The sequence below is a fragment of the Sinohyriopsis cumingii genome, chromosome 18 (assembly GCF_028554795.1).
Source record: "Sinohyriopsis cumingii isolate HCF-2022 chromosome 18, ASM2855479v2, whole genome shotgun sequence".
NCBI lineage: Eukaryota > Metazoa > Mollusca > Bivalvia > Unionida > Unionidae > Sinohyriopsis > Sinohyriopsis cumingii.
Genome location: NC_142978.1, coordinates 94451039 through 94523127, shown reverse-complemented (window position 1 = coordinate 94523127; position 72089 = coordinate 94451039). Strand labels below are relative to the sequence as shown.

At 34.5% G+C, this 72089-nt stretch overlaps 1 protein-coding gene across 1 annotated transcript; it reads right to left on the bottom strand.

Annotated features, from left to right (window-relative positions):
- Nucleotides 1–18681: 18681 nt before the first annotated feature.
- Nucleotides 18682–61773, bottom strand: LOC149777527 (A disintegrin and metalloproteinase with thrombospondin motifs 19-like). The gene is made up of 14 exons (XM_089941400.1): nucleotides 61683–61773; nucleotides 57515–57759; nucleotides 54014–54103; nucleotides 37853–38012; nucleotides 37261–37416; nucleotides 36878–36927; nucleotides 31116–31193; nucleotides 29648–29802; nucleotides 28145–28188; nucleotides 24959–25067; nucleotides 23433–23603; nucleotides 22871–23006; nucleotides 21704–21814; nucleotides 18682–18898 (listed from the first exon to the last, which is right to left on the bottom strand). Exons 1-14 carry the CDS (start codon nucleotides 61735–61737, stop codon nucleotides 18821–18823), a joined length of 1638 nt encoding a protein of 545 aa, XP_089797526.1. The 5' UTR covers nucleotides 61738–61773; the 3' UTR covers nucleotides 18682–18820.
- Nucleotides 61774–72089: the final 10316 nt, after the last annotated feature.

The window sequence follows — 72089 nt, the reverse complement described above, 5'->3', positions numbered from 1 at the left end:
CTGCTGAAAACACAAAAGAGTCATTTGCGGGCAGAGCACCAAATATCGTGATCTAATATTTGGCCATCTGCAATAAACTCGCAACAACGCTAACGCAGTCTAGACTGAGCCTGGTTAACCAATAGTTGCAGGACGGGTGTAGAAATCGACACACGGAATTCTTGTTTCATCGATGAGAACTTGGTCATCGAGGTAACGATTTGGGTTGTATTTACAGCAATGATTTTTTTTATTGTAGACACGCAGCATGCTAATCATTTTAGAAATAATCATCTCTGTGGAAAGCTTGTAATAGACTCTACAGTTGCTATTGTGGTTTTCTTAACATTCTGATGAATTCATCTACTTTAAGAAGTTAGCTCAGTTGTCTTTCTATTCCTGTTAGTTATGATAAACTTTTGACTGTTACATTTTGCTTAGTTTCAAATATCGTCGGTACGTTCCACAAATTTTGTTGTTTGTTTAATCAGCGTTGAAAACGTTCATTAAATACCCACCGCGAGGTCTTCTCGTGCAGTCTGTGGCGACTGCAACATAATATTGACATTTTTGCATCTCTCTCCTATCCCATTTTGAATCCATTCCTGTCATTCACGGGAAGCTTTGGGGCGATATATTTCAAACTATTTTATGACATCAAAACGGACATTTTATATGATTTCATGATTGTGAAATAGACCTGTGCACGTTTATGTGAGATATATTTGTGTCTGAATCCACTCGATATATTCTCCCACGACTGAAGGTTCCGGTCAAGTCAATCGTGAGAAAACGATTGGGACACTAATGATTCGTGAAACTGATTCCACGAACAGCCAGCAGCATCAGCACACCAAGCATCAAAAGACATACGAGAATGTCAACGCGCTGAAGTGGATATCATTCATGACTTTAATTATATTAATCCATCACCAGGAGAACGAATATCTAAATGGGTCGTCAATAGAGGCATGAAACGGAAGATTATTTTAGTAAGTTCCACTTCTCGTGGGAAAAGGTCCACTCATTAAGAACAGATTATATAAATACCAACAAATATGGAAAAAAAACCGGATATTATCACAAATATACTTCAGACCGCCTGAGTATAGGAGAGGTGAGCTGTTAAGAAGCAATCAATCACTTCAAATGTAGTTAGCATAGTTAGTCAACTAGGCCTTGATGCAAGTGCCCCTGTACCAATAAAGATTTCATATACTTGGTCTGATGCCCAAATACGTAATGAGTTTAATCACGTTGATCTCTTATTTCTTTAACATCATCTGTTCGTGATCGATAAGTTCGATTACATACCAGTATGAGCTAACCATGGTCAATGTTGCTAACATATATAAAGAAGCTGAGCCGTTGACGATAAGAACATTCTGCAAGCGTCGCATTCAAACTCATTTATACACTACCACTAACAAGGCCACTGCTATTGTAAGCTGATTGTGGTATTGAATTTCTCTGATATATTGTTACATTGCTGAGAAGAGTTTTTGTTCGAATTGGAGATGTTAATATATATCGTGATCATGCTGTTGTCAAACGCTTTAATCGCTAACATGCAGAACGTTTATTGGGGCATTGATTCGCCTAAGCCAATAAAGGCTCCAAAAAAAAAAAGAAAAAAATATTTCACAGTCGACACTATTTCAAGGACTTGGAAACACGATTTTAGGTATTTGTAAGCACCCGGCGAGTTAGACAGTGGGTAACGCTATGCTACTGATCCACCGGTTGAACCAAAGCCCAATGGACTTCCTCCACCAATCAGGACATTTGTGCGAGAGTAATTACAACTTGTTTTGGTGAACTATATTATAATATCGATTTTAATACGTTACTAAATCACTTTGTGGTTCACAATGAACAGGTGCATCACATTAGCTGGATGACCAATAATGTAAGTTTTGACACCAGCGGGGAGTATCCATGGTTTGGTATCAAGCGGTAAGGAACTCACTTTAATGCATCGGTAAACACCCAAGTGATGTATCCGATATTGTATAATTTTTGCCGTTTGTGTATTGTTTTTTTTTCTTTTTCACGTCGCCCGCGCAGATATTCCAAGGTGATATCCTGTTTGAAATCTTTTTGCACAACGACGCGTAGGATGCCTTAAGCCATTCAAATGTTCCTGAAGCCATCATTTGAGTGCATTTTGTGGAGCTGCCCGATATTCTCTTCTATTGTTTTACTTGAATATTCTTCTTTGAACTTACTAACAAATTTTAATTGATGTTACCAAGCAACCGATGTTCTTTGAGATAATGGCTGGTATCAAATTTATTTGCAATGGTTCGGCCATTGTTGGTTGAGACGTGTGTCAGACGCGAGTGTCGTTGTACATCACCTTGACACGATTCTGGTAACATGGATTCATCTATTTATAGAAAACGCATATTCTAGCAGCTTCGACAGGTCTAATACGGACTATCCAACACATATAGGCCTTGTCAGAGACAAGCCTTCCAAATTTTTATGTTTACTATCACGGACAACATCGACTCAAATCCGTTTGTGTATTTTCTCCATGATGTTTACGAACGCAGCAATATTCTTAGTTTGAAATAATTCTTTGTCAAAATCGTATGTGGTATCTGTTCGTGGGTCTGTATCCATCGGTATATACTGCGCCATCCATGAGTGCTGGCAAAATCCACAAATTTGAGGGATCCATGACACATGCATATCAAATAGCAGATACAGCTGATGGTTTCGTATGTGCAGTATATTGTTGTGTATGGTTCTGAAAACTAAAACAAGTTTGGTGTTTTCTTTAAATTTCGTCCTAATTCATTCACGATAGCATATTTACACAGCGATAGCCACGTACCAGGCACCGACAAAGCTTCTGGAGCAAGCAGATAATCGTTGTGTCAATCATGCAAATATTCATATATATATGACCATCTCCACGAAGTATCCTCGGTCTCTTTTGTCGTTGAACTCATTTATATGTTGATACGCCATTACGTGTTGGAACAACCCACTGAAATCCAATAACTGGTAGAAAGGTAACATAATAAACTATTCATAAGGTTATTATGATACAGTTACATAATGTAACTGTTAGAGACAGCGGAATCATATCCAACTACGTCTGTGTCCTTTGCGCGAGCATATCTGTGACTTGTCATATAAATCCTACTACGAAGTAATCGCTCGATAAACAGATGTTTGAGAGCATCGATGAGTACTTCCAACACTATTTTGGTTTTTGACAACAGCGCATCCCGTTTCCGGTGTTGTGAAGTAATGTACAGGATCTAACTTGTACAAGAGAATGACAGTGTCACAAAATACTTGTACAAGAGAATGACAGTGTCACAAAATATTTCCAATACATCAGTTAGCAACAATATATCAGTGCGTTGATGAGATAGTGATAGTCAATCACGTTTTTGCATTCAAATACTGTCCAACAGTTTTGTGCGCACATATGGTCTTAGACGGAAACTCATTAGCAAGACAATGATGAATAAACTGCTTCAGTCGATGGTTGCTGAGTTTCAGTAAACTTGTCCCAGTCGATACTATACTTGTATGAATTACAAAACTGTTCTCGTTAACAAGACAGTGTTTAAAGAGCTAGCACAGTATCGATGGTAATTTTTAAGTTTTCCGCCGCTGGATTACTCATTTATTTAATGATGAGTTAAAAATCTGCAATGAATTGATACATTTCCGTTTGCCCAGACGAAATGTTAATCACGTTTCCAGGCTGTTTGGAATAGGACTTTGTGGTTAGCTTGATGCAGTAACTACTTCTTGCATAATTAAGTGACCATCATACGTATGCAGGGATGTTTGTTTTCATTGTGTAAATTCGTTATTGCTTATTACATGAGTTGTGTACGGTTCTTATGTAGCTGTCTGTGATATGACAATGGTCACGGACATTGCACATTCAGTCCCATTGAAAGCTTCTCAGATCAAGCAATGAGTGTATGTGCTATTATCCGTTATAATCACGACGCGGTAGAATAGAGCAGTTTTCGAATCCATTGTACGTAACTTCAATCGATTTAAGAAATACCTCAACTCAGTCCCAACCAAGATAAAACATTAGTGACTCAGTCTGACAGTCGCGTAACTACTGCATAACAAAACCCACATGACACATGTTCAGCGACTTCAGTTGTTTGGTCGTTGGTTCGCGTCTTTCACTGAAACATTGAAACATTCCAAGTTCGCGTAGATGATATACGGAACTTTTATCCATCGTTGCAGTGCAGTGCATGTGAATATGTTTAACCAGGTTATTGCACTGTTGTCCGCTGAAGTTATTATTTGATGCAACGACATTAAACGACATGATCATTGAGTCGCTGTTGGAAGTTAAATACATGCATGCAAAGTCTGCTTGGATATGTTCACCCTCGTACCTGGCGTATCGGTTAGGCAACCGGGCTAGATTATTTATCAATACCTAAAAAATACCGACTAAGATCCAATCATTTCACGCAGCAATTATCAATCGGGATACGTCCATGTTATTCATGTTGTCAGTCATGGGACAGTGCAAGCAAATCAAAGTTTTATTTCGAGTAAACACATTAACAATGATACATGGGTTAAGGGTTTCAAAATTATTTAATATGGGCTCGTAACGTCCACATGACATTCGATATACCCAAATGTGAGTTAACTTAGATGCTGCCTGTATTTGCTAGGCTGGGTTCGATTATGATTAGCCGGATATTATGCTGACAGTATTGTTTATTCAAAACATATGTTACAAAATATTCTTCACATTTATTATTCACGAAACGGTTGATATGGAGAGATCTATACCTCGAATTGAGCCCACGTTTCCATCCTGTGCTTGTAGTGGTGTATTGTTTCAACATCTCGAGAATCTTTCCAATGGCTTCGTCAATTTCATCATCGATATCATTGATATCTTTACTGTTCAGATCGTACAAGAAACTCTGTTTATCCACTTTGTTGTGATTTTAAATCCATATGTTTAAGCAAGATAAATAAATGTGCGTTGAGGACAATTTCTGTTTGAACACGTGAAGTACCGGAGGGTTGTAACACCGATGCAATCTCTTGAATCATATTTGATAACAGTTGTCGAGCATCTTTGCTTGATTTGAATATGTGTGGGATAATCACCATATGATTGTTGAATTCACAATTACGCGCATTAAATTTAAATTCCGATATTTGCGATTGTTGTGCTTTTTCACGAACATAGCAGATTTAGTAGCAATAGCAGATGCATTAAGATGGCAGCGGCTTCGTTCACACACAAATGCACCTAATATCGCAAGTATAATCCTTACTTGCACCTCTTGGTATCCGTGTATTTCGTTCACTTGCAAATTGTTTCAGCTGCTGTACCATAGCTGTTATAATTAGCAATCGATGGTGGTGTATTAGCCTTAGATGATGAAGTACGTTTACCTAGAGTAACTATTGATCTCAATGATTCAAGTATGTCAGCTTTTTGCATGCGGCTTGGTATTAGCATTCCATACTGCCGTGCGATTTGTTTTAGTTGATACACGGTCGGCATGCATATATAAGGAAAAGCCTTTTCTGGCTGAGAAGTACGTCAATAACTTGTCTTACGTTTTCTATTCTTCCAAGATGAGAAACTGTAATCACTTCAATGCTCGCTATTATCTCATTAATTCTGTTTCGGGTGTTTGTGTAAACCACAGGTGTTTTGTAGTCACATGCGTTAGTGTTGATCTATGTTTATGGAAGCGATACTATTCACGAACAAATCCGCGTGATCGACAAAGTTGATTTCGTTATTTTAGTCCGATGGATCATTTAAGACAGGGCTGAACGCCATAAATTGTGATATACAGTAATCAGTGTAGCATATTCTGCCACATAATTTAAAATTTGTAAGGCACACACCTTTGCATTCATGACGTCTCAATGCCATTGAACTTGTATATATGCAACATTTATCTAATTGGATCTAAAGAAAGTTGATTTTTGTTGTATTTTCCGTCGTTATAAACCTTCACCAGTTGTGATACTTAGTTCTAAATGGACCCTTGTCAAATAATTCTGTGTGTCTATTTCAGGGTCCTCAAAACGAAATGTATCTGTGACTATAGACAAAATATCTTTCAGAATGGAGATTCAGTAATAAACAGTAATAATGTATACGTGGAAACAAAATTTTCACCATAGCCCAGTTCAAAGATCTATAAGATCCAGCATTTGACATGGACTTGCCTGCGTTCGACACGTCTACGATGTTTCTTCAGTTTGAGGTTATCTTGAAAATTGAGGGAAAACTTAAGCGCGCCGACAATACTTATTATCCAGCCAGCACCACAGTTGGATTTCTTAACAACAGCATCATAGCATTGCTTAGCTGAAGGACGCTATGACTCTAGACCTGGTCTGTCTGTCTGTCGTGTAATTGTACAACGCAGCTGTATTATTAACATATGAACTACGATGGACCCCAAGTCTTACCAATGTCAACAAATAATTGAAGTGAAACAACAGCTGGGAGATAAAATCACTTAGAGAATAGCGCAACTCGTAAAATAACGGTGCAAGCAAATTAATCTCGATACGGCCGAATTCACTAGTACGTATCTATTCAGAAAATCTTGCAGTGTCACAAAGCAGTCTCAACACGATTAATAAACTGAATTCTGTGATAAAATTATTAGAGGGGCCGAATTTGATATAGTGTTGGCAGAAATTAAAGAGCATTGCCAACTCCGAGCACAGATACAGAGCCACGCGGTTGTGTATTTACTGAAAATAAGAGCCGAGGAAAATAAAGACAAAAGCAATGTGTCCTACCCACTTTATGGCTCAAGCAGCTTCCTTGGGCAACTTTATCTTCGCAGATTATTATTGCTAATAGTTCACGGGTTGCACAGTATTTCGTTTGCTGCCTAAAATAGGCAAACGTGATAGTGATAATGGGTGTGAAGCTGACAAAACCAAAACAGACGAAACAGCTATTTGCTACTACTACTTTTATCTCATCATCGACTACAGAAACATCAAAAACTCAAAACACAGCTTCTTGGATTATCCTTAGATTATGAATAACTGGTCATACCACCGGACACCGCTATGTAACATCCACTAGCTACCCGTTCGACCCAGAATCAAACACAAAATGTGTTCGCTATGCTTCATATAGTTGAATCGCTCCACTCCGATACATTTATCTGACTCATCCATGTTTGCAATAATATCATCAAAAACATCGTGCCTCACATTATAAAGAAAGATTGGACTAATTTTATTCAAGTTAGATATAATGGGAAAAACAGATCCATATATAAGTTCATATTTTACATTATAACACTCAACAAAACTCGAGCTTTATCAAATCTAATATACTTTCTGAAGGCTTTTAATTCAGTTCATTGGTCGTACATTACGAAAGTCTTATCCTTCGACACATTTTGTAGATTATATTACATATTGTATGTCAACCTTGTATAATAATATCAAGTCATATGTTACATTAAATAGATATTACACATCTCAGTTTATCGTTAAAAGAGGATGTATGCAATGAGACCCCCTTATAAATGGATAAATTTATCCTTGGTACAGAAGGATGGAGGATGTTGTTATTTTCAAGGTTTAACGCCATTTTTCAGCACAATATAGGCCATACATGGCGGCCAGTATAACTGGTGAAGGTTGAACACTGGAAAACCCCTGGAAGAACAACCGACACACGAGAAGCTACTGGCGGGCTTTCTTACGTACCCACGTTAGCTGATCATGAGACTCGAACCCACGCAGACAGAGGTAAGATGGCAGTGATCTGGAACGGTAAGCGCTTTAGACCACTCGGCCACTTGGGGCCCCAAGGAAGGAGGTAATCCAAATATTAAAGTGATACAAATAAATAATCCTTTATATTTGTTTTCTCAATATGCAGAGGAAAAGATATTTTTATTTTGGATGTGCATAGTAAATTCTAAAGTCTGCCTGTGATCTTAAATATCGCTAATCTACATTTCCAGGTCTTCAATAGTGAGAAAGGTATAGTTTGTCAATTAAGTTTGAACTGAGGATAGATTGTGTCAGACTTATGAGATAGCCAGGGTAGACTCAGGTAATATTAGTATGTGCAAAGTGTTCAACGTAATGATCAGTAGTTAATAATTCAAGGACATCGCGTAAAGTTTCTATAACCTTGTATCAGAAAATGTATTATATTTTATTTGTATTTTCTCCCTCATTAAATTCAAACAATTGATATAGGTTTTGGGAATAAACATAAATGTATTCTCACATAATATTTCTCTCAAATGCTTAAGTTTGATTAGTTCTATAATAATAGTTTTGTGCAAAGTTCGTAAAAAGATGCATCCAGAGCCCCTCACCGAGCATTTATTTCCACATCGGAAAGACAACAAAAAGGAATAAGCGTCATATTGTAGTGAAACTTAATAATATTTTGTTATGATCCCGCCAATTTCCCTTACAAAGGGAGTGATGAAAAAGCGGGCAAGCATTCAAAGAAAATATTCACAAAAATGAGAAGCGTGATGTTCATAAATAATCTAAAACTATCCATGACAGAGGTTTTGATCAAATCATTCATATGTTGATTATATCTGATTCAGATAAACTTATCAAACATATTGATAAGCAAAGGGTCTTACGTTTATCATGATAATCGAATTCGTGCATTCAGGCAATACGTGTTAATACTGTACAAAAATATCAGACACTTCATGCCCATGAGAGATCTAAAACTCAAATACATTCAAATGGATGAACCGATGTAATTACACTCTCCCAGCAGCAAAATAAAATATCACAATGTTAATTAAATATTAATGACATGTTCCTTTCGTTTTTTCTATATGCTACTATGAACGAATTATTTAACTTTTATATGTAGCACACTCTTCTTCTGCATACCTAACTACAGTTTCTTTCATCTATTGTATATGTCATTTCCATCTTGTGGTCAATGTCAACGCAAGCCTCGCATTTTCTCAATATCACATAAAGCAACATTTTTGACAAAAAGGAATAAATATTTATGTTTTAACTTACCGGTTACATTGCAATCATAAATGTGTATGTATCAGGGATTTCTCGACCTTCAAGTTATATGTCAGCCGGAGGTAGTTTGTGTAAGAGATTTTATGTCGAGCAGGTGTTAAATTCTAAAAGTTCAACTCTAGAGATTGCTTTGACAGGTGTGTTTTGAAGCAATTAAGTACCAAAAGGATTTCGTTCAAAACGCTAGTTTGTAGGAAATGTAGCACCTACAGAGGGCGTTTAGGATGTGGTGTTTCCTTAATAAATACAAGAGAACCAATACAAACTGCTTCGGAAACAATTAAATGGACAATAATAAGTGTTCTCAAGTCATCCTCAAAAATCGGATTCTTACATACTTTGATGCATGCGACTATGTGATAATTATTTAAAAAATGGATACAATAATTGTTCACAAAACATTAAATTGTGAGTATAAATACATCATTACAAATGGTCTTGATTTAATCTCTCTTAAAGATTGTAGTTATTTCTAAAATCATTTGTACCTACCCTTTTATCTGTTTCTTTATATGGACATGTCCGCTTTTGCCCTACGAACTCTGCACTTAACTCTTTCTAATGTGTATGTGTATCTAAGTGTATTATTTAAATATATATTTTAGATAATATTGACTAATGGCATATAGTTGTAAGTTCAATTGTCCAGTGAGATTGTCTCAGGCAAGATGGCTTTTGTAACATTTGTAAATCCCTGAATTTAATCTCTTAAAAGTAAGTTACAACGTCTTAAAAAATAGTTTAACGTGTTGGTTATGATTGATAACTTGTTAGTTTATAACACTAAGCAGTAAAATATCAAACAAAATCATTCTTTGATTCGGTTGCCAAGTGTGAATCGTGAACATGGCTTCAGGGTGTTGACTTTCCTTTTAAAGCAATGGTGCTTTGACTGAAAGCTTGTCTACGCTCAAGCTAAATGTCCATTATGCAATAAAACCAGTCCCATAATAGTCCATCCCGAACTGAACTCTTATGACAGGTTCACAAATTCAAAAGTATTTTCAAATCACTGTCACGTGATCTTATATATGAATTACAGCCACAATGAAATGTGCTGATGCCACCCTCATGCATAATGAACATAACACTTTCTCACTCAACTGTGAGATAAACCATTCAAAGAGTCATTCTTGAATGTTTTGATATTTACGTTAATTTAACTGGAAAATGCAAACATATATGTTCAATTTTGGCTTTGCTATCTTGCAAATATTAGCAATTATCAATAAATTTGCTTTATTTTGTCTGTGGCCCTCACGTACCGTGATGCTTCCGTTGAACCTTTTGATGCATTCTAATTTAGGAATTTAATAATGTTGCTAATCGAAAGAGTGACGCAATAGTCTGCAAATATGATGATATAGATTAAAAATTGGTTATATTAACTGATGGGTATTTTCGCACAAGATCTCATGTAATTGGGATAATATTTGTATCATTTGACCATTGAATTAATCAATACTTTGTTTGGTTGAAGCTCCGTACCAATAAACCAACTGTTCTGAAGCATTTTATTCAGTCATGAAAATTTGAAAACGCGAAATATACCATAATATATTATATTTAAATTCTCTCTAACAGAAAGACATTTAAACATCATTTTATAACCATTTTAGTTGAAGTTGTGCTAGAGAAAAATGTTAGGTGTGTTATGCAGTGTTGTGAATACATGCTTGAACTTTTCAGCTAGCGAACTAGTTGTACCGAATTCAGGAACAAACAGTTTGAAATTAGTTTATTAGATGAACAATATGTATATCAATGCACTGTTTCAAATGGAAAGTAAACACATCAAAGCGATGGTGCCGCCCAATGCTTTACCAAGTTCAATGATATAATTGTTGGATTATTCTTTGTTGCAAGGATTTTTCTTTTGTGTTTTCTTATGACATACAAGCATAAGTAGATCATTTAATTTCTAGTTAAAGTTATTGCACAAGGCCACACCACGGCAGCGACCTGAGATAGTGCAGTGGTAGGATTCGTGTGCGAGTGCGGCGGTACGTTAATGACTAAGCAATAACGGCTTCCGCCCCCATTAGTCGCTACTTCCGATATACTTGAAAGCTCAGGGTGGAATCATTTATTTAAGAACAACACTGACAATCAGAATGATTATTTAGTTAAAGAAGAACTAATCCTTTTTTCAAGTTCTTTTATATATATTTAAGGAAATATGCATCATCATGAGTACGTACACAAATATCCAATGCCTTTCGAATTTTTTGAGGTTTGTAAAATTCAACATTTCAAAATAATTTTATTAACTTTTATGAACTCCTATGTCCTAAAATGTTCTATTAATTCTAAAAGATCCAATGTAATTCGAATACGTTCCAGCGATATTCTGAATATAGATATAATGTATCTATTTGTCAACAGTACAGAAGATGACACTGTTTTAACTCATGGTAAAATTCAAATAATATTCTTCTTTGAATACAATCTTAATAAACTCAAATCAATTCCATTCACTTATTAATATCAGAATATATTTGAATAAACATTTTTCGCAGCACTACAATTCAAACAAATGATTATAACTTTCAATAAATCAATCAAGCTCCTCAATGTACTTCTCACAGTCCGATATAATGTCAAGAATTAGCAAATCACATAAATATTACGAAATAGCTCATTTACCAACAACAAGCTGTTCTAGTTCCAACCAATCAGAAACTAGGACAGTCTGACCATTACTAATTGGATAACGTTATGTTCACTATCTTGTTCCAAAACATCGACCTTGGAATTTCGTGAATAAAATAGTACGAATTTGTACATGTATTTATGCTAAGAGTACAACAAAACATTCATAGGATGTTATAATTAACAGTTCTATTAACTAATAACTTTTATAAAAGCTATTATTATAAAAAATAAGTATAGGTATTTGTACGGGGAAATATGAACGAGGTATTTTCTGAGTATTATTGCACGAACTTGGGATGGCAGTATTAGTCCAACAAAACGAATTCATATTTTCCCATACATATGCAGTACTCCTTTTATTATATACTCGTTTCGTTTTTTACCTAAGGCATGATAACAAAGGAATACACTACAAGAAACAAAATAATTCAATGTATGATATATTTTTAAAAAAAATTACAACCGTGGATTCGTTAGTTTACAGGAAATGTCTTAATGAGCACATAGCACCGCCCCGCGACCCTTGAACTTAGTAGCATTGTCGACATAAGTTATTATTGTTTAAACCTCTATGTTTGGTCTACTTAGAATTGAAATTAGGAGCCATATTTTGGATGAATGCGCAACGATATATATATATATATATATATATATATATATATATATATATATATATATATATATATATATATATATATATATATATATATATATATATATATATATATATATATATATATATATATATATATATATATATATAAATATATTCGAATACGTAATAACATTGAATTTCGTAGAGTTTGGGAAAAATGTAATCGATAAATATGAAAGAATTGTAGCATAATGCTCAGAAAGTAAACGTTAGTATTGAAATGTTAAATACGTTTCAAACAATATATCAAAGCATGTGCTAGAACAACACAAGAGCATGCTGTTTCACTGTATAGTCTTTCTAATGCACTCATCGTTGCATCCGATCATGATTACGTTTCATTTTATTTTTATATGAGCTTCTACGTACATTAATCAGTGACAGTTATTAGGTAAAGATGGAGATATTGTTAGATTTGCTTAAACACCTATCGATATGCAACGCCTAGGTATTCCACTTGAACCTTATTGTGATGAATGGGGTTTAAAGGTCAAATTAGACAGAACAAATGTTGTAGTTTCACCGAAAGATGGCTGCCAACGGATGCACGCACTTATTGAAATTCATTTTCCTTTATTTATTTTTTATTTTTGAAGGGGGCTGGGGTAGATTTAAAACTGAAATAGACTTGATATAATAAAAAGCTATGAATGATATTCTCCTCATGTGAGTTGTCCATAAATCCCCAAAGATTGTTATCTGAACAAGCTTGTAATGTATTAATCTCATCCAAAGGAAAGTAACTTACTTAGGAAAATAATCTGTAAACATAGTATTTAAATTATTGGTTTGTTTATTGCTAAGATATTGCCTGTCTTATCCTATGGAGCCGAAATCTTGGTCTTTTGCTATGTGTTTGACATTGAGAGCATATATGGACATTACTCTTACTGCTTACTCAAACTTACAAAAGCTACTCAAAGCAGTTTAGCTATAGGTCAAAAAAGAAAAAACTGTTTATAATTGAAATACAATATAAGCTAAGAAACTATGGGTTGAAATTGTTCAAAATGTCTCACGGTAGACTTCTAAGAATTTATTTTAACATGTAAATATCATCCGTATGTAAAGTATTGACTCGTGAAACCAAACATCTGCTTGTTTATTATGGTCTTTGGAAAGCTTGGCACAACCAAGAGATGTTGAAAGTGACATATAAAACTCTAGCTTAAAACTTCATAAATCAGGTGGTCCAGCTTTTAAATTTCAAATCAGTTAGGGTTTAGTCCAGAACATTATCTAGATAATATAATGGCTCCAATGTACCTTACAATTTCTTGACAACTGAACGAAAAGCTTGCTGGACATTAGGACTTATATTGATGCATCCGACCATATAGCATACCATGAAAGAATATGCGTCTTTTGTGAAAAGGAAATATAAAAGGAATATCATTTTGTAATAATCTGATTTTAAAATGCAGCATTACATTATTTTACCTCATTATGTTTGTGTAGACCCTTCAGACTATATAGTTATATGCATTGCACATTAAAAAATGTACATTGAGCATAATATGAAAATTTTTATTATAAGCACATATATATTCAAAGTAACACCAATAATCTTGTAATATAGAAAGCTGTGTTGAATAATAGTTATATAGGCAATTTGCTCTGACATGCAATATGATATCACTAATTTTTGTGTGGCATAATAAATCAGGACATGCGGTTATTAAGATGTTTTAGTTTTTATATAGTTAAATTATTGTAAACTGTGTGACGATTACGTCAGCAAAGATAATGCTAAAATAAATCAAGATAATGATTTCAACTGTGAACTTGTTATTTTATTACTTCTAGAAATGAACAGTTTAATCTATACGTTCGAATTTTAGTTTACACGCATGTCAATGTACGCATGACATAACATGAAATTATATTTATATTCAATATCATGGTTGGCACGGAGCACGAAATATCTTTCACTTCTATCGAAATCAATTGATTCCATATATTCAAGTTTCAGTTCTCAAACATTTATTTAGTAATCGAAAATTGTTTGTTTGCAAACCAAAGAGGCAAATACTTTGAAATTATAGACTTTGTGAAATGGCTGACTTTGAAACCATCTGAGCATCTTTCTATGCTCGACATGTTAGCTTGCTTATCTTGGCATTACTAGGTATGTAAACGTGGCGTTAAAGATCATACAAAATTTATAAATTAATTTTAAAATCAAACTAAGGCACTTTCTGCAACTACTATTATAAACAAAAGTTTATGAATTGGACTTGGTCTAAGATTGTATATTTCCTTGTGTCCTCTGAACGTCCACATATCCGTTTACATTATCTGGACCGATTGTATGATTGTCATTTTCGTAGTCCTTCCAGCCATGGTATTAAGTCTCAGCGCTGTTGAAACAGACTACTGTGTAACAGATGTTCAGTTCTGTGCTGGTACACGTTTTCCAGCTGACAGAGTCCTATGGGCATTTCTACTAGGTTGAATTTATTACTGGGTAATAGTTTAATTCATTTCTTCAGCTGGCAATGTTATTCGGCATTAAACAGTGTAATACTGACCGTTGCAAGGACATTTATTAGTTGTTACCAGCTCAAAAAGTGTAGGCTACATAAAACCTTCAGTGCACAGTGCGGTAATCTTGATGGCATATTATCAAAAAGGTATTTATTTTTCCATGAGGTATCTCCAATAACGCCGTACTCGATATTGAAATTGTTGCGTGTGACACGAACTTGGTTAATATCAATTGTGCTATTGATTTGATTCAGATAAAATATATAACATTTAGAAACATATTTATCACTTCTGAAAACAACGTCACATTTATATTTTGATTGGACTATAATAGGCGTTTGTATATTAGATACATGTGGCATCATGCCATAAGCAACAGAACGCAGGTTAGTCCATTCTGCAAGATTATTATCCAACACTGTACTCTTGTGTTTGCTCTGAAAACATATTTGTCAAATCTTACAGTATGGGTATCGAAAACAAAATGGTTTATATGAACTAAAAATTAATATCAGTATAGGAAATATTTATCCCGTTCAGTATGTTTCCGTACTATCAATGTGCTCTGGATCTTTTCCGCTTGACCTGCGACAGGCTAAGGCTCAGTCTATTATCCAGGGTCTTCCAGTGTAGCATTTAGACAAATATGTGGAAATTGGCGTTTTCTACTGAAATAAAACTAATCTCTATTCATTTCTTTTGGACATTCAAATAAAGTGTAAGTTTTATTGAATTTGCTTTTTAATCTTCTAATTTCTTTTACTGCAATACGTTTTAAACTTCAATAATTTCCCGGATTATTCATAATTATATTTAGATCTATATGGTTTCTGTTTACCATATTAGTTTTCAACGTTCCATTTGTAACATTGTTAAACTGATTGCAACGAAATCTTAATATTGACACACTATAGAATGTGAGGTGTACTTTGTACTGGGTTTTATTTCATCTGCGTTCTGTAGAATCTCATGTTTTACCAACATATGTTGGGTAATTTTGCTATACTTTTCTAAAATATAAAGTTTTGTTTGCATGAAACGTTGTACTTTGGAACGATTTGGTTAAAGATACGTGAACCATACGTAAAATACAAGCGAAAATAACGAAAGTACGTTATACATCTTTTGTAACCTTTTTAAGGGAATTATTTTAAAGACGTTAGAGTATTTGTTATCACTGCATCAACATCTTATTGCTATTCGTTACATTACGTTTTCAAAATGTGGTAGATATGCTATTCCTTTCCTACTAGGTGGTTTATTTAGCTCTTTAGAGATGTGGTTTGCTTCAACTTCACATGCTAAATATTGTATCTTTTGTTATTCCGCGCAATCAGTTGTTACCCTTCGGCAAATAACTACATTTTTGTTGCATTGTCCAGTTTGTCAAGTGTACTAATTTCTTATCTGCCATTTTTATAATTATTTTCTTCTTTGGTGTTTTGCATATAATGCATATTTGAACTCTGCTTATAGTCAACCTCTTTTCCACTTCTGTTACATCTTTGAAGCACTTTATCTCGTAGAACTCAACGTTCCTAACCCCCTGCATTCTGCTGTTGATGCATTATGTTTCCTCTGCCTCCGATGGTTCTATCTGTTATTTAATCGCATATTAAATTCAGCTGGTTAATAACTGTTTGAAGATTCATTATACCATATAATGAGTAGCAGCCTTTCATGGTTCACTCGTTCGTTCTGTACAATTTTGTTTTCGTAAAACATGTCCACTATATGCTCCTACAAGTCTTCCTGTTCATGCAAAACTGAATAACGTAACATTACTTGCTGAAATTGCATTTTCACTTATTTCTTGCCCATGCTAATTTAAACACATCTCATTTAGTCCCGGCAACAGGTCAAAATACGTTCTATCTTCATCTTGCTGAAAAAATTAAAGATATATTGCAAGTATATCTGAAACCTTTTTCGGCCCTGGCTAGTTCAAATTTCGAAGAAAAATCGTTGTACGTTTATAATATCTTAGACAAATTTGCCTTCAACAGTGGAATATGAATATGCATGCTGCAGAATCTTTAATACAAGTTTACGTATTTACTAATATTAAACAACAACACCCTTGAAAAAATAAACACAAGCAACTACTGCACTTAGGACTTTATTTTCCTTCCCATTGTACATTATTATTTGATTATGCATTAAAAGGTGGGGAGTAACAATATATACAGAAAGTGTGGAGATGTATTTATTAATAGGATGGATCCTGATTTGATATATAAATTTTCCAAGGTAATGATAACTGGCGTCATTGCAGTTGTTAGTATCACTTGCTTGAAGCAAATATGACCAACACGTTAACATGTATGTTTCTTCCAGCAGACAGCTCGTTCCAACTTAGGTGCAAAAGTGAATTCCTAGTTTTTGGTTCTGTCGATAAAAATTGCGACAGAAGAAGTGTAAACGAAACATTAGCTGACGACTTCCTCTGTTTCAACTAATATAACCAGTTAAATGTAGTTCATCATAATACCGCTCTCTAGTCTTTACATTATTGTACAAATTTATGGAGATTCAATTTGAATGGAGGACATAACAGGTTTTAGGATGTGACTCTTTTAAATTCAATAGGACTAAAATTACAATGAATACAATAACTTGTTTTTTACTCGTTATGTTTATTTCTATGCTCATCTTTTAAAGATTAACGTTCTTGTTATGACCTCACTTTGAACTTTAGTTTAAGCAGGTGTTCTGTTGAAGAGGGATTGTTTTAGGTGTAGCACAAGATCATGATGATTCAATTAAAAAAAAACTGTTTTCGTAACCACAGTGAACCCTAAGCTGACATGCACAAAACAGTGCGAGATACAGATTATTTTTATTTCTGAAACATCATGACACTTCAATACTTCTACCATAATAATTTTTATGAGGAAGTGGATTGTATTGATTTATCTGCACCTCCCACTCAACTCTCGCTTAGCAGGTGAAGAGGTCTAGAATTGATTTAGAAATGAAATGTTTTGACGCTGTTAGGGCTCTTTTGAATACTGTTGTATGTGGGGTTATTAACTGAAGTGAAATAAATATAGCTGAATTTTTTTCCTTGATAGCATAATCAAGCAATGTAATATGCACTTTACGTCTGTGTAAAATGTAAATGATAAAATAGACAGGTTTTCAAATTTAGGTCATCCAATTCAACAGATACAAACCATGATTTCTATACAGATGTCAGAAAATTTCATGATATATGCATACTAAATTCAATGTTGACTTATTTTGACGCACACATTATGAATGATAATTTATATTATGTTCTTGACTTGACACAATCCATTTAGGTCATGCGATAAGTGTATTCCCGATTCCCGAACGCAGTTTCCACAGCACGCAAATCACAAGGTGCGATTCAGTCTACTTTTTATATAGAACGTAAAGAAAAGTGATAAGAACTTTACCACGAAAATAAAGATAGTATATGTTGCTCAGTTGTTACAATTATTTCACTGACGTTTTTAAATACACGTGCCGTTGCGCCATTAGTGACACTGCATATTCTTATATAGTTAAGGTTTCTGAGTTGCTGCTCGGTCTAGGAAGTCGAGACTACTTTTGTTGCTTCGAAAATGCATCTGGTCTAACTCGGAAATGTTACTATGGTATAAGAAATCACTCCGACTAGATTTGAACTCGATACCCCTTGCTACCTTATTATTCACCATATGCACTGGGCCATTCTGAACATACACCAAAGTGTGGAAAATTGTAAAACAAATCATTGTAAAGCATCATATAATCAAGCGGGTTTTCTTTTTTGGTTTATTATATTGTTCACAAAAGTATATGTACGTGTACAATACGCAATGCATGTGCATACTTTATCTTTAAAAAATGTTTTTATGTTAGATTCTTGGAAGTAAACGTATTCGAGATAGTTGCTTGCTCATTATGTTAATATGAATTTTAAGTCGAGAATATCCTACGAAACCTTAAATGAAGTGAAATATGTTATGTGGATTTAAATTTCAATCCGCATTTTTACTTGCTAAATGTAAACATTCCTGGAAGTTTGTCAGTTAAGCCACTTCTTGAAACACACTGTCCTCCCATGCACCACTGCAAATAAATAAATAAATAAGTATAAATAAATAAATAAATAAATAAATAAATAAATAAATAAAATAACAAATGTGAAACCAGAAAAGGAAACATTGTGATTTTAAACCCATAACCGTCGGCAGATTCTTTTCCCTGATTGGTTACATTGTGTGCATTATTGCTCTAAATACTTCATGGTTTTCCTATCTAATCACATTGATTAAATAGCAGTGTGTATTTTTCCACAACATACTGAAAGTTTCTTTCTGTGAAACCTTATTAATTACATAACAATGTGTATTATTACACAAACTACTGAATTCCTTTACTGTCAGAACCAATTGATTATATTGCAGTGTGTAGTTTTGAACAACACACTAAAATGTTTACGTATCAAACCTCCTTGATTACATTCCAGTGGGTATTATTGCACAGCTTTCTGAATTAATTCCCTACGAAACCTAACTGATTACATTGCAGTACGTATTTTTGCACAACTAACTTAATTAGTTCCATAACAAGTCCAACCTCTGTCATAGCAGCATGTATTATTGCAATACATACTGAACTTTGTTCAATAAAACCTTGTTGATTACAATGCATGTGTGTTAATGCAAAAACCACTGAATAAGTTTCGTATCAAACCTATTTGACTCCATTTTAGTGTGTTTTATAGAATAATATTTTGAACTGTTAATGTGAAACATGGTTGATTACTTTGCAACGTGTAATTTGCACAACACACAGAATTGTTTTTATATCAAACCTAATTGATGGCAAGGCAGTACGTATTATTGCGTCACAAAGTGAAAGGTTTTCTATCAAACCTATTTGATCATGTTGCAGTGCATAATATTGCACAAGATACTGACATATGTATTTCAAACCTATCTGATTTAAGTGCAGTGCCTATTTTGAACAACGTACGGAATTGTTTTTATATCAAATCTACTTTTTCGAATGCAGTGCGTATTATTGGACAACAAGGTGAATTTTTTTAATAAATTAACATAACAAATTGCATTACACTGCGTATTATCTCACACCATACTGAATTATTTATCAATCAAACCTAACTGATTGCATTTCAGAGTGTATTATTGCACAACATACTAAATTGTTTAATATCAAGCCTAATTGAATACATTGAGATGCGTAGTGTTGTCCTATAAACTTACTAAATGGTGTTCTTAAAAAACACTACTTATTTTCCAGCCAACACCACAGCTGGATTTCTTAACAACAGCATCATAACGTTGTTTAGATGAAGGACGTGATGACTCCAGACATGGTCTGTCTGCCTGTCGTGTCATTTGTACAACGCATTAGTAGTATGAACAGATGAACTACGATGTACCCTCAGTCTTACCGATGTGAAAAATAATCGAAGCGAAACAACAGCTGGGAGATGAAATCACTTAGAGAACCGCACAAACGCGTGTTTTAAAGTAGATATTCCTTTGTCTTACAACGGCAACATATGATGGTGAGGACTCTAGACAAAAAGAACTATCGTAGATACGAGAATCGGATTTATTGTTCGGCTATGTTGATAGTAACCTGGGCCTCTGGCGGTGCTAACAAATTAATCTCGATACGGCCGCATTCATGAGTACATATTCTATTCAGAACGTCTTGCAGCGTTATAAATGCAGTCTGAACACGATTAATAAACTGAATTCGGTGATAAAACAATTAGAGGGGCCGAATTTAATACAGTGTTGGCAGAATAAGAAGAGCTTCAACAACTCCGAGCACAGATATAGTGCCACGCATTTGTGTAGTTAGATAAAAAATAGTCCATGAAGAATAAAAACACTTAATGGGCTCTAGCTACTTCTATAGGAAACTTTGACTTCGCTGATTATTAATGCTACTAGTCTACGGATTGCACATAGCTTGTTGCTTCCTGCCTAAAATAATCAAACGTGTTAGGTGATAGAGGGTGTGAAGCTTACAAAACCAAAACAGACGAAACAGCTATTTGCTACTACTACTTGTATCTGATTCATCTCAGCACACACACCACAGAAACATCGAAAGCTCAAAAATGCAGCTGCTTGGATCATCCTTAGAATGACTATCTGATTATACCACCTCTCACCGCTATGTAACGTCCACAAGCTGCCCGTTCGACCCAGAATCAAATACATAATCTGTTCACAATGCTTCATATAGTTGACTAGCTCCAGTCCAATACACTTATCTGACTCACCCATGTTTACAATCCATCTAGACTCTTACGCTCCTCTTCTAACATTTATATTCTCATTGTGTCTGCAGTTAAAACGAGGTCATACGGACAACGTTATTTTGTGTACCAGGGCCCAGATACGTGGAACTAACTTCTTATGCAACAGTGACACAATGACACAGTGCTATCATTCAAGAGTTCTCTTAAAACTCAACTATTTCGTCTATGAGAACAGAATTAAAGTTTTGGTTATCGTGACTTATTTAATTATTGTCAGCATGTTTTTTGCAATTCACGGTTTGTGTTTTTAGAAATCTTTGCGCCATATATTTTTAATCTGTTATCTATCATCGCAAAGCGCTTAAAGCTTATAAAGATAAAAAGTTGTACTAAGTCGAAATTATTATTATTATTATTATTATTATTATTATTATTATTATTATATTACTGCACAACGTTATGATTTGTTTTCCTATTAAACATAATAACAACTTATTAAAAGCAATAACAAACCTTACTGCTCGTAATGTATCCTTAACGTTAGAAAATAAAATCTGAATAGTGAACTTGCTTCATCCTCGAAAGACTGCCATAGTTTTGCACAAAGAGAGAGAGAAGAGAGAGATTACCTTATTGTGTCCACATTTGGTTCCACTAGCCGCTATGAAACGTTGTCGCAAACATTTACCAGTTCTGGGATTCTTACACTCCATGAAGAGACAAATATCTTCAGACACAACCTAAAAAAGATTTCTAGATATTGATCCAAGGCAGTGCTGATGACAGACTCTAAAAAACATGGTTTGCTTCACGACGGATAAAAGTTTTAGGCTGTGTCCTTTTCATGTCACGTTTTTCTTTCTCCAAAAGCATCATAACTGAGGGGTGTGTGTGTTTGGGATATGTGAAATCTTTTCAGATATGCATATGTAGCATGTGCAAACTAAAGCATCCCAAGTTAATTTGGTAACTTATATTTAAATTTCCATGTATCTTAAATACAATCTAGTGCATTAATTGAAAATCTAATTTGAGCAAAACATGTAATTAAACCTGCATACATTAGACAAATTTATTTTATAGTACATGTATCGAATAAAACTACTCGAGATGGCTTGTCCAGATCCGACTGTTTTCGGTGGATTAGACTTTCTAATTTGTTAAACTCCTTTGCTAATGGGATGCAAACATTCACCAGTTTATGTCCTTCAGACACAAATATCAGCAAAAACAACTGGGTAGCTTATAAGTTTAAAATAAAAATATAAAATTAAAAGAAATATGATATTTTAATGAACAACTAACAGCTTCCTACATCTGAATTGGCATATGGTCTGTGGCATAAACGTACAAATGAGAATTAATTACTAGGTCTACGTGTGGGTGTGTCTGCTACGAACTGATGCCTATACCATCGACATTGTAATGTCATTTTGGTGATGTATGTACGGTCGAGAAGCAATAGTGGTCGGAGCTTAAGGGGAAGGCGATTGGTGCAGTTTACCCTCAGACCTATGTTCGAAGCTGAATAGAATACGAATTAAAATTTCTAACCTATACGACAACGTTCAAGTTTCGTAAAATAGCAATATAATAATAGAATACATCAAACAGGGACTCTTGAGAGAATAAGGAATGTAAACAAATAAAACCTACGATAAAGGTAGTTGAAAAGTTGCCGTGGCTTATACAACAGTTTACCCTTTCGTGAAGTTGAGAACCGGCCCACGCACAGATACAGGCACACACACACACACATACGCATACATTCAAGCACACAAGCACAATGTACATACCCCACAGAAATCAGATTTGGGTCCCTTAAATAGCTTACACTGATGACTGGGAGTATACACCTCTCCTGGCAGTCTCATCACATTCTTCGTCCATTCCTCATCGTCATAGATACCACCAATATTGGACAAACACGTTCTGAAATACAAACATCACCTGTTTACAGTGACAGATGGATATAAATATGTCCTCTCACTCATTTTCTCACTTATCTACGTTTATATCTACCTAACTGTCTATATATCTAAATATCAAGCTGCCTACCTAAACACATACGCATGAACACAGAGAGAACGACAGAAGTAGATGAATATGTTAGATAAAATGATAACAGACGGACATCACTGGCAATACATACTTTCTATGAACGCCATTGCATTTTTGTTCAGTATTTCGACATTACATACTAAGTACTGAGGTTCAAGTACAAGTCTTATTCTGAAATCGGCTGCATACTATTGTGCTCCTTATAAACGACTACTGGTCATGTTAGTAATTCGTATTAAAATATCTGAAACAAATGCAAGTTTAAATTTGTATGTCTCAATTATACATTGAACATACTTGTGCCGTAGTGTCCTCTTGAACGCTTCCACAGAGCAATTAGAGAAAAACCAGGGGTTTCTTGAGATTGGCATGTATTTCTCAAATCGTGGCATTTTTGGAGACATAATATACAGATCCTCAGCCGGACAAGCAGTGCAGTTCATCTCTCCATCGTGGTCTGCACCAAGACTAGAAATAGCAAGCAGGGAAGGCGCATAAATATACATGGGACACAGCGTATATTTCATAATCAGATGTTTTATTGGTCTCTTAGTCTAGGGCGATGTGTTTCAGGCAACTTACGAAACTCAATTTAGTTTTCGTTCACATTTTAAAAATACATTGGATTTTATTCATGAAACTGTGTGAGATCGTACCTAAATAACAATGTACAATCAAATCGATTGCAGAATTTGACATTTTCTACAATATGTAAAAAAAAACCAAGAAAAAAAACAACTAAATGATAAGCGTTCCAATGATACTAGTATCACAAATTGATTATTGCTTTTCTTCTAAAGAATTATCATGTATTCGACAAAGTCCATAAGGTAATTTCTGATTAAAACACCTGGAAGTTAATGTTTTAAGATCATTTACCGGTAATATTAGTAAGATTCCATGGAATCATCATGGTTTGTTATCCCGTACCTCATATATTTAGTAAGACGTGTCGGATTCTGCATTCCATTATTGAAAATATTTGTATTTTAAGAATGCTTTCAATTATATTTTTTTATCAGTACTTGTTCCACAAAACTACACTGTTACCATATATCACTTCAAGTCCTCTTTCAGAAAACGAAACTGGAATCCAGTCTAAAGAGTCTGCTAGGTGGGAATGTTTACTTAGATCCTACCGGCCGGTTCAGTGTCTATCAAAGTGTCCGTCTGGAGTCTTGGTTGATAATTTTATTGCGTGTACTATAAAGCAGATACAGTTTATAAAGTTATTTAACTGCAGTATATCTCAACCAACTTTCCGTCAACATTTCACAGCTATTCTGTCAATTAACGTCAAATTTTCTCAAGCAGTGAAAACAAAGATGACAAGATGAATATAACTACCCTAAGAAGTATGCTGATGATTTCCTTCAAGTCTGGAAGGACAGTTGGTTCGGTATCTTATGCTAATCATATAGTAAGTAGTGTCCACAACCGTGATCTGGTTCCCGAGATATAGGAAGCAAGAAAACCCACAAGAAATCACCTACCATGTATATGCAGCCACAAATAGTTGCACGTGAGTGAATCAGGATTCCAACACTGCGTACATGAAATGAAAAGAATATTAACTCCAAGGGTCGACTAGGGCGGGGCCACCAGTGGCCAAGTGGTCTAACGCTCTCGCCTTGGAGTTTCGGGATCGGCCTATGCTGGTAAGTGAGAAAGCTTTCCAGTGGCTTCCCATGGGTTGGTGGTTCTAACCGGGGTTTTCTCATGTTCTTCTTTCTTCTTACTTGCCGCCACGTATAGCCTATCGTTTTCTAAAAATGACGTTAACCCCTAAACAACAACAGCTAGGGAGCAAGGAGTTAACTTACTTGTGCCCCAGTTCGTGTGTTGCTGTGCTTACAGTCTCAAAATAATCGCCTATCTGAATAACCGATATTCTTTCTCCAAGGTCACACACCTTTCCTACGAAGGAACGACCTAAACGGAGAAAGAAAAATAGTCTAGATGAAACAAATACATTGTTATAGGATGATGTTGCTTTCAGATGTATGGGCAACTTATACTGACTCAAATAATGCACTAATGCATGCTTGACTTATATAAAAAAGAGTGAATATAACTATAGCGACTAAACCCAATGCCAAGAAATATATTTACTGACCCGAGCCTGTGTGACTAAAGAGTTAAATTTAATGATTGTGCCCGACTCGATTGATAAAAGCACAAATCAACAAATGCAGTTTAGAAGCCAGGAAGTCACAAACCAATTGGCTACTTCATGTCGAGTAAATGGAGCATTGTAACAACGACCCCTCTGGATTACGAATCCCTTGCTGCAGCAAATGAGCTACCTTGGCACAGTAATTTTAAAGAGACTTATTCATTTGATGGCCATTGAATATATCTATATAGATTTATATATATATATATATATATATATATATATATATATATATATATATATATATAAGATGTAACTTCCAGCTCGGGTGTTAATCAATGTAAATACCAAGGAGTTTTCGATATTTCGCACTACCCACGTACTCGTCTTTAAGAGCTGGAGGCAATTCCAGGTTGGTTAATAGACGTTGACTTGTTCCGTGTGTAATATATACATCATATTAATAAGCATTCTGTTTTGTTGACACCAAACGTCTGCCTTATTGAGATCGACTTGAAGTTTATGTTTATGGTGTAATAAACAGCCAGCAAAACTATCAGTATTAGAGTGCACTGGATATATACCCTAACCACTGGCAAACGGTGGAAACCAAGAGTCCGTAATAAGAGTTTTGAGGAAAACCACTTTAAACATGACTTGAACTGAAAGTATATTTCCTTTTCAAACATCCTGGGATTGTTAACGAGACATGATCTAAGAACGAAAATGGGTTTGAAGAAAACTTATAGGCTGACAAAACGACGAAAACTGTGCCAGAAAGTTCGCCCGATTCGATCTCAAGTAGCCACTGGTAAATAAGTTTCATCACGGTAATTTGACATAAAACAAAACGTTTTTGTCATTAACCTTACTGGAATAAATATGCCAGTAAGCGAATGAAAATAAATACCAAAAATAGATTAAAATCCATTCAATCGTTTTGAAAATATTGCGGATTAATTTCAAATATTCTCTTAGATCGTTAAGGCTAGGAAATACGCCATAATGGACAAAGTTATCTATCACGCACTCGCTCTATAGAGGTCTATAAATTCACGGCTACCATAAAGATCTTTTTGAAATTTTTAGAAAGGTTGCACAGAACAACTGTGTTAAAATACATAGTAAATAATGATATAAAAACACAATGCAACACTAGTAAAGAAAGCTATCCTGATTAGTGCAACTATCTGACAGTATGACAGAATCGTGCAGTCCACTCCGATACATATGTTACATCTGTACAGTGTACTCCATACGATGTCAGAGGTCAGATCTATGTAGTCTACTGCGAGACTGATGTTAGATTTGTGCTGTCTAATCCAATATGTGTGTCACATTTGGTCACACTACTGCGTTACGGATGTCCTACCCGTGCGGTCCACTACGATACCGATGTCATATGTGTACAGTCCAATACGATACATATGCAAGATTTATATACTGTACTCCGATACGAATGTCAAATTTGTACAGTCCATTCCGAGAACCTAATGTTTTTACAACAGTAACATAATTATAAATGATTCTTTACGCCAAACGTATGCTAAGATATATTGAAATGGTGCTTGGTGTTAAAACAATATATATATATATATATATATATATATATATATATATATATATATATATATATATATATATATATATATATATATATATATATATATATATATATATATATATATATATATATATGTAGATACAATCCTAAACTTTCTAACAATTATCAAAACTTCTAGTCACTTTTTAACAACTGTCACCTTCTTGTGCAACCAAAATAAGCTAAACAGATACGGACAAATAATGCTGTCACAGACATGGACAACTGTAACAGGTACGTACAACTATTACCGTCATAGGTGCGAACAAGTACTAGTTTGACAGATACGAACAATTACTATTGTTACAGGTACGGACAAATACTACAGTCACAGACCTGGACAATTATCATCGTCTCAGCTAGGGACAATTAGTACTGTCACAGGTATGGACAATCAATGCTGTCAGTGACACATACGAACAATTGCTACTTATTACGAAACGCGTTTCTTATCTGTATGATACGGTCTCTAAAATTGATGATCATTTATGGATGTGTTAAGTATCATGGGCAAAATTTCTTAATCAATTAAAGTGGCAGATTGGTTAGAGCGTCCGTCTCGGTTGATGGAAGTCGCGGGTTCAAACCCCGGCCGAGTCCTACTAAAGACTTATTAAAATGGCACTAACAGCTGCCTCATTAGGGGCTCAGCATTAAAACGTTAGTGTTAGGACTTGTCGGTTTGGTTTCAGGATAATATGACTGGATGGGACATCATGCTACACGTATGTGGCATGATGTCCCAATACTAGACATCACTATAAAACTGTCACACTACAGATATTATAGCGATATGACTGAAAAATGACTGAAAAATTGCTAAAGCAATATTGTAAATCAAAATCACACACACACTGAATCAATTAAGGTATTACTGTGTAAACTTCTACAAACATTTTCAAATGAAAACGCTCAAAAATACGTATAACTTTTTACTTACTAGTCTTTCGCTGAGAAGGACAGATGTAAACGAACATATATTTCAAAGCATGACCGATACAACCAGTAGAGGTTTGTATGTTAGGACACAGTCCTATTCTTCTTTAAGATCAAGAAAACAGAACACATCATAACCCTTGTCCAGGTTTGCGACTAATTAATACGATAAAGACTTAAAGGTGCCTTTGACTTTAATGACTCCAAATAAGAAATTCTGCCTCTGGTACGCATTATAATTCTTACAAATATGTGCGGCAAATGTTTATTATTCTTATTTCCGTAATTTCTTATCAGACAGTCAGATAGACAAACCAAGACAGACAGACAGATAGACAGACAGATTGCACTTACCTATTATAGAGTTATGATAAAGCGCATCCTTAAACAAGTCATGTCTAAAAGTGAAAATAATAATATTCGTTATGTACTTATACAACATGCAGTATTTTACAAACTGGCAGCAATATTTAATCTTGCTTTACGGCCAAGACTATAACATTAATATCGGGGTACCAAAGCAATTTGTCAGAGAAGCATGATGAAATATTAAAAATGTTCATTGTTATGAAGTCTGAAATAATATTCATGTAAAAAAAATATTGAAGAAGAAAATATAATTTAAATGGTGGCAGTAGAATAAACTTGTCCTAATTCCAATATCTGTGACATGACCTGTCACACGAGTGACCCAAGTGGAATAAATCATCATACATAACATTAAATCGACATTCATGTCCAGTAAATTTAAACACAATAAAGTTGCTCCGTTGTTATGAGTTGTAACACCTTTTCTGATAGAAACATTAAAGACATTTCCAACAAGGCAGATTATATATCTATCTATCTATCTATCTATCTATCTATCTATCTATCTATCTATCTATCTATCTATATATATATATATATATATATATATATATATATATATATATATATATATATATATATATATATATATATATATATATATATATATATATATATATATATGAATGATCTGCTTTGTTTGCATATATAGATATTTGCGAAAACAAATGATGCATAGCATCCTATCAACATTTGACAATATTTAAGTTTTGAGAAATTCGAAACTAGATTTATTTCTACTTTCGGTTAAATAGCATGTGTGTGTGTCTGTGTGTGTGTGTGTGTGTTAGCTTTTAAATAACAGACCATGTTGTGCGACTGAAACAAGACAACCTTCTAAATCCATGAAAGATATCTTTCAGTTGAGGTAAGAACCTAAGGGGCAGTTTAGTCCGCTTGAAACACAATTAGCTGTCTTACACCAGAGAAAGGGAACTCGAATTAACGAGTCGTCAAATATGTTTCTTGTTTACAGTTCAATGGCATCTCTTGTATGCCTGCGTTTGTTCTCGTTTCAGGCTAGGCCAACACAGGTATGTGAGAATGCAATCCATTAGCAATGATGCATTCGGTCGGAACTTGTTGGCATATATACAGGCCGCCCTGTATAGCCTATCAACTGCTGAAAAATGACGTTTAATCCACAACACAACATCAAAACACCAATGAAGAAAATAAATGTGGCAATGATTTCGAATTATCATCAGCCTCTTACGTGAAACGAACCATGACCACAAAGACTCTTTATACGACAGAACACAGCATTTTAAAAATTAGAACTGGAAAAGATGAATATCTTATTGCAAAGCATTTGAATACAAGTGACCACTCTTTGTATGATTTCCTACTGATGGGCGTTGAGAAAGTACATGGTGAAAAGTCACATACTTTGACCAGAAAAAGTAATTTGATCACGTGTCTGAAATTTATTCACGCGTAATTGGGTCGTATTCAGCGTAATGATATATCCAGTTTACATATACTTACCTCGTAAAGAGCATTGCGTGATCGTATGGTGCAAAGAATTCAGAGTATTCCACATCCCATAGACGTAGATCATCGAGATATTCAGTGACTTCAATATATGTTTTTCCCGCATCTCTCAATACCACAGACACATTGTGTGGAAAGTCTTGTTCCCGCTGTAAGCAAGATATGAAACAGATGAAATACGAACTATTAACTACGGGAAGTCAATTTCCCTTTATAAGCGAAATGGAAACAATTGCAATACGATGAAGTAATTATTTCAGTGCAGTTCCTAACTTGGAATCTAAATGAACACGACAATAGCGAACGAGAAAGATAGTACATCTTTTGTAATGTGTTTTCCATGAGCAGGGGGAGCTGTAGAACGGTTCGTATGCTCCCAGCATCATTGTTAAAGGGTAGACCCACACACATAAATAAAACAAGAATGAACAAAGGTAGAAGTTTGAGAAATGCAAGGAGAGAGAGAGAGAGAGAGAGAGAGACTGACAACTGATCTCATAAACTTTTAAAAATATTTTTATTGCTTTGGAAAAAGCATCAATGTATTTATATTAAATATGTTAAAACCTATCATCGTGTTGCGTTACGAGGAAAACAAATTCAGAATTGTACACGTCGTCTCTGTCTCCCTCTTTTTTACATATAATATATGTAGAAGGGATGTTTTAATGCAACAATGAAAATGTTATAAATTGCTGTGATATGAAATTTTCACTTTTAAATCCAACAGATATGAAGCTGTTTTGATCTTAAAAATGTTGCCTAGTTCGTGCTATCAGAAATCAGAGGTATTCCTGACGGAAGATATATCTTCGCCATTTAGAATTTCTTATATTCTGAATAATGAAAATGTTTATTATCTAGGGTGGCCACGTTTTATGCAATTAACGCTGTATTCAGAACTTCATATGGATATTAAAATATAGGTGGGTGCGCATAAGTTTTATCACCATCCTTTTGATATTTAAAGATCTAAGCAATACTGATTAATGTTAACAACATGCAAATGTTTTGTCCAATATTCTTTAATTAAAGCAAAACTAGTTGGCAACCTTTTCATTCATGTATCCTACAGACTTCCAGCTGGTTTATCTAAAGGATTGTGTATATCAAGAGAACAATTTTTACAGACCCTTTTCCTAACTAAAGACGCCATCATTAGCATCAAAGTCCACTCCCCAGATACAATATAAATAGAACCTTACAGCAATCCCGAATTTGCTCTATGTCACAAGTACTCAAAATCATACCAGAATCCTGCTTTCATACCCTACCTCAAGTACTCTAAAGCATACAGGAATTCCATTTTCACATTCTATCGCTGGTACTCAATGGCATACAGGAGTTCGTTTTCACACTCTACCATAATCACACAAAAGCATACAGGAATCCCGTTTTCTCATTCAATCACATGTACCCAGAGGCATACAGAAAAAACGAATGAATACATATAACTACTTACCTTGTACAAGAAAAATTCAAGAAGGGTGACAGTGATTGACATACTATCATCTTTGATTCCTTTGTAGAGGAGGCTTACCTATGACAAAATTAAGTTATATTCATCTAGGATGGTTTTAATGCATGGTTATTATATGTATATGCTTTTCTTTACGATGAAAAAGAATAATAAACCAAACTTACTTATCAACCTTTCCAAACAAAGGGTTATTAAATATAAATAATGATGCTACCTTTCTAAACGGGACATTAGTAATATCATTACTTTTCGCTGCTTTTGTATATAAAACTACTCTTAGTTTTATAACTGCCCATTGGGGATATTTATTTCCGTCTTACAGATTTACCTGTTTACAGAGGAGGCCGGTTACAGAGGGTACCTATTTGCAGACAATGCCTGGTTACTGAAGAGAAATTCATACATGAGACTGGGTTGCGGAGGGGCTTTTTATTTACAAATGATACCGGGTTACATAAGAGACAAGGTGATAGCAGAGCCTTTAACATAGATTTAGAGAGGAGAATTCATGGAAGTTTGCTTTCTAATTGCATCAACAAACTTATAGAAACGCTTATTCTTGAAGAATTAAATAGGTGAGATGCATCCATGTAAATTAGTAATAATCCTGAATTACTGTATGAGAAGAGATTTTAGGTCCTACTAAATTTTGTATAGCCCTAGTTATGATCCATCTATTTGATTTAAAATGTGGCATACAAATTAACAAAATTTTAATGTGTTCTATGGCTAAGTATTCATTACTTACACAATTAATAATGTATGAAAAATATTCTATTATATTTTTATTTCACTGGAACCTCTTTTTCATTTTCATCAGTGATTGGTACCAGCCATGTATCAACAAACTTACAGAAATGCTTTCTTTTTCTTCAGAATTTAATCAAGTGAGAAGCATCATAGTAACTTAATAATAATCCTTAAATAGGCTATGAAGAGAGTTTTGTTGGTCCTACTGCATCAAGAATTATTGCATTCATAAATCATCTGTCTGATTCATAACTGCAGTATGCAAATTAAAGGATATTAAAGGAATGTTAAAGTGTTCAACATTTATGCATTCATTACTTACACCGTTAATAATGTGTGAAAAATATTCTCTTATATTTTTTTTCACTTGAACCTCTTTTTCATCTTCATCCGAGATTTGTACCAGCGATGAATGCCTGCAAGTAGAGATGAAATTAATATTTTTTCTCTATCTGTATTTGAATGAGTGAGCCCACGTGTATGTTCTTGTGTGTTACCACAAGATACGTAAATTGTTCCGATATGAATTTGATAAATTTTATCATTTTCAGGAAAGAACTAAAATAAGGACCTTACTTGACCAAATTGGATGCATTTTGGCTGCGTTTTGTTTCTGAATGTCGTGACATTTGCTTAGTGATTTAAATCCGCAGAAATATTCGATTTTAATTATCTACATGGATTCAAACTTTATCATATCTTCCGACAGCATGCGAATTAATATCAAAAGACACTTGAAGTTTCCAAAGTCTGAAATGAGCCAAGGTTTGATACACTAGAAATATGTTATCGCGCGGAATATAAAGAGATTCGAACACGGGACTCTCATTACTAATCGGAATTCATATTCGGGCCAACCACTCTATAAAGACATTTACGTCCCATGTTACCAAATGGTGGACGGAAGCTGCTTTCTTGAAGATACTGTGGTCTGTGAATCAGAAAAACAATGTAATACTCTGATAACGGAGCAGACGTCAGTCAGCTGTATCTCATATTTCAGGTCATAATAATGATACAAACACTTCTACATTCTTTATTCTGCAGTATGAGCAGCAATCTCTCTCTCTCTCTCTCTCTCTCTCTCGTGCATAAAAGAGAAAATACGAGTAAATTGTTGCATAGAGACAACAATGTGGGCTTGATGAAACCCTTGAAACTGATCTGTAACCAAGTGACCAACAAGAACTTTGGTCGTAATAGTGGTATGTTTACAGATTATTTTCTTTCATGAAAACCTACAACAAGCTTCTACAACCCGACTTTTTATCAAAATTATAATGTTGGAAGACCACACGTAGTCTCTCTTTCTCTCTCACGATGTTGATGGTCAGGCATCAGACTAATTTTCCAACTTAAACATATAGGAATTGACAATAACTCAAATGCTTTTATGGTAGTTCTACCCAAACAACATCTCTCTCTCTCTCTCTCTCTCTCTCTCTCTCTCTCTCTCTCTCTCTCGTTGGTTTGTCTATCATCATACCAGTATTACCAGTGTCTCTCTAGCTCAGTTGGATGGTATGTCATCATATCAGTTTTACCACATCATCTCTCTTTCTTTCTCAACCATCGTAACAAGATACGGTTAAAATACGGGTACAAATGACTATCAAACGACGATGTTTCTGGATCTATGAATGATAGTAATATTAATGCAAAATAGACCAACCGAAAGGAGAGAGAGCGAGATGTCGGATAAAAACAAGCTTTTGAGTAATAGCAATTATATTTAAAGCATAATAATGACTTCTTTCATCTAAAGTAAATTTAAATGTTTGAATTACTCTTGCTGGTTTTTCATTCTGCTTAGTCTATAATTTCCACACGTTTCATGGTCTGTTCGTTGTGCTCTACGTTCTTCATTTAAACCATCTTTTATGTTTGAACCATAAATATGTCTCATATTTTCTAATCAATAGGAGTGTAAAATGGGAAATCAAAAAAGAGAACAAGCAACCTATCTATTTGCAAAGACGACTGTGTTAAGTATATCTTTATCAAGTATATTATTGGTGTAATATACTTTTATAAACTTCATTTAGTCAATGCGATTGTTAAAACCGGAAAAGCCGTTAATGACTTGATGACAGAAAATGTACTTCGCTATCTTAAGTGATTTGTTGGAAGAAACTGCGTTGTTAGCTACTGCGTTTATAGTTTAAAGTAAGCTTTATATAAGCAATATAACACGGAAAAACTCTCATTCTTAAGAGTTTATATGAGTCTTGTAAGAGATAGATTGATAATCGTTTTTTATTCTTTTAAATTTACAACCGTTCCTTGTGATTGCAGTACTCGGAATATTTATTTTAAAAGACAATACCACATAATGGTATATTGCGAACTTATCAAAAGACTACCATATACTGATAGGTTTTAGATTACCAGGAAACATTAAAAGACGTTTTGGGACTTAACATTTTGAATTTACCTTGAACTCGAGCAAAGACTTTCGGATTTTAAAACAGTGAGTCATCTGTGGTGTTTGCACATAAGCAATTTAGAGTTTTTATGAGGAGTATTTCGGAGCGTATCCTGATTCACTTGAAACTGATAAAACATGTTTAGGAATTGAAGGAATTCATCCAATACTGTAAGTAATTGTTCACATTATTTTAGGGATATACATTTTATAACTTAAAACATCGGGACATGTTGCATTTGGTCTTTGTCGTTAAGTAGTTTAATCCCAAGAAGGTAATAACCAATTCAGGTCTTTGCGGGATTGAAATTTCGTTTACGTAATTCAGGGATATAAATTTCTTTAATATTTCAGAGATTCTTATTACTTTTAGAAATTTGAATTTCACGTTGAGTTTGAAATTTTTGAATCTTTGGTATTTTTTTTTCACATTTGGGAGATTTGTAAGGATATTAAAAAGCTTGTATAATAACATCCAAAGTGGATTATTGAAGATCCTACACATGAGGGGTAAGAAACCTTAACCAGGACGAGTTACGTGAGTTTGCCGTGCATTATGAACTTGCTGAAGCAAGAGCTTCTTTCATTAAACAGAGGGTCCAAAATCTTTATTTGGTAGAAAAGGGTGTCCTTGATAAAAGTTGTTCGGATTTGAAATAAAAGTCGAAGGTTTAGAAATTGTAGAAAGAAACTCCAAAGATTGATTTTGAGTTTGCCTCGGAGAAAGAATGATTGTTTGATAGATGGTATCATGCGAAAATGTTTGACAAACACTATGATAAACTCAAAGAACTCAAATTGATTAATGGGTTCAGTAATTTTGTTAGCAGTGACGTCAAATCTTACCCCGATAATAAAGGACTTGAACCGTTAGAAAAGACAACTAACACAGCTGACGAATATTCTTTGATTTACAAAGTATAATTTGTGAATAAATCTTCCTCCCCACCGGTTTTTTTAAAACACCATTTCAGACTTGTGCGGCTATTTACAAGTTTCAAACTGGTATAAGAGTTAAGAATCACATTTATCAAAAGACAGATCTGAAATCCTTATCTCTTTCTACTTGCAATTTTTGCTAGACGAAAGGCACTTATATCTGATTGCTGGATTTAGGCCACAATGTAACGACAGAAGTGTTCCAGATATTCTTGGTTCTAAGAAGTCAAGCTCACGGTCATATATTGGAAAAGATACAGTTGCTGGAGCCTAGTAAACACCTGTCTGATTGTATTATGGAGAATTATAAACCATCCATGCTGAATGGTTCAGAATCACTTGTTGGTGATTTTGCCAAATCTACATGTATTAAAATACTGAGAAACACTGGAGTTTCTGAGTCTTTTATTGTTAAATATTTTGCCTTTTTCTAAATAGACTTCTAGTGAAATTCTTCGAAGCCACGGAGTACAGTGCATATCTGTTAATGTTCCTCTCCAGTGTGCTAATTTTACACTATACTTATTTTTCGGGACCAGCAATTAAAAGAGATATAACTTCACTTTCTACTCCGGAAGTTCATTTATTAGAAGGTAATGAACTGGCTGGAGATGAAAGTAGTTATAGGAGATGTTTGAGTGTCATCGTGAAATCCTGTGTTGAAATCGTAAAACGTTTAGAATGTTATAACAGAAACCTAACATTGTTAAATTCAGGGTACTGGACACTGGGAAAAAATGGGAAAACATTTGCAAGTGGCTGTCTCAATCGAGCTGGACTGAGTAACAGTGTTCGAGTTTACCTAAATATACACTACTCCTTAAGGGTCATTTTTGTTGACACCTATATCTCTGAGTTATACTTTTAGCAAAGCTCTGAGCAGCCTGTCGAAAAGTCTTGACTCCTCCATCTTGACTGCTTGAGAACAAAATAAATACTCTGACTATAGAGCACTATTCCTATACACAGAGACCCATGCGTGTAAAGTGTAGTCGAAAGAAATTTTGTAATCATGATTAAAAGATCGATACCATTTCAAGAAGAGAAAAGTGTTGGCTCAAATACATGCCAGCGATTTCGAAGAAGACCTGAGTAACGCTGAAACATTGCCTTCCGTGTCTGATTTCAGACCAAGATATGTTTGCACCAGCGAAAATAGGCCAAAGAGAGACATATAGACAGAGAGAGACAGAGTGAGAGCATCATTAAGGCAGATAGATGTATATATCAAGTGAGAGAGCGTATGTAGTATGTGTGTGTTAATGGTCACTGTAAGCATTTTACGCCGATTTTTTTATATTTTTAAGTCGTACAGCCGAAAGCGTACATTTCTTACGATTTCCTCAACATGCTACTCTTTACAGTTTAATCAATGCACTACCTATATTAGTTTTGTATAATTCATGAAATGTTTTGTCTATTTATAACATGTGGGTCCCTTTTCGAGAGGTTTAGTATGTCTGAAATAATAATACGTTCACTCAGAGGGAAATGCAGTGTGCATTTAGTCATGCACAAGGGTGACATTTAGAGAGATATACAGACATACAGGCATACAGATAGATAGATAGATAGATAGATAGATAGATAGATAGATAGATACTCACAAGTCCCAAATCCCAGAATCTACCAGTATGCCCATTTCCACATAGTAGATCTTCTTTAGGTTGCGAACCTCATCTGTGGATAGGATTTCAAATGAGAAAGCATATTCATTGGCGTTGTTATAGCCATTAGTAACAATAAATAATTGAAATATGTATTTTGTTTGCATTTTTAATATAGAACACATTGATGTAACTTCAAAATAGTTTCCGTGTAAAATGTTCTTTGTTTTCAATGCTAAAGTTTAGTTTTGTAATAATGTAATAATAATCCAGTAATAAAGGGATATAACAGAAAATAACAGAATTCAATGCTGACATATTTACCAATATTATTTGGGTTTATCTAGACATCCTCTGATAATTTTGCCAGCCTTACGTGCAGTTGTTGCTGTATAACTGCTCTCACCTTTTGTGGTTCCATCATGTAAACCTGCTACATTTCGGGAGGACAACTTAGCGTCTTGGCGAAGAAAATGACTTTGTTTGTCTTGTCCATGCCTTAACCTTTGAACTGGTTCTATAAATTCTTTTTCTACCCTTCTTCTATTAACGTTTGCTTCGTCTGCAAGAGGAGACAATCGTTATCAGATACAAATATCTAATGCTACATGAGTCTGGTTTTCCTGTATTTCGGAGTTGTGTTCTATCCTAAGCTAAAACAAAATTCAAATATGGACATAAATGGAAGTTCCTCGTGAGAAGACTAATTTTTTCTTAGTTTATTTTTAGCTTGTTGTTCTCTTAATCCAGGAGATGACAATGCCATTAAAATAAAGCACGTACAACAAATACAATAAGCTTCATATAATTTTAATTATATCACGTAAACGTTATCGTACAATCGTTATCCAAGAGTCATCTGTATACGTCTTTCTTCATCCGCTTTATTGCCGTAATTGTGTTCAGCAAGGAATTTTACCAGCAAGGTTTTGCAATAAAGATACACAAGGCTGCTGCTGAACATTGTATGTTTAAGATAAAACAGGTTAATTTCAAACCTCCTTTCCCAGCTGGAAGTTTTCTTTGCACTTGTCCTTGATCCTGCAGAACATACTTTGTTCCAAGAAGATTAGGACTTTCCATGAAGTTTCTCAACGCAACGTCAGTCTCCGCTGGTCGAAGATCGTAATTCCTTCCTTCTATTCGTACGTTTCCGTTCTGGGTCAAAGATTATATATATATATATATATATATATATATATATATATATATATATATATATATATATATATATATATATATATATATATATATATATATATATATATATATATATATATATTTATTTATATATTTATTTATATATATATAATATAATATAATATAATATGATAGATAGATAGATACATACATAGATAGATAGATATTCCACAAATCAACTGATTTCGATCAGATTTGGTTTCCCCTGTTTCTATTTATCCCTTTTATTCTTTATCTTGTCATTTCAAACATCAATGTTACTGGTACCCAAGGAATATGAACATGTTTATTTCGTTGAGTCTGAAAAAATCGGCATACTACTAACAAGTTTAATAATCTTTATATAAAAGATAGTCAAGGACATAAATCAGGAATGACGATTCCTGATTCACGCCAGAACATAGCGAAGAAATCGTACCAATTGACTTCTTGTGACCTTTAATAAATAGTGTCCCTAGCAGCAATCGCAATCTCTAGAAGGGTGAATTCATTAGACATATATTACGGCGTCCTCTAAAGTCTGGGATCTTTCCCTTATCAAAATAGTAACGCAGTTTACGGAGACTCTAGCTTTACCTTCCTATATAGCGCTATTTCGGAAATTTTCTCACAATTATAGGCTATTCGCTTATGGCACGGCGTTATAAATAATTGAACCAATATTTTCCATTGCTTGAGTACTTTACATCGTTTGCGTGATTCTTGTCAACCTAATATATCTAGTGGAGAAAGAACCCTGGAAAACCCCGGTAAGAAAAACTGAACTACGAGACGTTACTAGCAAGCTTTCTCACCTACCTACGTTAGCCGTGCCTAAGACTCGAACACACGCAGAGAAAAGTGAGATGGCAGTGTTCCGGAACGGTGAGCGCTTTAGACTACTTGACCAAGCGGGGCCCCAACTCTAATTGATGAGCTTTTAGTTGCTAATCTAATTTCTTGGTTGTGCATTGAGTAGTGGAATGATTAGATGCCAGTATATAATGTTTGCCTTACAAACAGAAAATTCAATAAATAACGCCACGTCGTGTGACCAGCATATGAAACAATTATTACACAATACATTTTAAAACTATATAGGTCATTAAAATGTTAAAATGTTTGAGCAAGTAACAACAATTAATTTGTAGGACTGCATTTATTATTTGAGGACATAATTGGGCATTATACAAACAATGACAGCAAAATCGCACTGATAAATAAATTTCATTGATATCTTTCTGCACTAGCATATTCCCGATCTTGCTGTAATGACGCTAAACTAATTTTATTATAGGATTATATGGAGTTTTTATAGTACTTTTGTATTTATTACATCTTCATAACTAAATAATGCTACACTGTGGAAGCTTGATACGATCCTGGTGAGTTTTCAAAACATAACGACCATGTCAGATTTCCTGTTCCAATAAATAGTGACAGGATGCCTAATTTGTTAAATATATTCATCTCTCTTTCATGACTAAATAATTAACATACTTATTTCTTGAAACTTGAATCGTGTTCTTACGCGTGATGTCCCTTCAGAACCGCAATCTCGTGTGTGTGTGTGTGGGGGGGGGGGTATTAAAATTCAATTAATCCTCATCCATAGAAGCATCCTTACTTCTAAACATGTTAAGTCCAATCCTGGATATCAGTCTTAAAGAACATATAGGAAAACAAAGTAAGGAAAATCGCTAACTCTACAATCCACCATAAATGTGTTTTGTGATGTATACGTTATGGTGCAAAGTTCAGTCATTGTAAGCCGCACATACCCTTCTCCGGTATCGAGTACATTCAAGGAACCGTAGATGTGAAAACAATATGCATGTAAGGTATGATTTGATGTATTGTGGATGTATGTGCTTTTTAATGCTTGTGCGAATAAATGTATTACATTTTATTTGCCCTGACTTAGCTATATTTTGGTTAAGTGCTAGGCTTAAACAAGCCATCTTTTATAATAACATTGACCATATTTCAATAAAGAAAACATCAAAGCGGAAAACTACCGCAAACAGATGGTATATAGTCGTTATAATGACAAAGTCGCCTAACAATAGAATGCACAAGAAAGTCGACACTGTAACGGAATTGTGTTCATTTAACAACAATGCATTATGATATGACATTGATGAAATACATTATGTAGACAAACATCACTGAGCGTGTCTAGTGTCGTAGCTAGATATAATCCCAACACGGTTTCATCAAGTTACATGCACATTCTGAACACCAAATAAGTGTTACTATGCAAGTTCGGTAGCGCATTAAGATTTAAAGATATACTTCACTACGGGAGAGTTTGAAGCTGGAAAGTTGCTATCATAATTCTATTAATTTATCATTAAGAACCATCTCAATGTCTCAGGTCGACAAATCAGTAATTACATTCCGTAAAACGTGACCTCCAAGGGTTCACAATAATTCATACCTATAATAATTACACTGAACAATAATCACATTTCTAACGTTCCAGAGACTTGAGAAGACTCTATTAAGCGTTAAAATGAAATGTTGGGAAAGCATAGGCTAAATTCATTATAGAATAAAAGTCACAGGCTCGTGGTTTTGTGTTACAAAGAAACAATAAGAAACAATTGAGAAACAACCAAACAATAGAAGAAAACAATGATAGTGTTTACATTTGGAACATCAGAATGAGTTAACCGATAACATTACTAGATCCGTTCTACTCTACCACCACGAGTATTCACTATAGTCAATGAATTAAAGAAATTGTTGATATTTTTATTAAATTTTTTAATGAGCTTTCAACAATGCTTATCGAGGAAACATGAATGCTTAATGTGTTTTGTCATCTTTGTCATTTTAGTCCCGCTTTCACAATGCATAAGTATTAATATGCCTATATTGCAAGTTAATATGAATCTTAATATACTGAGCAGGACTGTTAGAGGAATTATATCCTCTGCTCTTAACTGTAGTGCAATGCTGGATAAATATAGTGTTGACGTAGCTTGCTTGCATGAATGAACATAAACTATTGCAGCATATACTTTCATTTTACGATTCTATTCGTTCTGATTATAAATGCACTGCTAAGTCCGATGATATTTCCTCTGATAGCACGTTAATAAAATGTGGTAAAGGAGGAGTTGCAATCTTCAGCAAAACTTCTCTCATGAGATATGCTAACTTCAGATGACGTTAGACGTTAATAGTGACAGAGTTGTTGGCATATTATTCAAATTTCCAGATATGCAAATGTATGTATTTTTTGTGTATATATGCCGACCCTATTGTATGGCACAGATTGTTACAAAGTGAAAATTGAGTTGATTCGAAATCTGTATGATCAGTACTCAAAACTGGGTGACGTGTATTTTACTGATGATTCCAATGCAGTAGATAAACCAGACACTTTCAGATGTTACAAAGATAGCGTATTTCCTGAGTTCATGCGATATAACAATGCAGTAAGTGCTGGACATTAAAAAATATGCACTGGTTCCCGTTATACATTCACCCCAGCAAGAACGATGATTGGTCATTTTGTACTGTCGGATCAATGCATAGGTAGATTACAAAGTGTGCACATTGTTTCAGATCACGAAGAGCACGTGATATCAGACCACATCGCTATCCTTACTTCAGACAGTCTATGAAGATAAATAACAGCTTGGAATACATTAGACGCTGATATCTTGAAACATTATCAAACTGAGCTGGACCATCGCCTGAAAACCTTTGAAATAGATACTATTTCGGACAATGTTGATAGATTGTACGGGCACAAATGAACTCAAAGAAGCACATAAACTTCAAAGACAAGCTAGATATATTTGGATAAATGATAGAAGGCCGAGGGGTAGTCAATATAATTCTTACAGAGAATATAAAGATAAGAAAAGAGACTTTAGAAACGTTCAAAAACTGGCTGTGGAAAAATTATTTGGGGGAGGTATATGAAGAAATTGAAAAAGCACATGAATGCGATGTAAGACACTTTTGGAAAATGATCAATGTTAAGAGAGAGAACAATATAAATTTTGTCAGGAACTATCAACTTTTGGAGTTTATGTCCGTGATGATGATTCCATCACAAATGGCTTTGCCAGATACTATGAGGACATTCACGCGCCACATTTTAGCCATAGTTTTGACGGAAACGTTTATGAATTTATAGAGTGAGAATTAAATCGGGGTCATTGGGGTCTACAGAGTAGGCCATATCCAGGCCTTACAGATCAGTATCAGTGTAAACGAAATAAGTAAAATCATTAAAAGTCTAAAGAAATCAAAAGTATCGGGCCATGATCAAATTTGCAATGAACACTTGATCTATGGCAGCGACTACCTCATTGAGTGTATGACTATTTATTTACTCAGATGATTGATCAATTTTACATACCTGTAGATTACAAAAAAGGGTTAGTAATACCATTGTATAAAGGTAACAGAAAATCAAAGAACTCCCTCGAAAGTTACAGGCCTGTTACTTTACTGCCTGTTATCTACAAAACGTTTGAGAAAAATATTCATGAACGGTTGGTAACTTGGCTCAAAGATATTAATTATAATATACCCAGTTCACAACAACATGGTTACCAAAAAGGTTTATTCTGCATAACGTCGTGTTTTTGCTGTTGCAGTCAGTACAATATAATGTAAACATGGGTTCAAGAGATTTTGCTGACACAAAAAGTCATTTGATACCGTGTGGCACAAAGGACTACTTTTAAAATTATTCATGTTGGGAATTACGGGTAAATCCCTTTTGATAATTTTTTTTACATGTATACAAATTTACAGAGTAAAGTTCTTGTCAATGGGAAATATTCTCAATTGGTTCTCAATTGGCCAAGGAGTGAGACAACGAGGTGTTTTGTCAACCTTAATGTACACAATATTTATAAATGACTTGCTGCTACAGTTAGAGAATAGTGGATTTGGAGCAAAGATTGGATCCTTAGCTATGGGAAATCCAACCCTAGCTAATGAAATTTCACTTTGGCTATATATCCTAGCAATCTACAAAAGCTGTTAGATATAGCATACGCCTACAGTAATAAGTGGCGATTCGAGCTTAGTGTTACAAAGTCATACATTTACATTTTGGTCCCCAATACAAGACTTATGTCAGTATGAAATGGTATCTTGGCCGTCATGTTTGCTGGTTACTGATTCGGCAACACACCTGCGTCAACGGATTAACTCAAAGCTGACGTCGCTTGACGCAATACTCGATGCATACAAGAAAGGTAAAAATCTTTTCACGGTCTCTCTGGTATTGCAATTAAACCGAATGGCTTAAATACTTTGGTTGCAGCAAATGTAATCAAAAAGGTAATTTTTCTCTCAGTGTTTTATGGAAGTGAATTATGGTGTAAAATTTCAAAAAAGTGACCTCTCTTCATTGGGTAAAACTCTGAGGTATTTCGCCAAACATTTACAAAGCTTCCCAACAAATACAAGATCAGATATCGCCCGGCGAATGGTAGGATGAACATCATCGCAGTCCGAAATTGATAGAAGAAGATTGATGTTTTTACACATATTATGTTTCATGCCTAATAACGTACATACTAAACGTGTGTTTAACGTTGGGTTATATCACTTCGTTTTGAGGGGATGCATGTCAAGCTACGGGTTAATTTCAAATTTATATTATACGTTAAAGACGTTTGACATGCTCGGGTATCTAATTGTTTGCATCATTCCGAAATTCCAGGTTAACAAAATTGGAAAGAAATTGTAAGGTAAAAAATTGCTGGTCTTGGAAATAGCCTCTGGAGAGTTCGGATGTCTAATCAAGCAGATTTTAATAGATTCTATTCGATACACGAATACTTACGACCTGCCGAAATGTGTCGGTTGGCTAAAACCAGACAGCGCACTAAGGTATTTACATTTGTAGCTAAACTATGGGCTGCTGTTCTTCAAACACAGCTTGATATGTGCATTAGATGTGGGAATGTTTATACAGATTGATGCTTCATTGTTGTGTTATTTGTCCTTATATGTCGAATTTCAGAAACTCTTTCTGGGGTTTCCTTACTGATAAATGTCCACTGAGCCTGCACATTACGTTATTTAATGCAGAAGATGAGCAGCATCTGCAATATCTTTTAGGTAAAAGGTTACCAGCAGGTGTAATCGACAACTAAATCTCCACGCTATATGTATGCAGCATACTTTATCATGCAGTGTGCAGCTATCTTCCGCAAATTTGGTACTGAAACTTGTAAATTATGCAGTTGACCAAAACTTTGTTGATTGCTATACTGTGAGAATTTGTATTCTAATATTATTATTTTTTGGTACTTATTTATTTATCTTTAAAATGTTTATTTTTTATTTTTTTATTTTAATTATTTATTGATTGTATTCATATGATTTATTCTTATATCATGTAATCTTTTATGGAAGGAAATAAAGACGATGATGAAGTTTCCATAAACAATAATCCCAAGAAAAAAGGCCAACTTCAGACTAAACATCACTATTTAAAATCTTTGTCAAGAAAACATTTCTCTACACTTAGCGTCTCTTGATAGAATGACAATAAGTTTTGGACGATATGTAGTCCTGGTTTAATCATTACCATTCTTGTACAACCGCCCTCCCGAAATAACTGACACTGGGTTAGACGAAACAAAGAAACAAAATAGAAAGATTTTTAGGTTATGTTGATGTCAACATAAAGAAGTGATCATCTCCTAAAGTTAAAAAGCATGTAATAAATGCTTGATCACCAAGGTGTTTGAATAAGTTCTTACATTTTGCAAGCAACGCAGTATGTAGGCATAGGTAGCAATACATCTTCTTAAGCCTTGTGTTCTACAAGGGTCTGTATTGGGACCATTGAGTTTATTAAAATCTATTAAAATTATATCACGCTGACTACTAAGAAACCAGTACAGACCATTTAAGAATGTCATAATTGAAAATGTTTCTAATCATACTGACAACCGTTTCTTGCCATGTGGAATATACAGTTTAAAACTTTACGTAAATTACTTTATTTTAATAATGCAATTCCTGAATAAAAAGGAAACTCCCCTCCTGATGTCAGAATCGTAATTAATAAAAAGATAGTTTATTGTCTTATTGAGCGGAGAAATTGTTCCAAACAAGAATTTGACAAAAACATCAAGTTACAAATGAGACCAAAATATAAATCTCTCCATAAAACTTTTCGTTCACATCCTAAAACTCTATAAATAATTAAGTTAAATCGAAAATGACAAAACAAAACTATTTTAGCAAAACATCTCCATATGTATCTGTAGTGTTGGAGGGTTATCTCCAAAACATGTTTAACAATATATAAACTATTTAGGCAGTACTCTTTCTATCAGCTTTAACGTTGTGCTACGAAGATGTAAACTACCAATGTCTATGTAAAGCGTTAAATTTGCAGGGGCTCTTGCTTGGAAAAACTTATGTTTTAATGTCAGAAAATAAAGTCCTCTCAAGGTTCCTAAAACTACAAATTGCTATTCTTTTAGCAAGGGTTAAACAATCTATATATTGGACAGACATACATTCAGGAGGGGGGGGGTTCTAGATGTAAAATCGCTGCTTACTAGTTACGTTACCTGCATAAATGAATCATTAGTAGAAGAGATAGTAGTAGTAGTATAATTGTAAGTATTATGCATATAACTGTAAGTATTATAAATATAATTAAAAGCATAGTTAATATTAGTAGAAGTTAGATGCTGTAGACAATAAACAATCGCGGAGTGCCCAAAATAAATGATGAAAGCACATTCAAAGATTTTTAGAGACTTAGGTGGCAATTTTACAAACATTTTTAACAACCAATTAGGCTATGTGAAAGTAAGTCTGGAAGATGTGACAGGCTTTCTAACTCATTTTCTATAATCAGTGTTAAATACACTAAGTGATCATGCATATAAATCATCGAATCAACGTGTAATTGAGCTACATAAAACAATAGTTATACTGGAATTTGTAAATGTATGCAAAGTTCAAAATGATCTTAAATATCTGCAAATATGCATACAATATTGGAATGGTAAATGGAGGCATGGATAAAACTTCATCATTCTGATTGTTCTTACTACGATAGAGAACAAATACATTTGCTTATTGATTAAAATAACTTCAAGCGAAGCTGCTGAAGTTTATTGCTGCGCTACCTAATATTGCACAGAATGCTTTAATTTCCTTCAAGAACAGTTACAGATATGGAAGGTATCATTGCGTTGGAAAAAAAGATTTGTCAACATTACATATCATATAACTGACAGAACATATTTGCATATTTAAAATGCTTGACTAATCTCAGTACATAGGAAAATTATTGGACCGTAAAATACTATATTCGACAAGAGACAATCCGACTGAGGAAAAAAATGCATTTTAAAATGTTGTTGTAAAATTTTACATCATTTGAAGCTATTACAATTTCTTGATCTCTGCGAAACTATATATATATATATATATATATATATATATATATATATATATATATATATATATATATATATATATATATATATATATAATATGTTTTGCCTGCACAGAATCCGCGTCTTAAATCATAATCTGCGCTCAATAAATGCCTTAGAAGAAAAGGTCATAAATATTTGGCGAAACATTGAATGAATGCATCTTTACCCTTCATTATTTTGGTCTTCAAAATCTTTTCATGGGTGTAGCATTAAAACGTTTAAATATGTGTATTGTGTTTGGGTTCACTATTCTTTTCTCCCCAGATCTAAGCAAGATTCGCTGTATTTCAAAAAATCTAAAGTTCTTCTGATCCGTATTTCTGCTATTTAATCACACCTCTACAGTGGTTTCCAAGAATGAATTGAGTTTAATAAGTTATTTTCAATAAAAGAAACTTTACAGCAGTGGTGTCCAAGGTAGAATTGTGTTTGATACGTTATTTTTTTTTAATAGAAAAAATTAATACCATTGTGTCCAAAGTTGAGTTTTGTTCGACACGTTACTTATTTGAATAGAATAAATTGTATGCAAAGGTGCCTAAAGTTGATTTTTTTATACGTCAATTATTTGTATAGAAGAAACTGCATGCAGTTGCGATCAACGTTGATTGGTCATTTTATACATTATTTATTTGATCAGTTGTTTAAAAATACGTTTCTGTCCAAAGCTAAGTTGTGTTTGACACGTTACTTATTTGAATAGAAGAATGTGAATGCAGTGCTGCCCGAAAGTTGGTTTGTTTGATACGTTACTTATTTGTATAGAATAAATTGCAAGCAGTTGCGACCAACGTTGATTGGTGTTTTATACGTCATTTATTCGAATAGAAAAGATTGTATGAAGTTGTGTCCTAAGCTGAGTTATGTTTAATGCATTATTTATTTGAATAGAAGAAATTTTATACAATGACGTCAAAGGTTAAGTTATGTTTAATACGTTATTTATTTTAAATAGAAGAAATTATATGCAGTGGGGGCTATGATGGGTTATGTATCTGAATAGACTTAATTGTTCTGCAGACGATCCAATGCAACACATTTCAGAATGTACATTATACCATTATTATTTCTTTTCTTCAAAAGCTTTTGAAATTTATAGGTACCTTCTGGTGTTTTGGATATAAGTAACATTTCTGCGCAAAGCAATTTTCATGCCTAAATTCAATTCAGTTATATAAAATAATGTTTTGCATTCATCGTTGCATTGCGTTTGTATTTTTGCAGGTTAACAATGATTACAAGCATCTGGTCATCCACCTACCCTACATAAAGTCCTTTGTGGAGAAATATTTTTCCAACATGTTTTTTGTTAGAGCACTGAGATTTTTATGTGAATCAGCTTTAATTAAGAATGTGTTTTTTTTCATTTAATTCCCTTTATTTGTTTTCACCTTTTATTCATATTAGTGTACGAAACTGATATTTGAGAAATGTTTAAAAGCTATTAAATACTTTCTTATTCGGGAATTTTTTAAAAAATAGGAAATATCAAGAGAATACATCAAGCTGTGCAAATGTATTTTGGTATCATGTAGAAACCACCTAGGAATCCACAGCAAGAATTTTATTTACATTCGTTTGCAATGATTCTTCAATGCCGACAAGATACAAATTATTTTAAATTTATGTTCAATTTTGCCATTCATGGACTTGAACCTAAAACAGCTTGACAATTTTTTAGTCCCCATATGCTAGCTTGAATTTATCGTAGTACACCATACGTTCTTGTCCTTCGTTTAGCAATGCACTACAAATTTTAGCAGCATCCAAGCATTTATATGTATCCACTTAAAATACGTAAGCTATATCTTAATTGTACCTTGTTGTTTGAACAATCCTGCTTTCAGAGTTACTAAAACATGTCGAAAATGTCTTACCAATTATCATGTTTAAGATTAACCTCTTAAAATATATTTGAATTACCTCTCTTATACAACACCAATTGATCAGAATATAGAATTTCGCCACCGCGTACGTTGTCACAACATTATATATTTAAGCTGCGCTCTAGTCATTTAACAATCAAGAAATTGGCATGTGACTAAATAGTATTTTACTTTAGAAATATAACTGGTTCCGAAAGTAAACGGTATTTGCGTTTTTATAAACATACAAACACCTTTTACACTAGGCAAGGGAGGAAGTAAAATACATTTTCAAACCCTCCAAGAGACAGGAGATGGCCATCAAGCCGTCATAGCAAACTGACAAATTACCGCTCACAAAAGAAGAACCACGAATTTAATATCTATATATTATCGCAGGAAAAAAGTGGACAATCAACTGATGATTTCCACACCATATTCTAAGCCAGCTTTCAGCAATGTGCGAATTATTCATTGATGCAGATAAAGAAATAAAATCATAGGTAACTCAAGGATGTCTGTCATGCACAAAACGTTGTGAACTTCGTAAAAAAATGGATATAACGCATCTTCGTACAGTTGCCCGTGACAGAAAAGCAATTTAAGAATGTCAATGCCATATCAACGAGAAGGACATCGAGTCGTAGCAAATGCATGACACGTTTCATGGAGAGAGCAAATATCAGCAACAAACAACAATAGAGAAACCAAACATACAGAATTTGTGTTGGCAAATATCCACACAAAGCTATGCAGTATCCTGCCAAAGGACACTATGTAATATCTGCAATAAGAAAAACCATTTTGTAAACGTCTGTAGATCAAGTCTCAAAGCAGAAACCAGTCAAGTAAAAAGCCAGTAAGATACAGGTAATAGGTCGGAAAGCTCAAATAAATATTACTCTGGCCTGCGAACTCGAGATAAAGTCAATACTCGTAAACCAGACTAGCCTCATACAACGGTAAAAAGGATAGAACGAGAATAAATGTGCAGATTGACACATGATCAGGCTTTAATGTCATGAATGAACATACATTTGCAAAGTGTAATCATAAGCGTAAACTGCAGAAAACAGGTACCAATTTATTGGCCTATGGATAAGAGACCAAACTACATATAGTTAGCAAGTATCAAGCCAAGATCGAGACTAAAAATAAGATAACTACATATCCATTCTATGTAACCAAAGGAACCTTTGGAAATTTCCTGAGCTATGATACAAGCATGTAGTTACAAATAATTCCTAAAATATGTACAACAGTGAGGAGCCCTTCTGAAAGACTATGCAAAACGTTCATGAAATCACGATATGTCTTGATATGTGTTTGCCTGATGTAGCGGTGATGTACGAGAGATACAGCACAACAGCAATAGACGATTTTATAATAGATCTCAATGGTGCAACCGTGTTCTCCATGCGTCAGCTAAATTCGGGCCACCATCAACTGGACTTGGAAGAAATATCAAAGAATATTTCAACATTCTCGACTCATTTAGGAGTACTGAGATCAAAACGCCTCATTTTCGGAATATCATCTGCAATGCAGATATTTCAAAACACATTGTAAAACACTGGATAGACTGGATACCAGGCCAAAATATTAGTAGCGATAACATTCTAGTATTTGGTCACACTCAGGAAGAATATGTAAAAAATCTAAAATCTACATGCATTCGCATAAAGGCAAAGGGTTTAACACTTACGGAATAAAAATGTTAGTTCAAGAAATATACAACTGAGCTGTTTGGATAAATTTTCAGCAAAGATTGAATTTTTCAATTATTTAGGATCCGAAGAAAGTGAAAGCAATTAAAAGTGTCAGCTTTACAGCAAACCTATTGAAAGTATGTAGGTTTCTTGGCATGACAAACTACATTGGACGATTTATCCCAAATTATTCACCAACCATTAAGCCTCTTGAGCCTTAACCAAGCAAAGTAAACTATGGAAATGTACAGAAAAACACAAGAAAGCATTTGATAAACTCAAACAAAATTTAGAAAGTGACGCACCATTAGAGTATTTCGATTCTAATAAGGAAACAATTAATTATGGATGCAAGTGATGTCGTTCTAAGAGCGATATTAATTCAGAATGAAAAGGTTCATGCTCAGGCCAGTAGATCACTTTCAGATGGGGAACAGGGGTACTCACAGATGGAATATTAAAAACTAGCAATAGTCTTGAGTTGTGAGCATCTCCAACTGTACCTATTTGGTCATATGTTTACGCTAAGTCATTTATACTATTTTTGCCATGGAATAAACATTATCTGAAGAAATAGGTGTTTACGTCTCTCCTTAAATGACTCAAACATCACACTGGAATCGAACTCACGGATAGCAATACATTAAACATCACAAATAAGACTGCTCTGCTTGATCGAAAGTAAAACTAAACAAACTGAAGCAAACTAAAAGCTACTCTATTCTGAGAAGAATCATGCATTAAATTTCTCCCTTTCAACGAGGCGGTCAATTGTTAAACTTCATGCCACCTGTTGAGAACATAACGAAGTAATTTATGTTTAATGATATTGTTGATCTTTTTGTTGCTATCATTTTTCCATATATCATCGTCGCATAATGTTAACTTTCTAGTACTGACATTATCAGCCATTGCCTCCCTATACCAATAACGACAAATCCAGAACAGAGCAACTTCGAAGCTCAGAGCTTTCATAGTAAACAGTGCCTAATACACCTCAGATCATGTCAGCATTGATTATATGCTCATTGCTTCTCCATTAGCCTCACACTTGCACAGCTTTTCTATATGGTACTTATTCATTTTCGCGAAACGAGTGTCTAAAAATGGTCTTGTGTGTTAGAAATTACTTTTGATTATAAACAAAACATGTACGCAAATGTAGCAGAAGCAAGTGCGTTTGATTTATTAGATTTGTTTGTGTATCAACTAAACAATCTGTATAATCCATTGGAAAGTAGAAATGATGCAATTCATAATGTGTATAAGTTCATCGATGCACAAAAGAAACTTTCAACCAGGCAAACGACTGAATATAATATCTGCAATGTCCATAACAAATGTGCGACACTCAGTATTTAAAATATCTTTCTGATCATTTAAATAGTTATGTAGAATAAGTATTCGTAATGATTCTAAACCGGGATTGTTTGGACTATGATCCGTGCTCTCAAGGGCCCATAAAGAATGATAGAAAGGCATGTTCAAGCTATAGCCTCTCCCATTTCTCTCGGAAATATCCCTTTTTTACAAGTTAGTCCAAACGCTAAATTGGAAATAATGCAGTTGACAACGGCGCATTTTTTGTTGGGAAAAGAACCTCGGAGCCAGTAAGTCAAGTCGATGAGGAAATGTTATTTCCTCAGGCGAAATGGATTGTCACTCCGCAGCTGCCTAGCATTATCCTCCCACCACCTTTTGAGATACTGTTTGGATTTATAGCTTTATAGCAGAGATACAAGCCATGCAGGTCATCAAGTAGCTGAAATCCCTCCAATACAAATACGCTATAACTCTCAATCACAAGAACTGTGCGGCTGTTTAAGCAAAGGGTAAAGATTACCAATATGAAATATCACTAGCATGTCGCTATTGAAACTCATACAAAACTAGAGCCTCGCATGTTCACAAAAAACAGCCTACCACTCATTACAAAACCAGGAAGCCTTACGCCAGAGATTCTCGCCAATAATGTGTTTTTTCACCCCTTGTCCAATTTATTGCTCTTCCCACAGTACCAATAACATAAGTTTTTTTCATTTAAAATTTCTCCCAAAGCAACCAACGATTTACGACTCTCTATGGTAAAAGAAAACAGTAAAACAATACCGAACATTAAAATTCAAAATCATTTATAATTCAGCCAGATACGTCTTTCCCTTATCCTTGTTCCGCTCAACGACGGATCATTCAAAATCTTCGAAACTGGGAACAAAAGCATGAAGCGGTTGCACAAAGTCTCAAGTGTCTTTTTTTTAAGAAGTCCTCCCTAAGAACTAGCGGTTACGTTCTAACATTTCTAACTTCATCAACCGATGTCATGTTCTTAGAACATCCTTTGTAACTTGACACAGTTTAGTTCTCAGCCAGGCTTACTTTTAATGATTTATCGATTGTATATAAGAAGTTAACCCAACTTGGCGATGCAACTAGTACCTCTTTCTTGTCAGTAAACGAATCAACTTATCAATCAATAAAAGCACCACTCAAACGGCAGCTTGGGGTGTGTGACGGTTACGGCCACCAGACTCCTCTCAATGTTTGTTTTTTCAGTTACTTAATTCCCGAAAAATATGAATGTGCCAGCGCATCATAGTTCTCGAACAAGCCTGACTCTGTGCATAATGGTTTGGATGATGGTATGCACTCGTCAAGAATGTGACACGCGTTTGGACTAGAGATCATTACCATATGTGTGTTTCGGTTCCACTGTAAATCAATCATTTTCATTGATTTCACCAAATCAAGCAGAAAGACTGAGACTGTAAAAGGGCTCATCAAGTGGTTCTTTGTTTTGCATGATCTCCATCTACAGTACTGATAATCTTATAATCTCAAAGTGTTATATATAGAGGAACGCGAACATCACTACAAACATAATTACTCAAAATGTATCCAATGCAAATAACCCTTTTTGTACAAAATATAGTTACAAGTTAATTTAGCTGCATTGTGCCATCCAGCATCACTTTTATAAATTGAACATGTTTTGTATTTGAGATATTTGATGGCGATGACAAACCTAATGTCCGACATTGAGTGATTTCCATCACGAGCTTGTTTGTTTGAGTAAACGCTCTGCTACCTATAGTGGTTTATATAAATATACAAGTTTTAATCCGAGGATGCTAAAATAGAAACTAGATCATTCTTGACAAATAGAAGTTAATTCTGAACAACGTTTTACCAGTCCGTTATCATATGCAGAGTTCTGGAATATGCTGCCAGAATTATTTTTTTTTATCAGCTATCACGTGGGTCCACAAAAACTCACAGGTTGTTGTTGCTGTGTTTTGCTTGAGCTCAATGGTTACCTGCTGGCACTTTACGGTGGTTTTTCATTTTCTTCTCTTTGTAGATTTACATTTTTTTCTGTTTGTAATATTACGATGATGAGTCCACAAACATCAGATTAAGCGCTTTAGGCCAACCTTTAGGCTCTGAATATAGCAAACGTTTACAGAGCAGCAACAGAAGTTTTGTATTCTCTTATTAATGACCTAATGACTATGTGGATGATTGTGAATTATTTCATCCAATATCGCAGAACATAGAGCAAATGTTACAATACGAATAATGCCATGGGCAACAACTTAGAATAACATGATTCAAGTCATCCATCTGAACTCTTTGCTTTACAAATTGAAATTCCGACAATAACAGAGGTATACAGCTGATTGGTTAACACAGGTGTGTCTGTCTCTGTGTGAATGGGTGTGAAATATGAAGTCCTACATTTTATACCAAAAGTCATGATGACACTATATATATATATATATATATATATATATATATATATATATATATATATATATATATATATATATATATATATGTGTATATGGCTTGGTCACATTATTTTATACTATAGGGGAAGACATTCTGATCTTTCATTGCGGTTGCAGGGCAGTACAAAATACACTATAGACTTGGTAATTTAATAAGATACTTACGATGAATCTGTCACACTGTCCACTTGATCTTCTGATACATCTGACAGTCATGAATGCTCCATTCTCCACATCTTGGTAGTAAGCCACATCCTATTTATATTAATATATATATTAAGGCTGGTACATGCATCTTTAGCACGAAATTCTCTCCCCGCCCCCTCTCTCTCTCTCTCTCTCTCTCTGCACGGTTATGTATGCGTAACTTTACACGGCTGTTTCTACTGGAATTAAAACTTGTAACTTTATTATGTTTCATCTAGTTTATTTCAGCTTGTTGCTGATACTGGAACATATTTGTATTGACCAGAAATTGATGAGCCTTAATGAAATCTGGTATTTTATGTAAATTTTGTAAGCGCAAATTATATCCTGGATATATCACTGTTATAGTAGACATAAGCTATTAAGCATATTTAGACAATTATTTTATAGAATATGTGTGTCCAGGCGAAAAGTGTTCTGCGACCGTGCTTCTGTACAGTTTCTTTGTATCCAGTCAGATATATGAATTCCTCTAGAAACAGCCATGTAAAGTCTAGCAAACATAACCGTTTTTCTGTTTCATTTGTTTGTCTTCTCATTGTTTTGTATTTGCCATTGAAAAAGACTCATTAATGTGTCGAAAGCGCTCAGGCCAGCTAGATAATAGGTTCGCACTGTTTGATTATGTAATGAATTTTTCAGTTGTTACAAAAGGAAAAGGAATGAATATGTTTAAGTTAGGAAATGCCTTGACATTCACATTGGGCACTTAGGACGATTTATGGAAGCAAATAGTATCCACATTTGTAAGCCATTGATGTATCCAAACATGAGTTAAACTTTTCGATTGCAAATATAACGTAGGGATACATTTAAAAATAACAAAAGAGAAGCAAAGGTCAAAAAAGTATGAAATCTTACTAAATGCTCATCTGTTAAAATGTCACCAATGTTGTCAGAAATATCATAATAAACAGAAATAATCAGGAAAGTGATTCCAGTGGACAACTTAGGCAAATTGAACTAAAGATTAACACATTGAATAGGACCAAATTTGATGACTAACTATATTTCTATTATTTGGACCATGGTTTGCATGCTAGTTTATACCTCTCAAAGACATAGATTTTTGATATATTTGATTATGTGGTAAAGTCTTCTAATGATAATAATATAATAGCCAATTCTGCAACATTTTGTGTCATGGATGAATTTAGCAGTCCCGAGTGATTCAATTGTTTTATATTCTATATGTTTTTTTGAAGGATTTTACCAGTTTAGACCTAATTTAATTGCTGTAATTATGTGTTTGACAATTGGAAGCAATCGCTTTCTTCTTCAGATTTGGAGAAAGGTTGAAGGGCTGGTATTGCGTGATTAGTGTAAAGACAGACAATATCACCTTCTGAAATTGTAAAATATATTCAACTTCGATATAAATTAGCTGAACATATACCCTAGGATATTCAATATCGTGCCTGATTCGACTATTTGTTTAGAGATTGCAAAGTTCTAGTCATCTTGATAATAATTTATCTGATTTTTTTTTTCATTGTGATACCGAATTCTGACATGACAAGATTCTCATGTCAAATAAATGGAATGCAAACATGACGATAACAACTACAACCATGGTCCCCAATTAACCAACGAAGATAACTACATAAAGGTCACAACATCCGCGTAAAGTTAAACTTGAAAGAACATTCGGAAAAAGTTCTCAATAATTTAAAATGTCACAGACAACGAAATAAAAAAGGAAGATAACTCTCCTAAGGATATCACAAAGAAACTATATCACAAAACGTGATAGAAATTAACGAAACTAAAAGTAACACAATCTGTTATTTGATAGGTGGTGGTTTAGCTGTTTATGTAATCGATCCTTTTGACAAACACTAAAGATAGTTTAAAGTGTCTTCCTAACTGAAGGCATGGTCCAACACAGGAATATCAAAATAACGTTGAAAAATACGTAGGAAATGTGCATAAAAATAATATCGACATATGCAGGAATAAACAATCAACTGAAGTAGAACTATCTGTTTCGGTAAATTAATTAGAACGTTTAGAACAAACCAACAACCTAGAAGAAAAAGTAAAATATCAAATCTATTTCTAGTGTAGCATATGCCTCTACTTTTACCAATACAGCATAATCTTTAATATGGTATTAGGTTCACAATCGATATTGGGCATTAGATAAATATTAAACTAATCAGTCCATTTTTATTTCCTCTGTTCAAAAATGATAAACTAATATCGAATGAACATTTACCCCACAAAACTGGTAATGCACAATATTCATGTTGCTAGTCATTTAATTAAATCATGAGAAAGTGTCCATTAAGACAGAAAAAAACATAAATAGCAGAATACACCATGCAACACTAAGCTTCGCACTTCTTGCTGAATTCAGAAAATGTTTCGAAAAATTATTGATTTTTTCGCAATTGATACACAATCAACAATGTGTATTGCAGAAGTAACCGGGACAGACATTAGACTTATATTAAGCCAAGTTGACTTTCTTGTAGATAATGGACTGACACAAGTGTTACTCAATATCTCTTTTGCTTAGAAAATTGGTAAATATCCACTACATACTAGAACACAAGAACGTTTGCAAAGAGAATGGATATTTTATAATCAATACAATCTAGCACAATAAAGCTGTGAACAAGTAATATAAAGTTAATACGTCGTTTTAAAAGCATCGAATGATAACATAATTGAAGAAACTATGAAATTATACAGAGTTAGGCAGTTTTAGAAAAAAGTATTGACATGGATTTGCTTAAAAGAAGAAACTGTTTTGGTGTGAAAGGTAAAGCCGACTTTTATTCCGAAATTAACATTTAGAAAAGAATAAGAATATCCCACCAATCGCTTTTTGAAAACATTATTTTAAGGACAAATAAAATCGAGACGTTTGACTACAACGAGGTTTGTGGAGTTTGTTAGATGATAAAATAAAATTTAAAAAAGATATATCGCTGTTCTGACTGAAAAGAATGAAAGGAAGGAAGGACGATATTAATTATGACTGGATTAAGAGAAGAATCAACATTCACATATGTAATATATATTTGCTTTTTTATATGCTCAATTCTAATTATATTACACTACTGTCTTTCCTCCAGTAATTCATCTTGCAAGGTCTTTTGTACATTTTCTATCTCACTTTTCTTCTTGGATATACATTTATTTTACCTAAAGTGCAGAACGGGTTCTTATCGATCCATTTCATTTAATGTTCGATTTCTGTTCCCAAAATGTTATATATCTTATCTTTAATGATATATTTTTATATGTCAATAATTAATGTAATGCGCGTCCAACTAATCTCATGATAAGTAATTCCAACCACGTGTACTCCTGAAATCCACATTCTTAAACAACCTGCAATCACAATCGTTGACTAAATAATCGCACAAGAGTTCTGGTGCCATTATAGATAAATAGGATGTAGCACTAAATGCAGCAAGAGGCTTTTATTATAACCTGTTGAAAGCTTACCTCCTGTTCCAAATTTCGTGATTTCGTCGAATGAAATCGACCATCCTTCAATTTATGCACGACATAAACTTCAGCATTTGGATCAATCTCATAATTTCTCTTTAAGTTTAAGTTTAGAGCTTGTGGTCCGCGACTGAGGGCAAAGGTCAACGCATCAGGTAGGTCAAGGTCACTGATCATCCGTTTGTCTGTTGGTAATCCGGTTGTGACATCTTTCAGCCAAACAGTTTCCGAGTTGGTTGGTGCTGACAAAACAGATATAACGTAAGGTTTGTAAAACCAAAGTTAACAAACAAACAGACCAGACCAGTGTAGACTGTCAGTATCTCCCCATATAAAAAGAAACGTTAAACGACGGGCATTTAGGCCACTCGAGTACATGTTTAATATCTTATTATAATTTAATAATAATAATAATAATAATAATAATAATAATAATGATAATAATTTATTTCTATGTTCAAGCGGCCAAGAATGAATTCAAAATACACAAAATATAACACAAAGTAACAGTCAGAACACTATCAAACAGGTTTCAATAAGAAACTGTCAATATTGAACTAAGATTAATCTTAGTCCAACGTAAGTGCGGCAAAGTAAAACATTGTTTTGTCATTCAGTTGGTTTTGACACTAATGGTGTCTTTATACCTACTTATATAGCAAAGGGCAGTTTTAGTCGAAAAAGAATTACAATGCCTTGTGTGATAAAACCTTGAATTTGGTTTGAATATTATATCTAACAATTGTTTAAAATCTAATGTGCCTCTTTTCTTGACATGTAACTTTGAAATGATTTAATCAATGCAAATATGTGCGCTGTTCTGTAACTTTTTATAATGAATATTTTTCATTGGCTCAGTTTTAACATTAACTTGCAAGCTAACATACCGTTTTATCCGATGGAGAATTCCTGATTTATCATATTAATGATCCTTTTAGAGGTTTCGGTTTTACAGATATAAAACACCGCATTTATCAGTTTGGTGAAATCGACCTCTATCACAGGCGTAACATGTGAAGGGTTACATGTTTTAAGACATTTTCTCATCATGTATTGATGGTCTTTTTAATTTTGCCAACAGTTTTAATGCTGTTTACAAATTTTCAAAGATTGAATGTTTGAAATAGATTTAAAAATCAGTACAAATATATTACTTGTGGTGGTGAGTAAGGAAATAGGTCTAATATAATGCATATATATATATATATATATATATATATATATATATATATATATATATATATATATATATATATATATATATATATATATATATATATATATATATATATATATATATATATATATATATATATATATATATATATATATATATATATATATATATATATATATATATATATATCATAGGGTGAAGCGTTTCATAAATATATCGATACATCGATACCTTTGCTGTTACGATGCACATATCGAAAAAAGAGATGAATAATCGATACAAAACTATATTTACCTTATGTAATTTATTTTAGTCTTCAGCAGTAATAAATAAGTATTATTAGCTTGCCTTGTTGTTTTCTAAATATAGAATTCATCTCAGACAGCATCTGCAGTCCTATGCACACATTTGTGTTAGTAAAAGCGAAAAAGGCTATTGAGAATATTCGCTCGCCGTATACAAATTAAAACAAAGTGACATGGTTCGTTATCTCCCCCCCCCCCCTTAACTCCATGCTAATTGTCCTATCCTCCCCTCCCCCTCCCCCGCAGCATGTTCCTCTTATAGGATACATTCCAAACATGTTCCACGTGTATAATGAAGTACTTTATTCAACGTTTAATGACCACTTTTGCGCATGGTTTCTACATTGAATTGTATCTTCTCTACTTTGTTCTATTTGAAAACTATACTATTGGTGTAGTCACACGGTGAATATGTTACATAGAATTCTCATCGGTGGATATTGCTTGTTCCTGTTCAGCCTAAATAATACCTATAAATCAGGAACTAGCTAGTGCAGCTTTTTCCCTGCGTGACAAACAGGAAGACCTAGCAAAGCAACAGAAAAACGTCGCGCAAAAAATCATTGATACGCAGTATTTAAACTGAGATGCTGTCAGGGTGTGCGACTGCGTAAATCGTGCAAAATTTGTACGAATTGGCACAATTGGCAATCAATCATGTGCGAAACCTCCTGCAAATTCGTTGAAAATTACGCAACTGAAAATGTGCTCAGCTAAGTATACAATTTTAATTTAACCGTTCTTTCCCCGACATCTGGTTTTCTGGTAGGCTACTGTTGACACATCTGGGTTCTTCAAGCATGACATGAATGTCTGTTAAACTAAATTTGATTGGAACACTATGCCTTAGAATACACATCATGACATAGTTTGAGATTTTTATAAAGGCTGTTTTGCAAATGCTTCTTTAAAATACAGGCTACCTAGAAATCCCAAAATGTCTGATTTATTACGTTTACGTTTGGAAAATAGAGGCTGGTGATAGTTATGAAGAATTTGTTTCTAAGGTTTTGAAGTATATCCGATTATTGGAGCTTCTGAAGGTGTTTATGAAGATACCAGTGAGTGATTTTGAGTCCAAAAATGTTTTAAATACAAATCAGATGTTCATTTTAGTTGGACGAAAATAGACGGTATGACGGTTAATCTCCCTTTCATCAGTATTTCGAAATTAATAGTATAAACGACATATCACTAGAGTATATTTAAAATAGACAATTTAAAAGTACAATGCTATATTCTTTTCTTATCAATCAATTTAGTTTTGCTCATCATATGCTACGAAAATCCGTTTGAGTTTTAAGATAAACTGAATAAATAAGATTGAAAATTTAAATTAAGTAGAAAAACTATTTATTTGAATAACTCTGTCTGCACAAGCCTACTATGGCATTGATGAAGTAAAAATCTTACTAAAGCATTATGGAACAGATAAGAAATCAGCCATGGCAGCCAGTAAACTAGATTAAAGAAAGAAAGTTTATATTAGTGAAAAGTCCTATTTTAGAGTAGATGTATCCAAAAGATAATATCTGTTGTGAGTTCTGGAAAATTGTAAATAACAGCCACAAAGATCAGTTTCCCAACATCTTCGATCTGACAAAGCTAGATCTACCCCATAAGAATGAAGCACATAAAAATATTCATACACAGATAAGGAATAGAATATGCTCAGAAATAATTCGTAGATTGATACTACAACGAGAGGTAACATCTTTTCATTACTTGATTTCAATAATGCTCTCACAGACGTGGTGGAGGAAAAAAGAGACCCATACATTGAAGTGTTAGGTAAATATTGAACCATGACCGTTTCCTCCTCTTCCTAACTTTTTGCTCTCCCCTTCTTCCGTTAACTAAGAGTGACGTCCCATTTAATATAAAATTATGGCAGCATCTCTCCTTTCATTGTACATGAGAAACATAGAATTTCTCTTTTGATGTACAGAGATTTAACCAGTGAATGAAAATGATGATGGAAAAAATAAAATTATCACAAAATCAGCAAGGGGCAGATATTAAACATCTCAAATTTATAACCTTGTCTCAAATCAAAGTAAAATTATATAACAGGACAGGTTGTTTCAATAGTTATCCTTCTTCAATATTAAATACAAGTACTTGTGGCTGAAGCAGTTTTTCGGCACCTGAAGGAAGTAGAATGTGATAGTTTTGTTGGTATTTATCCTCGTTCCCATGCCCGGATTTGTTCTAGTAAGATCTTCAAAGCATGATGAAACTGCTTTATTTCTTCTGTTTTGAAGATAATAACATCGTAATGATTTACAAGTTTAAGTTAGTCACGAAATTGGTAACATGGTGTTTTCAAAACATTCATGCTGCGGGAAAGAAAAGCCCTGGTATCTAGTTTAGTCACCTTTAAATGGCATAAAACGCTGAATAAAGAGAATAAATATATGATAACTTTATCTCTATCTGTAATCTTCAAATGGAAACAATTAGGCATACATAAAGGAGAACACCTACCTTACAAAAATAAAAATTCCATGAAATTCATATTTTTATCGATATGTAACGGATTGTAGAATGTGCATCTTGAATCGTATCGTTACGCGGCAAGACTGTATCTTTTCACCCCTTATACATGCTTACACACACACACACACACACACACACACACACACACACACACACATATAACCTCTTTAGTGAACTGTCTTACCTGAACGAACATATACCATGAGACTCAAGACAAAATGAAGCACACCTTTCTTCATTTTCTGCGCTTGGTATCTATTTTAGGCTGATCGACGCCAACTTTAGAATGAAGGTTATATATATGCTTCAACTGACTAAATTGCGTCAGTGAGGACTAGTTATAAGAGGTTCCATTGTTTGACTGAGCGTTTTCAAAAACAAATGAAACCAAATGGTATTGAGTAATACTGTGATGTAATAATTGTAGCAACATTGAATTAGGCCTCGTCCATTACCAGGTGGTGCCTCTTATGGCAATGTGTGACAGAATTCGAGATGAAAGTATTTATAGAAATGTTCAGAATCACTAATCACAAAAAGTCGAATATATATATATATATATATATATATATATATATATATATATATATATATATATATATATATATATATATATATACATATATATATATATATATATATATATATATATATATATATATATATATATATATATATATATATATATATATATATATATATATATATATATATATATATATATATATATATATATACATATATATATATATATATATATATATATATATATATATATATATATATATATATATATATAGAGAGAGAGAGAGAGAGAGAGAGAGAGAGAGAGAGAGAGAGAGAGAGAAAGATAGACAGACAGACAGAAGAGAAAGAGTTATAAATATATACCAGATAGAACGTAAATGCTAGCCCTGGATTCTAGAGACAAATGCTTGATAATAGTAGACAGTATTAATATTTAATACAAACAGTACTTTCATAAATGTTATTGCCTTTTCTATCTGTCAATCTATCAGCCAATCTCTCCACATTTATCTTTCCTTATATGCACCACTTAATCTAACAATCTATCAACTTAATCTATTTGCCTGACTTAAAAGACCTAGCTGAAATTTAATTTCAAAGGCAATATGTTGGAACCACTACAAAAGTCTGCTTTAGCTTATAATCTGGATATTAGGATATATTTCAGCAAAATTGGCAATGATCAATATCGATAGGAGCATTGCTAAATTCGAAATAATGTGGTTCCCATCAAGCGAACAATACTTATAAGACTCTGCTTTTCTCAAGAACACGAATAGGAGATTACAATAAGTTTGAGATTATCTAATTAATTAAGACATGGTAGAACTCTTGGAAACATGCTTTATAATTAAACACGATAGTTAGATTTCAGTTTTGTAGCTAATTGTTCGAACTGGCACAATCATTATATAGCTTGCACGGAAAAAGATCTCTTTCAAATCCAGGTCATCTTTCAAATATTCAACTACAGAGGCAAGTAATGTACATAAGTTCCGTCTCTTTATGCGGAGAACCATTGTCACACTCACAACGTCAATATAATCCTTTGCATTCCCAAGTTTCAACACACTCGAAAGGTATATCATCGTGTACTCTGTCAGTAGCTCTTGTACTTGTCAAAGTGTAAGCCGTCAATAGTCCGTTGAAGAACACACCTAAATATATATTGGTAATTGTCCGTATGTAACATGCTCAAAGCACTTCTAAACTAATATTAAGAGCGAGTTATTTGTGATTCATCATAATCAAAGCAGACTGTCATACAATTTAAATCTATTCATATTATCCAGTTGAACGTGTGCAGGTTTTGTGAACTGCTTGCATTGGTATTAAAGATACTATTCATTACGCTCTATGACGTGTACTTTTCATAGAAAGACCAACTTTACCTTGTTGGAAACATTTACATTTTTCAGGGGATATTATTTGCATCTTTTGACGGGATCTAATTCATTTGAAGGTGGAACAAGTTTAGGTCTGGAACAAATCTTCAGCTGGGAGATTGTAAGCACAGACTTTGCCAGTCCTCTAGTGAATTCTGAATGAGATGTTTATAGAAATATATGCATACAAAAAACATTTTAGTACCTCGATATATTGGTCCTAAAATATTTCAGTTTATTTTATGGTGAGGTAGATATATATAAGGATGATGATTTTATTTGTAATCTTCAAGCGTTGCAGGATCATGAACGGTTTAATACCTTCTGTTGCAGAATAGAAACCGAGTGGGTTTTGGATTAAATGAATAACACAAGCACAATGTGTGAAAGATGGAAATTTATTAAATGAATTAATAAAGAGAAACGTATGGTGAATAAATACAATGATTCTCTCACGCTCTCAACATACGATTGATCCATCACTCTACACAAACATTCACACATTAAAAATAAACCAAAAATATGAATTTAATATGAAATACAGATTCAAGAAACCTCATGGACTGCAGATATGTTTCAAATAATATTATGCACTGTAAGAGAGATTAACATAATCTCACGTATGGACTACGATTAAGATTCAAATAATCTTAAGGTATTCAAATGTGTTTAAAATAAAGCTATGCACTGTAAGTGACATTCACGTAATCTTCTGGAATACAAATAAGATTCAAAATAATCTCATGAACAAGAACATTTACCAAATTGAAACAACAATTGGAACAAACATATGCTTCTTGACCCTTGTACGGTCTTACGATTCATAAACTAATGAGCCGCACAGTTTCACCGAGTCCTTGGGTTGGCCCACACTTTTATCGACCGCTTGCACCCTTCACGGATCCTCCACGTGTACAGTCATACGTATACACACATACATGCAGCATACAGCACCCTTGAATTAGCTACGTCTACATTCGTGGCTCCACCACATATACAGACATACTTGCATACATACATACGTATCGACAGCACGTAGCTCAAAATACTCTGGAAACTCCAGACAGCTCTAAACAGCTCTAGCAAGCTTCAGACAGCTCTTGACAGTTCTAGTCAGCTCTAGTCAGCAACAATAAAAACAAACTGGTCATGATAACGGGTTCTGAAAAAATCTCTGGATATAAACTAATACATTAAACTCTAATAGCAACTTGTAATTCAAAGTTCACAACGTTTCAAACCTGCGTTGCAATAAATGCATCATTACACGATTTGACATTACAAACTGAATAGGCTTCTCATATCAAATGAAATATAAATTTAACACTTACCCCTATGGTTGGAGAAAACAATGGAGAGCGCACACTCCTTGACGAGATCCAAAACGACCAGTTCGTAGGTTAGAAATTGATCTTCCTTAAGTCCATTGGAGAGTGAGTAATAGTCAGGGTAAAATACCCGTGAATAGCATGCTTTTATTGTGCCTCGTCGCAAGTAATATCCGGCGAGATACATGTTAGTACAGTCACTTACCTGGAACAATACTTACTCACCCTAGATAACGTTGTACGCATGTACAACGAAAAATAGTCAAATAGTTCTAAGACAAAACCAAGGTAATTTTTTGGCTAATTCTGTGACACCTTCTTCTATTTTCACACCTTTATAATGAGAGATAAAAATCTTGTATCATAATTAAATGTAAATGGAAGAACAAAAAGAAGAATTGAAAGTTAGAATAGCGAATGACAAGTGCAGAGAGATAAATGGTATAACTGGTAGGATTGTAATTTGCCCAGTGTCGGAAAAATGTATTAAATTAAGAAACTGTGTGTAATCTTTGTCAATACATTTTCCTTGTCAACATTCCTATTGTAACATCAATGTCAAATAATTCTCCTAGCAATAATCTATTTGATTATTAAATTTCTACGCATTGGTGATATGTATAAATTATAGACAGTTAATACAAATTACACGACATAAACGTTTAGAATGTACTGGCTAGGCCTTGTCTTATCGAGTTCTAAACGCAATTTTGATAATATTCAGAAACGTGCATTCTAATTAACCAGAAGTGCAAACAGAAACCAAACCTAATGCTAATTAAATAGTCCGTTGCTATAATTCGTGGCTTGTAACGAATGTTGTGAAATCCGTGTATTTTTATTAACAATTGTAAAACGTGTTATTCCATCTGAAGTGTCGCTCTTTGATGCAATAAACACTGGCTAAAGACTATCTATATCGTAAAACATTACTCAGTTAAAAGTTACCAAGAATGTCAAAACAGATTACGAGAAACATACTACGATATATTATTTCTCTGCATTCCAGTGAACTGGAAATTTATTTACGTGAGCGGATAATCTCTTTAATATATGTTTGGCTGGAATTCTCATCTAATTTGACACTGATATTCTGCCCTGTCTTTTTCATTGCACACTTAATTTCAGTCATTGAAGGATGAAGGATGATGGTATTACGGAATCCTGATATCTACTGGTGTACCCAAGTTAATGAAGGCAAATGGATTAGGCTGTGCATGCAGTATAGTAGTAGAATACATCATTATATCGTTTGTTATTCTCTCGCGGGCTCCTCAAGATCTTGCATTCAGTAATAACCCCAAACTGTAAATAGCAGTGATGCAACGCTGTTAAGGTGACTGCTCGTAATCTTTATCATCTTTCCAGTTGTTGATGTGTTAAATAATTTTAACTACAATGCCCGAGTTTCCTTGAAATTCCTGCCATAAATTTATCAAACTATAGATATATTGAAACATTTTAATCTATCATTTGAATTGTAGCTTTCAATCAATACACAGTTTTAATCAAGTTAATACATTCATTTAGAGAATAAAATGTTATGTTAAATTTAGTTATCATTCATTTAACTGTTAAAGGATAAAAGAGTTATTGTAATGTTAATATTCCCATCTTTATTCTCATAAATCCCAAATTGGAAAGAGACAGCTCACCTAAGAACCAAAATGCCTGGATCAAGAGGATGATTTATGTTAATGCTTTTCAAAAGTTTCAGAATATTGTATTGTTCCACGCTGATCTGACGTCATATAATCATCATTGGTCAAATAGTAAAAGGCCTCTATAGCTGAATGTTTATTTTCAATAGTTCGGAGTCGATCAATTTCTATTTGATTTTTATATTAAGGTCGGTATATGTTAAACTATTTGTGGTTATTAACAGTCGCCATATGTCACTGTGGATCGTGATCATTTCTATAATCGTGGAAGGCATTTTCAGTTGAAACATCTCTTATCAAATGTAATTAGCATCTGTATTGTGGCCTTTAAAAAGAAGTTAATATTGTTTCTATTGTTAGTAGTAGCAGTCATATCACGGCGGAGATTGGCATCGCTTGGATTAAACATCATGCCATGATGCTTTCTGTCAATTTTAGCTAAATTCTGTTCAGATGGCGTTCACATAATTGTGTGTTGTGTAATCGTGGCCATATCTTTAGCACCGATAGCAATATGTCATGGTGGATTGGTAGAATGTATAGGAACCTAAAATACCTTAATGTCAGAATACCTCTTTCCCACATTTGGTCGAATTATTTTTAATTTATTGCATCAAAACTCGGCAAACGTTTTTTCTGTCTTATTGTTAGTGGCCTTGTTAGATGACGGATTGTCATCATTTGAAATAATACATAGTGATCTATGTCACATTTAGACAAATTCTGGAGTTATATCTGAGAAAAAGGAATTTCAATACATGAGCATTTTTAGTAATGGCGACAGGGCGGCCATATTTGATGGTGGCATGAGATCAGTTGTACCAACCTGAGATACATTCTTATCGGGATATTTTGGTTAAAATATAGCCAAATTCTATGTGAGAATGCTTGCCAGTAGATTCTCTTAGGCCGATGGTTCTCTCCGGGGCTTTCCCGGGTTCTTCCTCCGTCATTTATACTGGCCTCCATCTATAGCCTATCTTGTGCTGAAAAATGGCGTTCAACGCAACAACAATAACCCTCTCCCCCTTTCTTTCTCTCTCTCTCTCTCTCTCTCTCTCTCTCTCTCTCTCTCTCTCTCTCTCTCTCTCTCTCTCTGTGTTAATCATTCAACCAATCAATTGCAACTCAACAAAATATAATACCGGTAAAAGAAGAATAGCTATTTTTGGGATGTTTTTTTTTTTGTTCTTCATTATAGTAGGTAATTTCTAGTAAACAAAAACCTCAAATCTATAAATGGTGTGAATATTAAGAATGTGTAGGACAAAAGGTTTCCCCAAATCCAGACATTAATCGTAATACAGCCTGAGGGGACGAAGTTGATAATATATCTGGATTTGGATTTTTTAATGTAGCTTTAACACTTTTTCAGTCATATCGCTAAGATGTCTGCAATGTGGCAGTTTATAGTGAGGTCTAGCACTGGGGCATCATGCCACAGACATGTAGCATGATGTCCCACCCAGGCACATTATCCTGACACCAGGCCAACCAGTCCTAACACTAACCTCTTAATGCTGAGCGACAAGCGAGGCAGCTGTTAGCACCATTTTTGTAAGTCTTCGGTATGACTCGACCGGGGATCGAACCCATGACCTCCCACATCGGTGGCGGACGCTCTAACCTCTAGGCCACCGGAGCGGTCATAATATATCAAATCTTTATTTGTATTTTGTCCAACAGTATATTTTAAAACAAGGGTTCTCTTAAGTACGTTCCGTTACTTTATACATTTTAACCTAATGCTCAACCTGAAGCTCTTCGTAAACATTCAGTGAGACTAGTTCCACTATAATCCATTCATGATTTTTCAAGATATGCGTTTGCATATATTTTGATCTCATGTGATGACTCTGTCGCAGTCGAATGACGACATCGCTGAGAGAGAAATAAAGATGTATCTATTTATAACTATATTCATATCGTCCAAACAGGAATACTAAGTTGAGATTGATTCCTTATATCAAATGGATTGACTTGGCAAGAGACAAGCAAGTTTCATAGTAATAACAAAGGCAAAAACACAGATTTACCGGGGGAAACAGAATCACTTTGTTCTAGATTCATTTGTGTCATCTGCCAATTTCTCCTAAATCTAGCATAAAGCAAAATCGAGAAAAAGAAAGACCGGACAGAGGACAATTGGGCGTATTTACATTTTATGCGAATAGACTTTGGAATGCAGAAAGAGAGATGCGAATAGAAATTGTCGCTCCCTTAAAATAACATAAGTAGTATAGTTGGGCTGTTCAGGGTCTATGGGAAGCTCAGTCAAAAAGGTCATGGGGCTGTTTAAGGTGTATGGGAAATTTAACATCGGGCAAAACCTTAGGGTTGAAAAGGGCCAATGAAATTTCCAGAAAAAAAGGGTGTCCCGGCACTATGGGGTTTATGGGAATTTATCATGGGTGGGCATGTATAGCGACAATGGGACTTTAACTCGGGAAAGGCACCTGGGGAATTGAACATGAATGACGTCATGGTGTTTATAGGGTCAAAACTATTTATAAGGTGAAATGCTTTTATAGGAACAATGGTTGATAGCGACAAACATAGACATACAGAAACAAACAATTACACATTCAATCAAAGAAGAAGGAAACATAGAAAAGATGACTGAAATGTTGTAAAGAAAGACTCACAGACAGAATAAAGACTCGAAAAAGAAAACTCTATTGTATGGGTACAAAACATTTATACAAGCATATACATGGGCTCTCTGTCCTGTGCTTTGGTATAAGCACTGTCCATTTAATACATTAACATTTCGAAATGAAACAATCCTATTTACTAGTTATTTAGTTCTTGGCTCTAGTAAACAACATTTTAATATTAAAGTTCACGCATTGGTAAAAATCACTTCATATACAACTTATTTACATTAACTGTTCATTTATAAGAAAAGGCTTAAACAAAACAAGTAACAACAATCAAACAGGACAAAGTTCATGTTTCTCTCTATATCCGTCGCACACGTTGCATAAAATCTGGTCAACTACCACTTGTGTCCCAGCATAGGTGTTTACTATCACGTACTCCCTTTCATTCTTAAATCTGTTGTTATGTCCTTCTTGCTAGGGACACGTATCGATAAGCAGATCAGTTGTAGTTATCGTCCTCTTCAAATGGATGTACAACGTATGCCATATGAATGGTTACTTTTCCATCGGTCATGCACAATTTTTCTCTCATCGTCTGTACGTCTTCAATAGCCCTCAAAACATCGGAGGAAGTTAATTCTGCAGGTGTGATAAACCCGAGACATACGGATGAGTTCAATCCGTTGTGATAAATACATAGGCTTAAATGACCTCGATCATTGACTTGGCACTGACGTTTGAGTTCCTCTAACAGTAAGTCCAGTAGGTCTGTAATGAAACCTGCTACTTCCTCGGGTAGAACTTCAGACGCGAAGTCTTTAAATTTCACCGTGAAGGTGTAAGTTGCCGTCCAAAATTATCTCGAAGTCGCTGTCTGAGCCATCTGGATGATAAAGTACTTCTTTAGGTCTACTGAATCCTTTCTGTTCTTGGATGCACTATGCTGTGACGGTATGGTGATTAAAGAGGTCAATGATGTTTGTTTCTTCTCTTTTTTCATCTCCGTAGAGTGATTCATCTTTCTCGTCGCTTGTCCTCGCAATGACGTGTTGCTCTTGGTACACGTCCCTTTTTTATAATGGGCGATATCAGCATGTCCATAAGGTAAAGTCTTGTGGTCTGGAAGTTGCACTGGTTGCACGTAGTTTGTCATGGCGTTAGTACATAGACAACTAAGATGTGGTACTGCATTCGTGATGTGATAGTGAGGCATAGTATCACACCTGAGTTTCTCGTTGGACTTGAGTCTTACGCTCTATACTTGCTGCTTGAAAGGATTCAACTTTCTCGATTGACGTTGGTATTTCCAATAAATTAACGGTCTTGCACGTTGTCCTTTTTTATATGCTGACCAATATCGACGTGACCGTACGGTAAAGTGAAGTGGTTGGGAAGCCGAACTCTCTTCTTGTAGATGATTTGTTAGACTTTTTCCAAGGGTCGACAGACAAATTGGTGCGTGCGTAAACGTAAGATTTGTGCTGTTCACGGGTGGTCACTTGAAAGTGTTCATCCTGTCCAGACTGAAAGGCTTCTTTCAATACGCCAAAGTGCACCAGTCGACTGTTGCGATAATTCAGAGTCAATCCTTTCACTTTGCCCTCCGTGTGCACCTTTCCTTGTGGGTCCCGGTATTCGTAGCCGTAATGTTTAGGACCGCCACTAGCAAAACTTAGGATCTCGTCGTCGGGGTGCTTGTCCGTCCAGGCTCCTAAACGGTCTGATTCGATGTCAAGGTGACGTTGACCTAGGCGATCAACCGTCCGTGCCAAATTACAGGACGCGATCCCCTAACAGTTCTACAATTTTAAGAGAGCATGCGCTATCACGTAAGCCACAATAATGATATTTCCAAATTCGTCGGCTTCTACAGAGTCCCGTTCTTCTTCGTAATTAATTATGAGCATGTCTTCGTTATTCTCCAGGTGGTATAAGGTGAAGCCTTCATGCTCCCAGTATTTCTCTTTGAATTTATTTTGGTCTTCGGAAGTGTGGCACAAGGAAGGGTAGCCGCTGACTTCTTGTTTCAGTTTCGAAAAGGCATCTACGTAGTCAGTGAAAATGCCTTTCTAAGTTTTGTCACCATGTGGTACTGTTCTGTCCTGGCAAAGTGGTAAATTTCGTACTCTTCTAACAGTTGGTATCCCAGGTCCAGAGCTTTAAACAATTCCACGCTGACCCACGTTCCTCTCAAGGCGCCTTCTTCCTGGGTGTGCTGACAATGTCATTCTTGGTCGCACGTTTCGGCACAAGTAAGGCACAAGGGAAAATCAGTTTTTTTTTGGCAATGGTGAAGTAAAACTGGATGGTACAAGTCCGTGGGAGGCAAGACTTTGCACTTGATCAATCCTTCGTATTGTCGAATGCTGTCCAGTTCCATGTGTTCTTTCAGCAATTGCAGGTGCCCTGCATAAAAAATAAAAAATATTTACACACGTAAGGATACAGCGAATAGACTTCCAAGTATATGATTTATTCACCTTTCTGCTCGTCGGTGTGGTACAGCAAACAGGTGGCATTCGTCCATCCTCCATACAAACTATTCCGCGGGTTTAGTGGGTGCACCAGCTTGTAACTTTCCGCGATGCGTTTAGACTCGGTGTCGGTTCTCAAACAGTAATCGGACTCGTGTTCCCAGATTTCCACCACTTGGCATCCTTGCTGTTCTAACTTCAAGCGTCGCTGACAAGTGGCCTCCTAGACGTTTTCCATGGTACATAGTAAAAACTGATTTTTAGTGTCACGTTTAAGGTAGCAGAGGGGACATCCGTGAAAATAAGCATCCGTTAAATTCGTACGAGATCTTTGGGTTTTCTTTGTCCCAGCCATACACCGATGGTCCTTTCACCTCCTCTGTTTCGCGCATGTTGAATCCATTTGTCTTCTTTGTCGCACAAGTACTGTACCCAGCATAGGGCTTTGCCATTTTGACATCAGAGATAAGCTTGTTCGAGGAGACCATAACACGTCAACCCCTTACTATCTTGATACACCCTTGCAATGCTAGATCAAATGCTTTCATTTCTTGGTTGTTTATGCTGAGATACAATCTGGACAGGGACAAAATGCCCTACAGAATTCTGCCC

Coding starts and splice junctions, on each gene's coding strand:
- LOC149777527 (XM_089941400.1), bottom strand. CDS start 61,737: ATGAAGAAAGGTGTGCTTCATTTTGTCTTGAGTCTCATGGTATATGTT. Junction 23,604..24,958: donor ACACACGAACTGGGGCACAA/GTAAGTTAACTC, acceptor TGCTATTTCTAG/TCTTGGTGCAGACCACGATG. Junction 18,899..21,703: donor CCAAATGTGGACACAATAAG/GTAATCTCTCTC, acceptor ATTTATTTGCAG/TGGTGCATGGGAGGACAGTG.